This window comes from Phocoena phocoena, chromosome 16, assembly GCF_963924675.1.
Source record: "Phocoena phocoena chromosome 16, mPhoPho1.1, whole genome shotgun sequence".
In the NCBI taxonomy this organism is placed as follows: Eukaryota; Metazoa; Chordata; class Mammalia; order Artiodactyla; family Phocoenidae; genus Phocoena; species Phocoena phocoena.
This window is the reverse complement of record NC_089234.1, coordinates 81609231-81679325: the sequence shown is the minus strand read 5'-3', so window position 1 is coordinate 81679325 and position 70095 is coordinate 81609231. Positions and strand designations below refer to the sequence as shown.

At 48.0% G+C, this 70095-nt stretch overlaps 2 protein-coding genes across 3 annotated transcripts; one reads left to right on the top strand and one right to left on the bottom strand.

The window, feature by feature from the left end:
• Nucleotides 1–9736: 9736 nt before the first annotated feature.
• COG2 (component of oligomeric golgi complex 2) lies at nt 9737–51171 on the top strand. 2 transcript variants are annotated; one of them, XM_065894141.1, is made up of 18 exons: nt 9737–9919; nt 18208–18369; nt 19499–19564; nt 21749–21829; nt 23688–23791; nt 26659–26767; nt 27807–27986; nt 29659–29783; nt 33382–33508; nt 36815–36954; nt 41188–41249; nt 42472–42623; nt 44234–44431; nt 45289–45361; nt 45662–45804; nt 47393–47532; nt 48757–48940; nt 50493–51171. In XM_065894141.1, the coding sequence occupies exons 1-18, from the start codon at nt 9848–9850 to the stop codon at nt 50592–50594; spliced, it is 2220 nt and encodes a 739-aa protein (XP_065750213.1). In that variant the 5' UTR covers nt 9737–9847; the 3' UTR covers nt 50595–51171. The 2 variants fall into 2 exon arrangements, with proteins under 2 accessions (XP_065750213.1, XP_065750214.1); XM_065894142.1 differs by having other exon boundaries at nt 45665–45804; nt 50493–50594.
• A 3366-nt stretch (nt 51172–54537) lies between these two features.
• AGT (angiotensinogen) lies at nt 54538–66520 on the bottom strand. The gene is made up of 5 exons (XM_065894460.1): nt 66487–66520; nt 60937–61794; nt 57604–57871; nt 55877–56021; nt 54538–55221 (listed from the first exon to the last, which is right to left on the bottom strand). The coding sequence occupies exons 2-5, from the start codon at nt 61763–61765 to the stop codon at nt 55030–55032; spliced, it is 1434 nt and encodes a 477-aa protein (XP_065750532.1). The 5' UTR covers nt 61766–61794; nt 66487–66520; the 3' UTR covers nt 54538–55029.
• Between the last annotated feature and the right edge of the window lie 3575 nt (nt 66521–70095).

Below are 70095 nucleotides of genomic sequence, written 5' to 3'. Positions count from 1 at the left end.
TGTTAAAAACAGGACATTAGGCCCCAAATGGAGTCGCTTATGCTAAGCCCCATGTCACCAAACCAAAACAACTTAATTACAACTTCTGCTCTCCCTGAAATGGAATCTTAAACCAGTCAGTCAGGAATCACGTGGTCAGCACTAGTGAGGTCATCTGTCCGACAGACCCCTGCCCTCCCCTAAAGGAAAGCCACCTTGCAATAATCCATCCCATTTTTGCCTAGAATAACTTCCTTGTTCCCGCTCCCTTCTGCCTATAAAAGTCTTTTACTTTGTACGGCTCCTCGGAGCTCCTTTCTATCTGCCTGGTTGGATGCTGTCCAACTCGCAAATTGTTGAATAAAGCCAATAAGAGCTCTAAAACTTACTCCGTTGAATTTTGTTTTTTAACACCACAGAAAACTAAATCTGAAGGCCCTCATCCAGGGCACACCGATGTATAAAGGCCAGGAAGTTCCAGGAAGACCAACAAAGAAGACTGAAAGGGACAAAGTGGACACAAAGGGAGGGTCAGAAGCGCCGGGTGCACACAATATAATCACATATAGCAAGTTTAAATGAATGGACTGCCTGTCGTTTAGGACCGACAGGTGGAGTCATATGAGACCTGAGAATTAGATCCAGGGCCACTGGATTTGGCCCTGTGGTGGTTATTAGTGACCTTGTGAAACACCTGTGTAAGCGTGGTAGCAGGGCCAGAGCCTGACGGCAGTATCTGAGTTTAAAAAATATTTGAACGGGAGCAGTGGATATGAAGAACAGCGGCAGAGTCTGAGTTCTGTTTTGGAGGCAAAATCAAGATAAGGGAAAGGGGGGCTGAGGCTTTGGCCACTAAGCAGGTGGGGTTACCAGGGAGACTGGGAGAAGGCCAGGAGGAGGAGGAAGCAGGTTAGAAATTATGTTGAAAGTAAGATGGCTATTGTGTATTCGTATGGAGCCACGCTGTGGGCAGTGGGGCATACGGGTCTCAGCTCCAAGAAAAGGCCAGGGTTTGAAGTACTAACTTCAGTTTATAGAAAGTACTTCAATCAACCACACTGGATGGAATCGTCTAGAGCAGTGGTTCTTAAACTGGGGGCTGAGGGTAGGGGGGTTGTTGCAGGGCACGTGCGGAGACGCTTTGGGATGTCATAGCTGAGGGAAAAGGTGCTAGAGGCATCTGGTGGGTGGAGGTCAGGGACGTTGCTCAACACCCTACAGGGCACAGGACGGCCCCACAACAAAGAACAATCCAGTCCCAGGTGTCAACAGTGCCCAGGTTGTGCAACCCTGATCCAGAGAGAACACGGCTACAGGAGAAGACCCAGGATCAAGCTCTAGGGTATTTAAGAGTGTAGAGGCCAGTTAGAGAAGAAGGGTGAGAATGAAGGTCCAGATGGTGGGAAGAGAAACCCAGGACAAGAGGGCACTAAGGAGAGAAGGGGACGTGAGTGCCTGGAGCCCTGAGTGCCTCCCTGTGCTTGCTAAGAGAATCTGTGCACCACTGCAAACAGTTCTAGGTTGACGCCTGAAATTTTTCATCACAAACTTTTCATCGTAAATTTACATATTCTGATTGATTAGAGGTTGAAATATTAAACATTAAAAAATGAAATAGGAAAGGATTGACTTAATTGAAATAAAATTTTCCTGTTACAATTTGAGTTTTTAAAAATACCAGCATCCTAGTTTTCTACTGTATCATGTACTAAGCCACACTGAATCTGAAAGAAATCAGTTGAAATGCTTGTTTGTGTTTTTTCCTATTGTATCTGGAAACATCTTAATCCCTCAAAACAATAGAGTTGAAAAGAATCAGTGTCACGACCCAAACTGATTCTGCTTTTCTGATTTCACAGCCTTTCAACATCTGCCCAAATGCCCTTTTTCTAATGCTAATTTTCAACCTTAACTAGAAGGAGAGGAAGCCCTAAGGGTGGGAGTCACCAAGATTAACCACTGAAGGAGGTTACTTGAGATGAAACCAATATTTCAAATTTGGGGTCACCCCAAGGCACACGCTGTAATAAGATTTGGAAGGAAGGGGGTATACTGCTCTCTTGTAAAGTGAGAGAAGCATTGTGATGCCTGACTTGGGCATATGAGGTTTACTAAAGAGCATTAGAGGAGTAGAGGATCTGGAAATGGACTCCCTTAAAATGATCTGTGCACAGGATTCTTTTTTTTTCAGTTGAAGTAGAGTTGATTTACAATGTCGTATAAGTTTCAGGTGTACAACACAGTGATTCAGTTATACACACACGCACACACACATATATATTACATATACATTCTTTTTCAGATTCTTTTTCCTTATAGGTTATTACAAAATATCGAGTATAGTTCCCTGTGCTACACAGTAGGTCCTTGTTGGTTATCTATGTTATACATAGTAGTGGGTATGTGTTCATCCCAAACTCCTAATATATCCACCCCCCCCCTTTTCCCCTTTGATAACCATAAGGTTTTTTTTTTTTTCTTTGTCTGTGGGCCTATTTCTGTTTTGTAAGTAAGTTCATTTATCAGATGCCACATATAAGTGATATCATATCATATGATATTTGCGTTTCTCTGTCTGACTTCACTTAGTATGATAATCTCTAGGTCCATCCGTGTTGCTGCAAATGGCATTATTTCTTTTTTATGGCTGAGTAGTATTTCATTGTATATATGCACCACTTCTTTTTTTCTTTTTGTCTGCCCTGGGTCTTAGCTGCAGCATGTGGGATCTTTGTTGCCATGTACAGGATCTTCAGTTGCGGCATGTGGGATCTTTAGTTGTGGCATGCGAACTCTTAGTTGCAGCACATGGGATCTAGTTCCCTGACCAGGGATCGAACTCGGGATCCCTGCGTTGGGAGCACAGATAGCCACTGGACCACCAGGGAAGTCCCTGTACCACATCTTCCTTGTCCATTCCTCTGGCGATGGGCGCTTAGGTTGCTCCCATGTCTTGGCTATTGTAAATAGTGCTGCTATGAACACTGGGGTGTAAGTATCTTTTTGAACCGTAGTTTTCTCTGAACATATGCCCAGGAGTGGGATTGCAGGATCATATGGTAGCTCTAATTTTAGTTTTTAAAAGAACATCCATACTGTTCTCCATAGTGGCTGTACATTCCCACCAATGGTGTAGGAGGGTTCCTTTTTCTCCACACCCTCTTCAGCATTTATTAATTGTAGGCTTTTTGATGATGGCCATTCTGTCTGGAGTGCGGTGATACCTCTTGTAGCTCTGATTTGCATTTCTCTAATAGTTAGCAATGTTGAGCATTTTTTTCATTTGCCTGTTGGCCGTCTGTATGTCTTCTTTGGAGAAATGTCTATTTAGATCTTCTGCCCATTTTTATTAGGTTGTTTGTTTTTTTTTGCTATTGAGACTGTATGAGCTTTTCCTATAGTTTGGAAATTAATCCCTTATCAGTTGCATCGTTTGCAAATATTTTTTCCCAGTCTGTAGGTTGTCTTTTTGCCTTGTTGATAGTTTCCTTTGCTGTGTTCACAGGATTCTTTAGAGAGTCTTCAAGTGCATGTTACCCTAGTTGGGCAACCACAGGTGTAGGCAAACATTTTAGAAGTTATACTGTGAATGAGAAGACGTTGGGTCAAAGGAAGCTTTTTGTTTTTTGTTAAAGATGGAAGCTGGTTTGTATGCTGATGGGAATGCTCCCTTAGAAAGGAGACGTTGATGCTAACTCTGGGCGTGGAAGCCTTGAAAGGGTTGCAAGGAATGAATCCTAAACACAAGGAGAGCCCCCCTGGTGAGAGCTGGGAAATATGCTCCCCCATAATAGTCTATCACGGCTCTTCTCCATCAACCTGCTCTATCTTTAGCAAACACCCTCTTTTTCTTTGTTTATGGTACGTTTCTCTGATTACAACGTAAACCCACGATGACAGGGACTTTTCCTTATTGTTCATCCCTGAATTACCAACACTCAGGGCAGTACCCAGCACACAGTGGGTGCTTAATAAATATTTGTTGAATAAATGTTAAAAAACGGATTAAAATGGGTACAGGTGCCGCTCTAGATTTTATCTGATGGTGAGGATGAGGGAATTCCTGGCTAATTTGCTTTTATTTTCTCCAAGTAGACACTAGGCATTAGCTGAGAGTGAGGGGGTGTTGTTCAGAAGGGGCGGGGTTAGGCGTTGAGGCAAAGCCCTAGGTGGGGAATGATCATTTCCATTAGAAAGGAAGCAAACCACTGGAGAGAGAGGGGAGTCTACAGTCAGGGCTGAGCATCTGTTTGAGGTCATGGTACAGCAGGTTGGCTCAGTTGTGTGAATGATTCCTGGGTGTCTGGCCTATGCAGCTGGCATCTGGTGAAGCCATTTATCAAGAAACAAAATGAGGGAGAATAAGCAGGTCTTTCCGAAAAGATGATGAATCAGGGGTTGAACGCGCTGAGTCTGAGGCACCGGTGGGACATCACCGTGAAATAGCACAGGTAGGTGGTCCGTTACTTGGCCATGGTGGGGAAGAAAGAAGTGGATAGCGGGGAGGCAATGGGAGAGGAGCTGCCTTGTGGGTGGGAGCTGAAACCAAAGGCATAGTTAAGATCACTACAGGAGAGGGTAGCACGGAAGAGGAAGGTTAACTGAGCCTGGAGGAACACTGATGGGAAAGTCACATCATCGGTCATGCATGACAATGACAAAGCAGGTCACAGCTTCCCAGGGCCAGATGCCAGGTCTGGAGCCTCATTCGTTCCCCACCTCTGGCGTAGTGCTGGCCACACAGAAGTTAATTCTAAAATTCACCCTGATTTGATTTCTCTGCACTTTCATTTACTAGAATCCTATCACAGCTTATTATCTGAAATGCTGCTAGGGGAAAAATTTTTTGAAGGTAAAATTATGACTTTCATACAAATATAAAATGAACACTTGTAAAGATTTTATTTAATTCATTAATTAACAAGGAAGTCAGTAAGACATTACCACCACTCCAAGGGAGAATCCAAAGAGTAGACACATAAACAAACAAGAATGCTTAAAAGAATTTGCTTTTATAGATGCAAATAGATGCAAAACTGGATTCCTCCAAAGGAAAGAGGGGGTCAAGAGTGCTTCCCATGGACAGAATTCATTTGTATAGCTACAGATAAGAATAATTTGCATTGATATCAATTATCTACAGTTTACAGGACTGTCCGTAGCTCAAAGACAAGAAAGGCACAGAACACTCCCACAGAATCGGCCCAGAAGGGTGTGCTAGAAAACACCTATGTTTCCTTTGAAGACTCTATTCTTTCACGTTTATTTCAAAGTCTTTCATGTTTTTCCCTATAATGTTAAAAAAAAAAAAAACAGTTATCCTTACCACTTTTATTAGTTGGGTCTGTTATAAAATACACATGGAAGAATACTCCAGTACTACCATACCCAAACATGGGTACTAATTGATTAGGGAGATGAGGCTAAATTTGGGATACCTTAGGATTAATCTGTCTCTTAGTTAGAATGGGAAATTCTAAGATTCAAACCAAACCACCTCAAATCTACTCTGGAACGTAGTGGGATATCAATCAAATACAGAAGATGTTGAGATGGTCCTGTGAGCTCACTGTGAGCTTGCCAAGTTGGTTGGAGGCCTGGAGCGTGATGCCGGTTCCACCCCCGCCCCTGCCCCAGCCCATGCCTGCCTCCCTCTTGGAATGAAAGAGTGTCAGACTATATACGTAGCCTTCATTTCAAGCATATGATCCATATAAAAATGGAAAGCCTCCTCTCCTGCAGTAGAGAACAAAGATGACTCCGGTTGCTGCTGGAAGCTTTCGCTGCTCTAGCACGACAGTTCAGGAGGGATCAGAAAGAAAGCACATTGATGATTACTGGAGAAAATGCTCATATGAATTCCCTCAGCACGGTATTTCTCTTTGCAAATTTTAAGCGTTCCGTGGCAAGTCTGCCAAAAGTGTGAGAAGTATAAATAGGGAAGAGTGGGAAGGAAAAATGGGGACCTGTCACGACGCCACTGAAAATAGGGAACTAAGAACTTTCCTGAGATCCAAAGTCAAAGGGGGCTAATATTTACTTAGAAATGGAGTAGCAGGCATGAGCTTTAGCATGAAACGAAAGGCAGAAGAGTGAAATTAGGGAATAGAAGAGAGAAACTTGAAGATAGAAAAATGTGTCAAACTGAAGTCCTGCTCTTACAAAAAGTACAGATCAAAGAATGAGGGAAAAGGGGACTTCCCTGGTGGCACAGTGGTTAAGACTCCATTCTCCCAAGGCAGGGGGCCCGGGTTTGATCTCTGGTCAGGGAACTAGATCCCACATGCATGCCGCAACTAAGAGTTCATGTGCCACAACTAAGGAGCCCTCGAGCCGCAACTAAAGAGCCTGCCTGCTGCAACTAAGACCCAGTGCAACCAAATAAATAAATAAATATTTTTAAATAAAGGAGAATGAGAGAAGAAAATTAGGATACGCTGACTGCTTATTATGTCTTGCACTGATTAGGAACTTTATATCTACTTTTAATTTAATCTTTCAGTTCCTATTTCCTATGAAATAGCTATCTCACTAAAGACGATATTCAAATGTTTGGCAGCACAGACAATGAACCAATCAGAAGCTGGCCAGAGGACCCCTGCTGAGCTAGGCCTTAACCCTTCATCAGTCGGCTCCCCAGGCCACAGTAGGGATCTTGGGAAGGGCTCAAGGCAGCAAGGGGACAGGAAGCAGGCTCTAGACAAAGGCCACGCACCAACATTTGCGTGAGTGAAATGATGTGTACCAACTGAGCATCAGCTCTGAGTGACACCTGTCCTCTGGGCAGGTTCAGGCTTAATCTCCATCTTCACTTTGTCCTTTCCATGATGCTCCACTAGCATCAGGGGTCTTCCCTGCCGCTCCTGCAGAGGCCGGAGATAGATGGGCTCCAGACTAGACATTTACAACCGGCCTCCAGTTCACACCTCCTGGGGTGAGAAGAAGATGGGCCGCAGGCCTACCGTTCACTACCAGCCTCTTATTTACATTTCCTGAGACAAGAGACAAATGGGCTCCTGGCTACGTATTTATGACCAGGCTCCCGTCTGCATTTAAAGATCTGCACTTTGATATAAGAAACAACAACAGGAATAGGGTAGATAACTGGACATTGGACACTTTTATGGCAGGACGAGAGAGGGGCTAAAGCCTGTTAAGAGATCAAGAGATCACACATTTCCCGTCCTTGAGGCAAGGGAGACACTACCCATGCCCTAATGGCCTCATGGGGTCAAAAAGGCAGGGGTGCCAGACCATAATAAGTGTTGCCTTTGCCCATGCCAGACGCCTGTGCGATGAAATCCATCTTGACTGAGGGGTGCATGCTCACCTAGGGGAGGGTCCCAGGACAAAGTAGCCATGGGGTCAAAGCAAGACGATTAGCCAAGAAGGCAAAGACCCAGAAGACTGACCCCTTAGAAAGGATTTAAACTTCCCAAAGGTATGACTCTCCTGACTCGCTGAGTTCGCCCGTGCGTCTTTCCACACGTACTCTGCTTTTCTAATAAATGCTTTACTTTCCTCTATACCTTCTGTCTCCTTGTCAGATCCTTCCTTTCAAGGTAGACAAGGACTGGGGGTCTAAATTCTAGCCGCTGGCCCCCGTGGTCTAGCACTTAGGATTCCTGGTTTCCACCCAGGCGACCAGGGTTCAATCCCCTGGCCAGGGAACTAAGGTCTCACTTCAAGCCGCTGCTCGCTCACTACTGCATGCGTCCAACATCACGGCGGGCAGCAGTAGGGACCCTTGTTCTCCTTTACCCCCTAATCCCTTCAGCATCCCCACGATTAGCACACCAGCCTGTACAAATTTAGGTACATTTCTTTACTAAAGGCCTGGGAACAATTTCAGAAGGCAATTATAATGAAGGAAGGAAAGAGTTCAAGTTCTAGTTCATTTAGACTTCTAGAAAAGGCAGGGTTTCCCAGACATTTTTACTTGGTCTACCCAGCACCTTCCCCACAACCCCCCATCTTGGTGCCTTGGTTAAGGGTGTGGGCTTTGCAGTCTGTGCTTCCTGGGTTTGCAACTGTCACTCAGTAACCTCGTGGCATTGGGCTAAAAGTCACACCTCTCAGAGCCAGTATTAGAACTGGTGGTTTTTATTAGGTGTGATGATGGCATTGGGGGCTTGTAAGGAAGTATCTTTTTTCTTCTTTTTCTTTGATGTGTAAACAGAGGTATTTGGGGAGCAGGAAATGATGTGGTGTTTGCAATTTGTCTCAAAATACATTCCAGATGAAAAAATGGGAGTGGTCGTGCCGTGGTAGGAGAAGACAGATGATTGTTGAAGCAAGGTGATGAATACGTGGAAGGGGGTGAGGTATCTTGTGCTCTCCAGACTTTTGTGCGCGCTTGAAAATTTTCATAATAAGAGTAAACAAACCAAAAACAAATAATGAGTCTTTCTGGCTCCACATTTTAAAAAGAATAGCAGGATGTACTTTTCATGATTGCAATTTATTTTGATTTTCCAGATAGATCCCACCTCTCATCCTATCCATCAGCTTCTCTAGACATTAGCAGGGAACATTCCCTTTGACAAGACTTGCCAGGCCCAGTGGTAGGGAGTATATTGTTTTGGATTCTATACCTACATTTTAAAAATGTCACCAGTTTCCTATTTGGAGTAACTTGAATGCAAGTGTCTTATCTTAAGGTGTTGCTTTCCTCTGTCCCACTCCTTTTTTTTTTTTTTTTTTTTTTCCCGGTAGGCTTGCCATTTCTTTTTTTTCATTTTCCTACACGTTTATTGGAGTATAATTGCTTTACAACGTTGTGTTAGTTTCTGCTGTATAACGAAGTGAATCAGCTATATGTATACACACATCCCCATATCCCCTCCCTCTGGAGCCTCCCTCCCACCCTCCCTACCCCATCCCTCTAGGTGGTCACGAAGCACTGAGCTGATCTCCTTTTTAAGGACTATTAGGGGTTAGCGTTATCTCCAAGGAGAAAATAGCCTTGGGAGGAACAGCCTACATCCTGGCGTATAAAGGCAACGGGCTGCTGGAAGGAAAGACGTGGCAGGGTGAAGAGTGTTTACTGAGGTTCGTGGTTAGGGTTATCAGGGTCTCACGGAGAAAAAAAGGAGAAATGAATCATCATCATTTGATCATGGTATTCACAGCCAGAGGGAGGGACAATGGGAAAAAGAGAAACACAAAGAAACCGTCAAAATAAAACTGGGATGTACGAGGGCAGGAGGAGGGAGAAAGTCTGAGAAATGGTGGGGGGGGGGGGAATGTAATCGCACCGATACTGGCCACAAACACAAAAATTTGCCCATTCCTGGTTTACATTAAAAATGAATATGTATGTACATGTATTTGTCGGCTGTGTCCCGACTAGGCAGGTGATGAGGCGCTCCTTTAAGAACCTTGAAGACCCAAAGTTGCACTCAGACCGCCCACCTGGATCTGAGCCCAACCCTGGACCTGAGAACCGAATGGCCGACTGCGGCCGTGGCTGTTCCCTCCGCCCTGGAAGAGCTTGCAGGTCGATTTTTGTCAGTGGATCGAGAGGGAGCCCCGGAGTCCTCCAGCCCGTGCTCTTAGCGCTCAGCGCCCGGCCTGGACCGCCCGGTCGGAGCCGGCCCGAGCTGCAGGGCCGCCCTCCGCCGCACGGGGGCAGCAGCACCTGCAGCGCGGCGGCGGCGGCGGCGGCCGTCCCGGCGCCCCTCTTGGCGGCGGCGGGCGGAGGCCGGCCCGCGGCGCGCTCGCTGATTGGCCGCGGCGCGGGCGCTGCCATGTTGGCGGAAGCGGCGCCTTCTGTACCGTGGCTGCGGCCGCCGAGTCCGTGCGCTCAGCGTCCTGCTCCCTCGCCTCGTCCGGGTCTCGGCGCTGAGAGGCGGCGGCGGCCGGCGGGATGGAGAAAAGTAGGATGAACCTACCTAAGGGGCCGGACACGCTCTGCTTCGACAAGGACGAGTTCATGAAGGTGCGCGCTGGGGCTCCGCTTCCCGAGCCGGCGGCGGGGGGCCTGCTCTCCTTTCGCTCCGGGGCCTCCTCGGGCCGCGCCCATTCCGGACCGGCCCCCGGCGGGACCTCGCTGCTCCTCGCAGTGGGTCTCTTGGCCTCAGGTGTGGCCGGGGCACCCTGGAGAAAGCACCACTGTGAAATCGTGCGTAGTGAGCGAAAAGGCCTCGAAGTTGTGTGCCAGTGGTTTTGAGCTAAGTATAATAAGCTCCTGTTATTACCTGACCCCGTTAGCATGCAGTGCAGTAGGATTGCCAGTCCCCTGGCCAAACAGAAGCTTGTTGACCAGCGCCTTGCACCTAAAAGCTCAGTACTAATGCATTGACCAAATCTCTGAACTCACGTCCATACCGAGGGATCAGGTGGGGGCAAAAGGCACTAAATCGAAAGATTTTCCTTAACGTTCACCTAAAGCTTCTGAATGAGATATTTAAAAGATGAGAATCTTCTCACTTTGTTGCGATACAACAAAGCAAGCTATTCTCCTTTTCTAAAGTTTGCCCTACTGCTCTTTATAAGGTGACCTCGAAGTTGGTCTGCATGTCATTGTAGGACATAAACTTACATAAACAGAATAGCAATATAAACCGAAAACATTTTATGGATAATAAAGGTTCATCAGGCACAGCCTTGAAAATACCCAAGATTTGAATCAGAGCTAGGAGGAACTTTGCATACCTATTTGGTGTAACCCTCTCGGTCTGTACTTAAACTACCAAGAAACATATTTATGTTTTATATCTAAGGACTGGGGGTTTTGATACCACTAAGTGGCTCTTTTCAGTGTTAAAAAGGTAAACGTTTTGGCTCAGTAGACGCTAAACTTTTAAGGAAGTGAGTGTAAATCCCTTACTGTTCTTTTTTGATGACTTTAAGTCATACTATGTTTTTTCTTATTTTAGGTTCATCACTCTCTCTCTCTTTTTGATATTTGCAGTCAGATCACATCTCTGGTTTTAAAAAGTATTTATATCTGTTTTCTTTATGGCTGAGTAATAATCCATTGTATATATGTACCACACTTTCTTTATCCATTCCTGTGTTGATGGACATTTACGTTGCTTCCGTGTCCTGGCTATTGTAAATAGTGCTGCAGTGAACATTGGGGTGCACATAACTTTTCAAATTATGGTTTTCTTCAGATATATGCCCAGGAGTGGGATTGCTGAATCATATAGTAGTTCTATATTTCGCTTTTTAAGGCATCTCTATACTGTTCCTAAAAAAAGACGAAATAACGCCATTTGCAGCAACATGGATGGACCTAGAGATTATCATACTAAGTAAAGTAAGTCAGACGGAGAAACACAAATACCATATGATACCACTTATATGTGGAATCTAATTTTTAAAAATGATACAAATGAACTTATTTACAAAACAGAAACAGACTCACAGATCTTAAAAGCATACTTAGGTTACCAAAGGGGAAACGTGCCGGGGAAGTGATAAGATGGGAGATTGGGATTGACATATACTCACTACTGTGTATAAAATAGGTAACTAATAAGGACCTACTGTATAGCACAGGGAACTCTACTCAGTATTATGTAATAAACTATATGGGAAAAGAATCCAAAAAAGAGTGGATATAAGTATAACTGAGTCATTTTGCTGTACACCTGAAACTAACACAATCTTGTAAGTCAACTATACTCCAATAAAAAAAATTTTTTTTAATGTGGTAAAAAACGGTATTTCCATCTGGATTCTCTCCAGTGTGGCCATATCATTTTTAGTATGCGGGGCTGTCTAGACCCAGGAATGATGTACTCTTGTTCTCGTACAGTGGTGTTTCTGCTAAACCACGGCAAGGAAGAGCGTAACTTGTCAGGGATGTGTGAAAGGGACCGAGGAGTGAACTTGCTGATCCAGGAACGCTTTGTTCCACCCCCTGGCTGAGAGCTGCCCTGGAGCGAGGGTAGAAAGAAAGACCATGATGAGAAGAGGCGCACTAGAAGAAGAAAAGGCACAAGCAGAGATCAGGGGCTTTGTTCTGACTTCTGATTTCAGGAGTCTCAGAATACAGAAAACTTAACTTGTCCAACTTTTGCCTTCTTCAAGGCTTCCTTCAGGCTCAGTACCAGCATTCTTTCGGACTTGCTAGCCCCACCACGTTTCTTGCTCTGAGATGGCAGAATGCCTTTGGCAAGAGCAGCTGCAGAAAGCAGAAAGCTCAAAATATAAGTTCTAAAGTAGAACCTGCAGTAAGGAGAGGGCAAACTGGGAAGGTGGCTGGAATGGCCACATTCTTCCATGGCTCCTAAGCCTCTGAATGTGCCCTGCAATTTGTAGTGCTAATAAATGTGACCACTTCACGTGTAGAAGAAAACTACCTAGGACAGTTGTCCCGTGTTAAATGTTTTTGATTTTCTAGGTGAGACCTGGAGATAAAGGTTATTTGCGATTTGTGTTTCCTTCAGAGAGACGTAAGTTTTAGTTCCATGGCAGAAATGGTGGGCGGAGAGCTTGCTGTCGGGGTTATATTTCTACCTCTGTGTCTCATTCAGCACATTTTGTAATTTGTTCCTGTGGGAAAGTTAGGGGATGTCCTGTTTGCATTAGGAGAGTTGAGATTACTTGAAATCCGGTCGTTGGGTTGGAAACTGTGTCATTAGTCTGCCATACGTGACGAGGGCCTGTTAGGACAGTGGTAGCAGTTGCTCACTTAATAAACAGTCATTCATTGATCACCTGCTTTGTGTCAACCAGCAATCTAGACGGGATAGTACAAGGGTACATAAGATATGGTTTGAGCTGTTGAGTATGGTCACAGGAAGACCACCGTGTGTGCTGAGAAACTGGACCTAGTCCAGAGAGGCTGGAAGGCTGGCCAGGAGTGAGACGGGAAAGGTAGGAGGGCAGCTGAGCTGCCGTCACGTTTAAAGCAGGAGATTACATGGGCATGTCTGTTGCATTGGAGCAGCGTTAGAGGGCGCTGTGCCACTGGTTACTTCAGGTTAATATCGGATTCCAGCTCAAGGGAAAATTGTGTTGGATTTGAACTGATGAGCTAATATTTTGATACGGACCGTTCTTGCACATGTGTTTCAGTCCTAACTCAGTGTCTTAGTGGTATCTCAGACCTTTAGGAAAGTATTTAATAAATTCTTAATAAATAGCAAACTACCTTTCTGAACACAGAAAAAAAAAAGAGGCTACTAAAAAGTTATTTCAGTGGTCCTTGTGAGATCTAATGAGAAAGAGGAGGGGACAGATTTGTGGAAGATGGAGGTGATCAAAAGACAGGAGTGGCAGATGGAAGAATCACTTGGGGCAGAGGTGGTGATGACATCATACCGTTAGCTTCGTCACCTTGCAGAAATCTTTAGCGCGCGTTGATAGCCAGCTATCAGATGAAATAGGACCTAAGATCTTGGTAGCAGGGAGAGAAAGCGGCCTACTAACAAAGATAAATTAGATCCCTTTACCTAGGAGTGCTGTTGGAATCGTAGCTTTCCCCTTCTAGCCCAGCGTACGACTTCGCTTCCTGTTTTATAGCAAAAATAGTGTCATCGAATGGGAACTCCTTCATCTTGCTGACGATGACGGCTCATTCTTGTATTTGTGCCCGTTCTCTTTCTCCTCCTCGCCTGTTACGTAGAGGGGTTTTCCGTCCTTCCTTCCTTCCGCCCATGCTTGGAGCCCAGGCCCTCCTGCACTCTCCCCACTGGCTTTAGTCTCTTCCCCTTGACCCTCCTGCCTCTAGTCTGTCCTGTCACACTCTTCCACATTACAGCCAAATGCTCCAGTTGTTGTTACTTCCTTCCGCGCTTTTTGGCCATTTGTGTGTCTTCTTTGGAGAAGTGTCTGTTCAGCTCCTTCGCTCATTTTTTAATTGGGTTATTTGTCTTTTTATTGTTGAGTTGTAAGAGTTTTTGTATATTCTGGATATTAGACCCTCATCACATATATGACTTGCAGATATTTTCCACCATTCAGTGGGTTGTCTTTTCACTTTTTTAATAGTGTCTTTTGACACATAAAAGTTTTTATTTTGATCGCGTTCAATTTTTCTATTATCTTGATGCTTTTTGTGTCATATCTAAGAAATGACTGCCTAATTCAAGGTCACACGGACTTTCACCTGTTTTCTTCTAAGTTTTATAGTTTTAGCTCTTCTACTGAAGTCTTTTGATCTATCTTGACTTAAATTTTCGTTTATGGTGTGAGGTTGGTGTTCACATTCATTCTCTTCCGTGTAGATATTCTCTTGTCTTAACGTCAGTTGTTGAAGAGACTCTTCTTTCCCCATTGAATGGTCTTGGCGCCCTTGTAAGAAATCAGTTGACTATAAATGTATGGGTTTTAAGTTCTTCTTTTTAAATGTTTAGGAAATCTACAGTGTAAAGTAAAACTATTCCTGATGAATGAAATGTGGCAGTTGTTACATACCACTGAGTTTGGGGTTGTTTGCTGTCATAGCAAAAGCTGCCTAATTCAATATTCACAGATGTTCTAAGTAATTTAGTCTTGTGCAATGCAACGCTTGTTTATCTAAGAACAAATATATAATCGGCAAGTTGAGCGCTAATATTGCCTAATAGCATTTGTTTGTGAGAGTTGAGTTATATGATTTAGAATGTCACCATGAAGTTCATACCTGAACTTCATCCATCTGAAGTTCATACCTTCAAAGATGATGTACTCAGGCAAGCAGAGTGCTCTGCACAGTCATACAGCTGGTTAATAGCAAGGCCAGGATGTCAGGCTGAGGCCTGCCCACACGTTCTTGCTGCGATTGCTGTGTAACTATGTAAGGTGTTACCTGGGGTCGTCTCAAGCAGCAAAATGTCTAGGCTAATTCTGGCTCTAGGTAAAGAAGCAGATGGTTTTCACTAAGTGGCTGTGAAATTGCAGTTTGGTAAGAAATCCTCTTATCTGACACTATCAGAGCAGGTGTTTGGGTGATTAAGAAAGTCAGTTTTTAAAAGTACTCAAGGGATGGTGCTTGAGTCCTTCACGTTTTATTTTCAGTCATACGTGTGTACATTTAGTCTCCATTGATGTGGTACCAGGCTCTTTTCTCTGAAAATTTGTCTGCTGATTCGATTTCTGGATTGTCCTTTAAGTCGGATGAGAACCCTAAGGCATCTGCAAAGAATCTGGTATAGGATCCTCCAAGATTTGTATGACCCCCCTTCCCGCTGCCCTACCTGGTTCATGGTCATGTGATAGATAATTGAGTAAAAATTGTCTTGTCAATTTCTCAGTATCGGGTCTTCACAGAGCATCATAGTTTTCATGAAAACAGTTGTCTTCTTGCACTTACATTTTGTTGGTTTATATAATGTTTAATAAAATTTTGTAATTTTGATGATAAGTACAAGTGACCTTAACAAGTTCGGGAATCATCACATCTGATTCTTGGTGACTAAACAGCTCAGCTAGTAGCAGAGTCATAGGTGCAATAGACAGTAACCTGCTGGCCGTATGCATGTCTGCCTCCCAGGGGCATCAGAATGTTATAAAGGGAGGTGGCATGGCGAACCTGTGAGACCAGTACTTGGAAGTTGGTTTTGAAAGATTCTGAACATCTGTTCGGTGGAATACTCAACGTCCATATAAAATGTCAGTACAGATTTATATGTATTATGAAAGGACATTGAAGTTATATTTTCATATGGGGAAAAGTAGCTTAAAAAAGGTTTATTAAGATTGTGTGTGTGTGTGTGTGTGTGAGTGTGAGAACACAGGAAGAGGTCTGGGGTTTCGTTGACGATGGTGACGTAGGAGGATCCTGAACTCACCTCCTCGCATGGACACACGAAATCGACAGCTACTTAATGGAACAATTTCCTCTGAGAAAACCCCCCAAAACTAGCTGAGCATCTCCTGCACATCTGGCAAACAAGCAAAAACCCACATCAAAGTGGGTAGGAGAGGCTGAGACACAGTCTCACCATACACCCCTCCGCCAGTGTGGTGACCCACAATCAGGGGGAACTCCCATCCCAGGCTGCTCCCCGAGGAGCGAAGGGTGTGAACCCCACCCCTGGCACCCCTACTTTCAAGACTTGCATCTGGGAGATGAGCCCCCAAGACATCTAGCTTTGAAAGTCAATGGAGCTGGCATCTGGAAGACCCATGAGGCTACAGTGACCTGAGAAACAGTTTTTGAAGGGGCAGCATGAACTTACCCTCCCCAGGGCCTGACACAGACACAGCAACTGAAAAGGGCCCAGACTTGCTGTGAAAGAGGCTTGTTTATCTTAAAGCATCGGCCTGAGGGGCAGGCTTCTAACTTGGCCCACGTCTGGGGGCTTGGAGGCCGGCGGGGCCACCTGTGCTCTCTCTCTCCTTGCTCCACTCAACAGTATCTCCTGGAAAGGAACGTGTGTACTTGGTCTGGCGCCCTGATTTTTGCAGCTGCTGCCTGGGGACACCTCTTAGGTCACCTGGCTCTGGTGGCCAGTGAGGTTTACGTTTGTAGGTCCCCAGTGTTCATTGCAGTATTATTTGCAATAGTCAAGACGTGGAAGCAGCCTAAGTGTCCATGGATGGATGAATGGATAAAGAAACTGTGATACACACACCACACACTGGGATGTTATTCAGCCACGAAAAAGAAAGAACTCTTGCCCTCTGTGGTGGCAAGGTGGATGGACCTTGAGGGCATTAGTGCTCAGTGACATAAGTTAGAGAAAGGATGATCGTGGTCTCACTTGTGTGTGGGATCTAAAAAGCAAAGCAAGAAAAAATGGACCCACAGGTACTGTTCACATGGGTGGTTACCAGAGGCAGCCGGTGGGGAGTGGGCAGAATGGGCGAAGGGGGTCAGATGGTACAAACCTGCAGTTAATCAGGTAAGTAAGCCTGGGCATGTGGTGTACAGCACGGTGACTGTAGTTAATACCGTGTTGTGTATTTGAAAGTTGAAGGGAGTGAACCTTTTTTTTATCAGTCTGTTTAGAAAAGTCATTAAACGATGACAACTACGATAAGCGGCAACAGCGACAAGTCCTCGGCAGTGGAGGGTTGGTACAGTTATTATCGCCCAAAGTGCATCATTTACGTTAAGATTCATTCCTGGTGGTGTACATGCTGTGAGTTTTGGCAAATGGATAGTGACCTGTATGTACAGCCACAGTGTTGCATGTAATAGCCCTAAAGGCCCTCTGTGCTCTGCCTGTCCATCCTTTTCTCCCTCCGACCCCAGGCAGCCCGCTCATCTTTTTACTGCGTCCATAGTCTTGCCTTTTCCAGAATGCCATATAGTTGGAATCCTGTAGGATATACCCTTTCCAGATTAGCTTTCTTCACTTTGTAATCTTACAAGTTCTCATAGCAGGAAAAGGAAGTGTGTAACGGTGTGTGATGGATTTTAACTGGACTTACTGTGGTGATCATTTTATAATAGATACAAACGTGGAATCGTGTTGTGCACCTAAAAGCCATCTAATGTTATATGTCAGCTGTATCTCAACTTAAAATATAATTTATATTTTAAAGAGAAATCAAAAAGAGTCTGGAAGGATGTGAATCACGAAGTTAAATAGAAAGACATCCATAGTGCCTGTCTGTAGGGCATCAGGACTGAGTGATTTTTTTTACTCTCTGTCTTTTGTGTCATTATAGCCCACCCTCCTCCTCGGGTTCCACATCTGTGGATTCAACAACCATCCATCAGAAATATTTGGGAAAAAAAATTCCAGAAAGTTTCAAAACGCAAAACTTGAATTTGCTGAATTGGCAACTATTTACATAGTGTTAACATTGTATTTACAATTATCTGCATAACATTTGCATCTTACTAGGTATGATGTAATCTAGAGATGATTTAAAGTATACGCAAATACTGCGCCATTTTATATTAGGGACTTGGGCATCCCCAGATTTTGGTGTCCTAGGGGATCCTGGAACCAGGCCCCCATGGATGCTGCGGGATGGCTGTATTTCTTTGCTGGTTGAAAGTTTCACAGTGAACATTTGTTACTTTTAAAACTAAGGGAAAAGGAGCAATTTCTGTTTTGTGAGGAGCCTATTTAACGTGTGTAGTTAAAAAAAACTAAATCCCTTGTAGAATGTAGGCAGCAGGAGAGAATGCTCTTGGTCAGGGGCCACCCGCTTGGCGCCTTGATAGTGCACAAGCACCTTTATGTCACGTGTACTTAAAAGGACTTTCTCCCAACAGCAGTAGCCTTTCAAATGAGTAGAATGGCGTTTATCTCTTATTCTTTCTCTCCTTTTATTTCTGTGTGTAAAATGTGATATCGTTGCAGTAATTCTTTTTTCTGCTTTTATTTTCAGGAAGACTTCGATGTCGATCACTTTGTGTCCGACTGTCGGAAGCGGGTCCAGCTGGAAGCACTGAGAGATGACCTGGAGCTCTACTATAAGCTGCTTAAAACGGCCATGGTCGAGCTCATCAACAAGGACTATGCAGACTTCGTCAACCTGTCAACGAACCTGGTAAACTTTAAATCCAGAGTTCCTACCAGTCAGTGTATTTACATACGTACTACACACTCTCTTTCTCACTCATGTTTATTCTTAAAAGTGCTGAGTGTTTTTAGAAACCTTTTAGTTGATTTTTCCCCCAGAAACTTGGAGAGATTACTAATCTTATTAATAAAAGAACTAAACTTTCTTGATACACATTTTTTGTTTTGAGTTTAGTTTGATTATATTTTGAATGACTTATTAAGAAGTAGTGAAAAGTAAAGGATAACAATCTCAAGAGTGGTTGTTTTTGTTAGTTGCTAAGTGATTACCATGAAATCTCACTGGTTTAGACTAATTTGCTAGAGCAGATACCAACTATTCCTAAGGAAGTGTTTAATTTACTTTCAGGTACTGTGCTAGCCAGACATAGGTTGAGGAAACATTGGCCAATATTGACCTTCAGGTGGCCTGGTTTTATAAAAACATAGGAATGGTTTGTGAGAAGCACATCAGTTACTTGGAAAAGTTGTTTAGAAATGCTTGAGTTTTAATACTTGGAAAAGTCTTCTTGTTCATACTTTATTTGGTTGTTAAATCTGTTTATCCAAAGAAGTATAGAAAGTCGCCATCTCCATGGGAATTTCAGGAAGCGTTAAGAATAACGAGCTGTGTTGGCTTTTGGGAAGTACACCAGTAAGATAAATGTTCCAGTAGGATTAGAAACCCTGAAAATTTTATTTCCATTCTGTTTAATTTGTATTTTTCTCAAAGGCTCTAATAATACTTAGGAGAGATATAGCTCATCAGACTTTCACATCAGCTGGCTGAACATCATAAGTACAGAGATAGCTATTTTTCCTGTTAAAGTTTTTTTAATTCATTTAAAATTTCATCCAGAGGCAAACTGTACACGAGGAATCTTTGATTTATTACGACTTTCCCTATTTGCATAGTTTCATGTATATCAACAGATTTTTTCACTTTCTGTAAGCAATATTTGTGGTAAGATAGCATTTCTGTTATTTATCTAGTTATTAGCAATATGTGATTGTACGGAAAGAATAACCTAAGTCTAGTACAGCTTTGCTCGTTAAACAGAAGCTTCACTGTCACTCCTGACTCTGACGTGCTTGTGCCAACATGATTTTGCCTTTAGGTTGGCATGGACAGAGCCCTCAGCCAGCTTTCTGTGCCTTTGGGACAGTTACGGGAAGAGGTTCTGGTAAGTCCCCAGGTGCCGGTAAACAGTCTATATGTATAAAGCACGTTACGCTCGTTTGCCTTCTCCAAGAAGAACTCCTTTAATGTGTTAGGTTGTTGTGGTGGTGGTTTAATGGTCCATGATTATAGTACTCACCTTCAAAACTGGTGAAAATGATTCTCTACTTTTTGCATGTGATATCACAGACTAAAAACGTGTTTGGTTTGAAGACGACAGATCGTCAAAGAGTAGACACTTTTAAATGTCAGGGCGGAAAAGAAGGGTATTTCAAAATTTAACTTGTTAATACCACCTCCCCCATCTGTAAGTGGTCTCCAACTTAGAACTGGCTGACGTATAGTTTAAAATTTGTAATTTTACAAGTGTTTTCCCAGACAGTGTTTTACATGTGGTTAGGTTCCTGGACCAGTCTACAAAAGCTGTTTAACCCCTGTATGTAACTGAAGGATAATATAAATAGCGTGTAACGCCTAGTTTCTGGGAGAAACTCTCTCCCGTGGGAACGGGAGTGTCTGCCTGTAAGCCTTGAGGACAGGGACCCCTTCTGGATGGACAGTGGAGCGGGAGTTTTGGCATCACCTCTGACAGGAGACCGTGTGGCCTGCCCTCCCCTCACCCGCTCGTCTGTGCTAGGCACCCCGACCTCCATTGTCCCTTAGTTGTGATGCACTGCACCATCGCTTCCTGTGTGTGTCACCACTGGACCACGCCAGACCAAGTGGCCTCACGCACCTTGCCCCCGAGACAGCGCCTGGCACGTGCGAAGCTCTCAGTAGGTAACGTAGGTAAAGAGGCCCTGCCTGGATAGAACTGAAGGAAATGCAGGGTAATGGGAGTGTCAGAGCTGAGAAGTCCCGAGGAGGGGTAGGCGGGAAAGACTTCATAAGAGAGATAAGTGTTGAGCTGTGCCTTGAACTAGCAGATGTGTTTGAAAGTGTATGTCTTTGAATTTTACAAAAGCTCATTACAGTGCTTTTCCTTGGAGTGGAAGGAAGGGGGTTTGTGGCCCGCTGCTGGAATGCGCGGCAGCTTCTGCGTGGCTCTCCTGCCTCCTCTTCGGTGCTCCCTCACCTCCCAGCCTCGTGGCTGACGTCTCCTGGGCCTCAGCCTGTGGTAACCTCCCACTCTTCTCTGTGCGCTCTCTCCGCTCTGCTGACCTGTGCTTTGAACTTCCTGGGCTGCTCTCACGCCTCCGGGCTCTAGTCCTGCCCTGCCACCTGCCAGTACCACGTCGCCTCCCTTATTCTGCAGCTGTCTTTATAGCCACCTTTCTCCTCACCAGCCACAGACCTCACCTGCCTTTTTGACCTCAACTCACGACGCTGCTCTGAGATTCTACGATCATTGAGGGATAAGACTGTTTCTGTCTAATTCATCATTGTAGCCTCACTGGCTACCACGGTAGCTGACATTTAATGGACATTTCATAATGTTTATTGAATGAATGAATTCACCTCTCCATAAAACTTTTGTGATTTATCTAGTTAATTCTGATCGTTTCCATTACCTTCATTTTGGCCTCAATTCTTCATACTTGGCTTAATTTATTAGCTTCTGGACATGTTTCTCCACCTATGACCTCTGGCTTTTCCTGGCCATTCTGTTCCTTACTTCTTGATTCCTACCATCCCCCAAACAGCATTTCATCAGGAAATATCAGTGCTTCGGGATTCTCTAGTTCCCTAAGATGTGTAGAATCTAAAGTCCTCCTAAATCAACCCCTCCCTGTTTATATTTCTACTCTGCAAAATGAAGCCTGCAGTGCACCCGGGTGCATGCCTCACCCACCCTGAGTGTGCGCCGTCAGTTGTGTCTTCCCACCTTTGTCTTCTGATAACCTCCTCTCCACCATCGTCAGCTTCCACAGGGTCAGACTCAAGTCCCATCCCCTGTGCCAGACTCTCCTGTCCTTTGATTCAGATGATTTCTTGAACGACATTGACGGTGCATGTATTATTATTCCTTCGGCCGTTAATCCTCCATAACCTTGGCTTTATATGTCATTTTGCCCCCAAACCATGAGTGCCCTCGACAGCAGTTGTATCTGATATTATGTATTTTTGTCAATATCTGCATAATACCGGCCCGAAGATAAAATTAAGTTCTGTGGAATTTAATTAAATGTGTAAGTTTCGTAATGTCACAAAACAGTTTCTGCTGTATGTTTTCTTTATTCTTTTAAAGAGTCTTAGGTCATCTGTCAGTGAAGGAATTCGGGCAGTAGATGAACGAATGTCTAAACAAGAGGACATTAGGAAAAAAAAGGTAGGTTGCACATGGCTTCATGGTAGCACCGTGGAGTTAACGGCACTTCCGCGCATGTGGTCTGATTTATTTCTCTTCGTACCTTGGCAGAGAGGAGGTGTGGGGTCTCTCCTTATTTTTAGGCAGCAGTGTTCAGCAAAGTTCGCGAGGGGTCGAGGCGGAGCTGGAGCCCAGGTCTTCTCACTCCTGGGCTGATTAAGGTCCTGTTAATAAGAGAGGTGTGCTAAGGTAACTAATAGAAGGAAAAGACGAAGAAAATCGCGTATTCTTCTCGTGCGTTGATTTACTCATGACGGCATTAAAACTTTTAAAGAAAACTAGATTTCTTATGCTGCATGCCAGCTAAAAGCCCTTCCCTCGTGTCTTCTCACACTTTTCAGTACTATGCAAGTGGTTTTTCTCAAAGCCTTTTTCTATGTATCTATATATACTTACGCTTATAATGTCATGTCAACTCTTTGAAATAGTAAGACAGAATTTTAGATGTACCCAAGTGGTCACAAAATTAACATTCCTCAATTTTTCCAAAAGAAGAAACAGTAATAACTGGTATCCGTGAAACACTTTACAGTTTGACAGGCATATAAGTAATTTCTCAGCACCCCTGTAAAGAAAATATTAAAATTTTAGACATTAGGGAGTAAGTGGGCTTTCTAAGACCAACTCTTCCAATGTTCTACTGCAGGTTGAAAAACTAGTGTGTTGCTCTCATTCTGCCACGTTTATTTCTTCTTTTGTTTCCACTTGTTAACTGTACCTCTGCATGCACTACTTTTACATTTTACTGGTCCTGTGTTTTAATTTTATTATCTGACTTTAGGGATGTAATGGCAGAGTTAGGATTAGAATTTGAGACTTCTGACGCTAGCCTGGTGCTCGGTCAGTGTTTTCTAAATGTATTAGCATATTTTTCAAAATCGCAAGGGAGAGAAGCCTATTTTGAAACCTTCTGTTTAATTCTCCTTTAAATATCAGCTTCCGTCCAAAGATTTCAAGAATGCAGTGCCTTTCTAGAAAAGATTGTAAGCTTTGTGAGAGCAGGGAATTTCTGCCTGTTTTATTCACCCGTGTCCTCACTGTCTAGAAGAACGTCTGGTGCACAATAGGTGCTCGGTAACTATTTGTTTAATTTTTTTTGTCTTTTTTTAAATTAATTTTTATTGGAGTATAGTTGCTTTACAGTGTAGTGTTAGTTTCTGCTGTGCAGCAGTGAATTAGTTATACATATCTCCACTCTTCTTTCGATTTCCTTCCCATTTAGGTCACCACAGAGCATCGAGTAGAGTTCCCTGTGCTGTACAGTAGGTTCTAGTAACTGTTCGTTTAACGAATGACTTTCTTTTTGTTCTTTTAAGGATGAGAGTTTTTATAATATTCCTCAACCTCTTTGATAATATTTATTGTGTAATAATGTCTTTAATGAATTGACGCTTAGGCATATAATTGTGTCATATACATGTAAATAGGCTAAAGATGATCAGAAACTAAAATTGAAACACGAGAAAAGGGTCATAAGAAAATAAATGTAGTGCCTATAGAGGGGTTCATTTAAGATGGGGAAAAGAAAGAAGAAATAAAAATGCAGGAAATGAGAAAACAAAAAAAGTCTAGTTTTTTTTCTTTTTTTAACTATTAACTTGTAATAGAATATTGAAATATGCTTCTTCTGGGCAGCTAAAATTAAGTTTTACATTCTTGGGAATTCAGTGTTATGTAGAAGTATTCAAACTGTAGAGCGCTCTACACACTTCAAGTTGACTTTTGGCTTTGTATTTCCCTGCATTTAGAAAGGGGAAATAAGATAATTAAGATTAAACATCATGATAACTTCTTTCTGGCTTCATTTTTATTTTTATAGATATGTGTGTTGAGGCTTATACAGGTTATTCGATCAGTTGAGAAAATTGAAAAAATCTTAAATTCTCAACATTCAAAAGAAACATCTGCACTGGAAGCAAGCAGGTAAGTATTTTTTACTAAATATCACATAAATTAGTACTTTACACCCAGGCTACTTTTTTTTTTTAGTTAAAACGCATTTCTGATAAAGAAGAAAAGCCAAGCATATGGCTCAGTGTTTTTGAACGTAGCTTATGAAAAGTGGAGGGCGTGAGACGGTAGAGTTTATAGTACATCCCTCTGAAACCTTCGTGGTGATGGACCACTGTCCCAACACGTCACCTTACAGGGAGTCAGAGGAGTGTGCTTTCAGTGGAAGATTTTTATCTTTGGGATCGCCTTGTGTAAGCACTGGCAAAATCCTTTGGTCCTCCAGGTATGGAATGGCTTTCATCTCTCATAAGTTTATGTAGACATGCCCAGAGTATCACCATTCATGTATCTTGCACTAGCATTGTAGCGTTAAGAAACGGTATAGGACACATTTAGTTAAAATTTATAAACGGGAAAGAAACCTTGTGAAATTAGAAAAAAATGACCATTTCCTTTGTTACACTGTGACCGTCTTATTACCTTCCTAGTGTGAATTCTAAATCAGCCAGGTAGATGAGTGGCTCAGAAAATGAGTGGATCACACCAGCACCATGGTGCCATGGGAGGAGCACAAGTTTGTGCCGCATCTCCCACCGGGCAGCCTGAGTCATGGAACCTCAGCTCCCTGTGTCTTGGGCAGCGTAAGGCTAATAGTAACTCCACTGGCAGGGCTGTCTGACAGTCAGCTCGGTAGCCTGCACCCGGCATGTCGTAGGCCCTCACACATCTAATTTGGGTCTGACAAGAGCTTCTCCTAAAGGCACGTGGACAGCCATAACATCTTTCCCTGAGTAATGTTGGATAATCTGCTGCAAAACCAGCCAAAGCCAAATTGAATGCACCTATACCAGAGTCTTACCGTACGATGAAGCGTGTTGGACTTCTTAATTTTAGGAATCAGAATGTGAGATTTGGGAGCACCTGAAAGGCAGTATGCTCCATATCTCTCGTCGTATAGATTGAGGAATGCGGCATCCAAAAAGGAAGTGATTCTCCTGTCCTGGGTCTCTACTTCCTTTCATAGTCAAGATGTACAAACAAGTGGTCAGCACTCGCTGTCTCTGTCCCTTCAGCCCCCCGCCCTCGCGCTCCTGCCCTCACCTCCGCTGGCCAGCGTCTCCACTGCTGTCCTTTCTGACCCGTCCCTTCTGACCCGTCCGGTGGAGCCGTTTGTCTTGAGCTGCTCCGCGTCTCTCTCACCCTCAGCAGCACTGGCAGCTCCTGCCAACTGGTCCGCACTCGACATCCGCCATACCTGCCTCCCTGTTTTCTTTCCACTTGGGTCCGTTCCTACTCCCTTCCTCGTTGATGTCTTTTTCTATGATACTATTCCTTTGCGATGTTCCATCTTTTTTTTTTTTTTTTTTTCTCCTTTTTGGCCGCACCGCATGGCATGTGGTATCTCAGTTCCCCAACCAGGGATCGAGCTGTGGCCCCCTGCAGTGGAAGCGCAGAGTCTTAACTGCTGGACCGCCAGGGAAGTCCCTCAATGTTCCATCTTTAATGTAATAGATATTATGCTGTTTCTTGCTCAGAATCACCTTTGAGTACTTTTAAAAAATTCAGATCAGCAACTTTGAGCTGTAGAGAAAGGAAAACCAGGGCAATGTAAGTGAATGGTAACTACAGCATGCTTCTTAGTCCAAGAAACGTTTAGATAATTTATAATGAATAGATCCACACTAGGTTACTCAGGAAAGAGGGATTGACCTTTTGGGTTGGTCTTGCAGGGGAATTGCTCTCCCTCTAAACTAGTTTTTTGTGTTTTTTTTTTTTTTTTTTTTTTTTTTGCGGTACGCGAGCCTCTCACTGTTGTGGCCTCCTCCGTTGTGGAGCACAGGCTCCGGATGCGCAGGCTCAGCGGCCATGGCTCACGGGCCCAGCCGCTTCGCGGCACGTGGGATCCTCCCGGACCGGGGCACGAACCCGTGTTCCCTGCATCGGCAGGTGGACTCTCAACCACTGCGCCACCAGGGAAGCCCTAAACTAGTTTGAATGCTACAGGTACAGGACTGACCTGAAATGGATAGCATCTCATTTCCTTGTGATGTGGATTTTTTCCCCTCACTCACTGATAGGTCACCATTAGATATAGGATGCCTCAAGAGAAGCCCAGCAGATGCTTCAGTGCCTTTATATTTTTCTTCTTTTGCTATTTAGCTTCCTTTTGAGTGGTATCGTTGCAATGTATTTTAGAGGAAAGAAGTGCATTTATTACACTTTGTGGCAGACACACAATGAATGTCCTTTCACTAGGACCCAGAGAATACAGATTGACTGCTCTTTCAGCTCTTTGGTAAATGAAAATGTAGAGCTCTTCTGACTTATTTGATGTATTGCCGCTAGAGGGCTGCTTTTATTTTATCAAGGAGACAGCAGTATTTGGTATTTTAGAAGTACTGGAGGTATTTTAGAGGAAGAGAGAATGAGACAGAGCAGTAGAAGGGGATTCAGGTGTAAATAATAGGATAGGGCAAGAGAGGGAAGGGAGGTTAAAGATGAAGAAGGCCATGGACAGGAGAGCCTGGGGGAGGAGGTGGAAACGCCCGTCACACCCACAGTGGCCTGGTCCAGCTCCTGCTTCTTGCTTGGACCCTGTGGCTGAGGCCAGGCAGCGTCAGTGGCTTATACTGAAGTCGTTGCCCACTGTCCTAGAACATGCTGTGCACGTGACTTATGAACGCTGATGGCACGAAGGATGCTTTAGCTTCTACCTCGTAACGGGGCTGTGGAAAAACACAGTGGGTGCTAAAGCATCACCATTGCTAATCACGTGATGTGTTCTCTCGGAAACTTAAAGCCTTTAGGAGTTAAATTTCTCTAATTGTCTCTACTAGCCCACTTCTGACTGGACAGATTTTGGAGAGAATTGCCACAGAATTTAACCAGTTACAGTTTCATGCTGTTCAAAGCAAAGGCATGCCTCTTTTGGACCAAATAAGACCAGTAAGTGTTGTTTTAGATTTTCACACTTTGGTATTTAGGAATTTGCTAAATAACTTTGGTTTTACCTGATACAGGCATACCTCATTTTATTGCCCTTCACGTTGTTGCACTTCACAGATATGTTTTTGTTTTGTTTTGTTTTTTAACAAATTGAAGGTTTATGGCGACTCTGCATCAAGCAAGTCTATCAGCCTACCAGTGCCATTCCAGCAGCATTTGCTCACTTCATGTCTTTGTACCACACTCTGGTAATTTTCACAGTACTTCAAACCCTCCACCAGCAAAATGATTACAGCTCACTGAAGGCTCAGATTACGATTAACATCTTTTAGCAATAAAGTATTTTTTAATTGAGGTAATTAAGGTATATACCTTGTTGTTTTAGACATAATGCTATTGCAGACTTAATACACTGCAGCATAGTGTAAACATTTCTTTTACGTGCACTGAGAGACCACGAAATCCCAGTGCCCCGCTTTATTGTGGTACTGTTCGATTTATTGTGGTCTGGAACCACACTCGGTATGCCTGTAATGCCTGTGATAATCGTTGATCTCCAGGATTTTGAAGCTAGCTTTGAATTTTTTCCTTCAGTTTTTGTCTTTTGGACCCCTGCCCCCTAAGTGTCACACACTGTAGATTTTGTGTAAAGACACAGGCATATTCTCCGAATTATAAGGGTAAAATTAATTCTAAATTTCATGTAACTTGACACACTGTATGATGTAGTCAGAGTTAATTTATCCGAAACTCTCGACTGGGCTTTAGATTCATGATGTTTGTCAGATTTACTGTGTAGCTTAAGAGGAGAATAACTTTTTTTCTCATTCTGCAATTCCGTCTAAATCCTCCTTTGATATAGCAGAGATTTACTTATAAAGAGATGTGGAGTGGAGGAGAGACTCATTGTTACGCTCCAGAAAATGTTAATATTTTAATTTTACACATATTCTCTTCTAGTGCCGCCAGAGATTTGTTATGTATATATTTGAGTCTTCAGAAATTGTTCCAGCTGCTTTCTTACCTGTTTTTCTTGCAGCGTATAGCTGGCATTACAGCCATGTTACAGCAGTCACTGGAAGGCCTTCTTTTGGAAGGTCTGCGGACTTCCAGTGTCGATGTAATCCGGCACTGCTTACGGACTTACGCCACGATTGACAAGGCACGGGACGCGGAGGCGTTAGTTGGTCAAGTCCTAGTGAAACCATACATGGATGAGGTTTGTGCACCCCCAGGCCTTCATTCAGCAGGCGTTCATAGAGCGTCTGCTGTGTCCTGGATGCTTCACTGGGCGTGAGGGTGGATCAGAGGTCCTTCTGTAAAGATTCTCATAGTTACTGCAGCATCAGTTGTAAGAAAAGGTTGGTCCCTGGTGGTTACAACCAGCATGCAGGAGTCAGGCACCCTCTCTCGTATTTTCTAGTGATGCCGTAGCCCAGGGATTATCTTAATTTAGTAGGGGGCAGGTCTTCCCTAGGGAGAAGGTGTGTATCAGAACATTTTTAGGTCAGTTTTATGCTATGTAAATTATTTGCCAATAAAGTTTTTAAAACGAATCTTTAACTACTGGTCTAGTGGGTAGAATGGAACAAGTAAAGCAGATGCCAGCACCGCAGCTCAAGTGCCTCGTGGGGGGACAGCGGGCCAAGAGCCCTGAGCGTGGAAGGTCTGCGTGGAGGGCTGTCTTCACAGACGTGCTGAGGAGTGTGTGGGCCAGGAAGGTGGGAGGGAGGGAATGTTCACAGATGAAGGGCTTTCATAGGCAAATTAGCAGCGTAATACCTTAAATCCAGAACTTGGCTATCCAGTGTCCTTCACCTACGAGGATACAGTTAAAATTTGGGAAGTGAGCATGTTCTGCCTTTGAGCAACCAGAATATATTACAGATTGTACCATATGAAGTTGCCAATACTCAGCGTTTTCCGACACGCAAAAATGGCAGCTTTGTCTGGTTCAAACTGGTGGAAGTCACAGGCCCGTCCTCAGTGTTTGCAGACTTTCTTCAGTGCCACATCAGTGTGGACGCTCTTTCTGTCCAGTAAGTACAAAGCCCTACTCACCGTGACTTTGGGGTGAAAGTCTCCCATTTATAAATGGGGAAAATTGAATGTCATTGATAAAAATGAAACTTAAGGATTAATTTCAATAGTCCAGTCAGCTTTCATTAGGATTTCGTTAGGATTAGTAAAAATAAATGATCTGTCAACCTCCTCTGTTTGTATCCTGTTGTACTTCATAGCTGTCTCTCTATAGGAGTGAAAAAGACAAATTACCTACACTATTTCTTTATCACTAAGTGAAAATGGTTACTAATTTGTGCCTTCGTTTTTCATTGAACTGAAGCTAACGTGCTAAATTACAGAAACGTTTGATGTTTCAGTGGCATATTAAATAAACTGTGACCACATGTTAATTGTATTTACATTCGTATGCTTGTCATTCGCCTCTTGATTCTCAACCTTAACACAAAAGATAAAATAATAATAAAGTAAAATAAAATATACTCCCTTCCATCTTCCTCTGTCTCAAACCTTCCCCTAATCTGAATAATGGTATTTAGAAGAAGAGGCCACGGTCAAGACAGCAAGGAGCTGTTGTCATGGGAAATCATCGTTTTATTTCGTTTTCAAGCTCAGGAGGGAAACAGGCGAATGTGCCTGGCTTTTCAGCTTCAGGCCAGTCTCTGTCACCCAGCCTGTGTCTCCCCCAGGTCAGAGCTATGCACCCGAATCCTGGAACTAGCTCTGAGTGAGGCTGTTACTGTTAGGAAACATGTCAGCTGGGGAGGAGGGGGGCGAGAGGAAACACACTTTCAAGGTTTTCTTTGTTCTTTTCCCTGTGGTATGTAACTCATACTTGTCTTTTTTAAAAACGATGCTCCTTTTACTAGGTGATTGTAGAGCAGATTGTCGATGCTCACCCGAGCGATCTTCAGCTCATGTACAGGAAGCTCCTGGAGTTCGTTCCCCACCACTGCCGCCTCCTTCGAGAGGTCACGGGAGGAGCCACCTCAAGGTAGTCTGAGCAGCTGTTCTCAGTGCTCCCGCGGTCCGGGGCTGCGCCTGGGAGCCGCTCGTGCCCTGCTGGTTATTGCTGTCTCGTGTGGACCGGGTTCAGATGCCCTTTCCTGTCTGTGTGTTAGCACAGTGCTCTGAGCTGGGCAGGGGCCGTTAGCCTCGTCTTACAGAGAAGGAAACTGTAGTGGGTGGAACGGAGATGAATGGTGTGTCTCTCTTGAATCCGCAGCCCACGCTTTGCCCTTTCCTACACTGTCATTTCCCTAAACTAGGTTTGAAATAAAAGTTGGTTTCCTTCCATTATTCTAGTGTCATAATCTGTTAATAAATATCAATTCAGTTTAATTCAACAAGTTTTATAAGATTTAATTGTGGTTAAAGTCATCTTCAGTTCTCCCTCCTTTTGTCTGATTTCCATGGTTTTCAGTTCTGTTTTGTAAATACCCCACTGCCTTCCACCACTGCCACTGTCCTGGTCCAGGCCTTTGTCATTTCTCTGTCCACAGTAACAGGTTTTCCCCGCCTGCTCGCGCGTCTCAGTCTGCCCCTCTGCTGGCACGTTTACCCACAGTGCTGAGATTCATGCCCTGCCTTCTTCCTAAGTCTTTAGTGGCTTCCTGTTGCTCATTGCGGAAAATGCAGGCTTCTTGATCAGCACACAAGGCCCCTTGTGCTCTGGCCCCGGTGGTCCTCGGGTGGGGCCCTCTGCTCTGTGGTACCCTCGCCCTGGTGTTCTCCAGCACACAGCTGCACTTGCCGGCCCCAGCACACGCTGGGCGGGTCTGTGTTTTTCCTCGGAGTCCCCTCCGCCTTTCCCGGTCCCTCTTTTTGTTGACCTGTCACTCCACGTGAAGCCCCAGCTCAGATGCCACTTCCTTCAAGAGACCATCTTTTACCCTGATTCTACCTTTAATCCTGTTCTCTGCAGGCCATTGCACGTCGCTCTCACTTTTTCCATCTCAACAGCGCGCTCCCCTCCCGCACGGCCCACACCTCCCTCCTGGCACGGTGTCGAAGGCAGTAACTGCCCAGTGTTTGCAGGGTGAAAGACTTAACCTCTGTACAGCATTAGAAAGGCAAATGAGGCCCCTGTCTTCATGGAGTGAACATTATACTTGGTCTTGAATTTTTGTTCTTTGAAAAGAAAAAAAATCTGGGGAACAAATACGCTGCTTGACTTGTGAAGTACCCTATTTCCACTACACGATTTCAGATGAAGCCTTGTTTTGCCACTTTTGCTTAGTAATCATGAAGATTTAGTTGGATTTGGATTTGGGGTAAGAATTTCATAGAAGTCATGGGGTAAATTTAAAGAAGCCACAGTTATGAAACAACCAGTCATTAGATTTGACAGGCCTACTAGTCTTGGTCCTGAAATGTCAAGTTACGGAGCCTCACGTGCTCTTTTCCATGGTTTCCAGTGTGGCAGAATTCATGTAGACGCCTCAGAAATCTGAGGACTCTAAACTGTACCTTGGTGGGCCACCTGCATTTGCTTGAGGCCCCGTCGTCCCGCCGCTCCTCACCTTCCCTTGCTCAGCTTCTGCCTCCAGGTGCCCTTTATAGCTGGGGGCACCAGCGACGTTCAAGATTTATCTTCCGAAGAATGTGGATTAGCTTTTCTAACTGTTGATCTCACAGGTTTAAGTTTTCTCTTTGGGGCTTTAGTTAGACATTTACTTCGGGAATGAGGTGATCTTGTCCTTCAGTGTTGTTCAGATTATGTGCATTTGTGTTTTAAAATCTTCAATTCTGTTCCTTCTTTCTTCCGATACCTTAATAGAGCTACTTCTTATTATGATTAAAAGTATATGATATGATACATGGAATTGGGTACGTGGGACACAGGCATCTTCTTTCCCTCCTGGACCCTCCTCCAATCCCACCAGTAATTTCTCATCAATTCCTACCTATTATAGAATGAGATTATCTGATAGCTCTTTCTGAACAGTAAAGCTGAATAAGCTATTTGTCTTGATAGTTTTTGCTAAGAAGGAAAATTATGAAAACTTTTTACTGGTTATTTTTAATTCTTATCAGAATGTTAAATGCCAATTTGTTATCACCACTTAGCTACACAACTCCCCGTTTTGCTAAAAAATAAGACCGTATATTGCATGGATGATCAATTTTAAAGACAGTTATCTTAATATAGAGCATATCAATAACGGAGCAGTCAGAGTGGGTCGATCAGTGAGATGGTGTTGCTTAAAGCTACTTACAGGTCTTTAAGTTCAAGAGAAACTTAAGGAACCTGCTTTTTTTGTTTATGTACTTGTGTATTTAACCACTATTAACATAGCACTTATTGTGTGCTGGGCACCATCCTAAATGCTTTACAAATATTAATCCATATAATGACCCTGTGAGGTACGTATCATTATCATCCCTGTTTTGAAGATGAAGAAACCAAAACACAGAGAAGTTAAATGACCCAAAATTTGAACCCACGTACTCTGGCTCCCGAGTGCATGCTTTTATCTCAGTGTTGTCTCCCATCTAAGTTTGTGAATTAGAAACCCAGAGTCCAGCCTTTTGGCTAAAAATGCAGAATAAAGCATGCACACACAAAAAACATTACCGTTATCAGTTTTTTGTATTAAGATTTGTGATCGAGATTTTACGTAAAATAGTCATAGAACTTTAGAACTGAGGGTAATCTTAGGGATAGCTGAATCAGAAAGTTGTTAGTAATTGGGCAATTAGCGTGATTTATAGTGCTTTAGAGTTGAGTGGTGTTAAGGTTGAATACAAGACTGCTTTTCTTTTTTTTTTTTTTAAATATATGTGCTGTCCTGTAGGCATTATTGTTCCATTTACAGAGCACAGGCAGAGTAGATGTAACATAATTCTTCTTTTTTTAAAAAAATTTATTTATTTTTGTCTGCGTTGGGTCTTTGTTACTGCGTGCGGGCTTTCTCTAGTTGCGGCGAGCGGGGGCTACTCTCTGTTGCGGTGCGCAGGCTTCTCATTGAGGTGGCTTCTCTTGTTGCCGAGCACGGGCCCTAGGCGCGTAGGCTTCAGTAGTTGCGGCGCGCAGGCTCGGTAGCTGTGGCTCGTGGGCTCTAGAGCGCAGGCTCAGTAGCTGTGGCGCACGGGCTTAGTTGCTCCACGGCGTGTGGGATCTTCCTGGACCAGGGCTCGCACCCATGTCTCCTGCATTGGCAGGCGCATTCTTAACCACTGCGCCACCAGGGAAGTCCCACAAAGACTGCTTTTCCTGTGGTATTAAACTGCTTCTTTTTCAAGACAGAGTATAAACATGGTAGCCCATTTTAGGGGAGAAAATTGTGCCAAGTTAAGTCGGTGTAGTTTTCCATTATCCTTGACCCCAGCTTGCTTACTACTTGATAGATAGATGTAGGGGTCAGGACACAGAGGATGTGTCAGGTTCAAGGTGAGAATGAGATCAAGGAGTGAAATAGAAGTTTGGGTCTAAGAACAAACTAACTGACAGATACCATTTTTTTAAAAAGGTTGAAATAAATTTTAGGCTGAGGAGCTTTTATTTTAATAAAAGCACCACAGTGGAATTTTGATTTTTGGAAGTAGAAGATTCTGGTGTATTTGACTGAAATTTTCCTCTTATCTTACAGTGAAAAAGGCAATACTGTTCCCGGATATGATTTTTTGGTGAATTCTGTCTGGCCAGAAATAGTACGAGGATTAGAAGAAAAATTGCCCTCACTTTTTAATCCTGGGAATCCCGATGCCTTTCACCAGGTACCTTTTCCTCCATCGTCTTGATTCTTGAAGATGTTAACCTGAGACTTTAGGATAATCACATCTTTTCTGCACAGTCTTGGTTCTGTGGTTTTAGGAAAAACCACGGTCTGAGTTATGTAGCAAGCATTTACCTTAAAACACACACTGTTTTATTCAAGTCAGTCTCTGATAACTTCAAGGACTAAGAATATTTTTTAGAATGTAAAGTAAAATTCAGCCTAGATGCAGTTGGGACTAGATATGAATATTCTAATTTTAAAAAAGAACCTAAGGACCATTAAAAACAAGGCTGTTTGCAGTTGTTTTCCATGAAAAATTAAGTTTGTAGATCTCTACTGTATCGTTTTGAAGGAAAACGAAATATTGGGTTGGATTTTAAAATGCAATATGTAAGTGTCCTCTATAATTTGAAAGATTAGGAGGCCTTGATATTTTCATTTCTTAAAAAAAAAACATCATTTAAAAGACTTCATGGTTGATATTTCAGAAGTAGACTCGTATGTTAATTTTCCGTTGTACCATTTTTTAAAGATAGTACGTAGTGTCCTGGAGAAGAATAAAGGCTCTCGGCCAGGTGGCCTGAGTCCGTGCCCAGCTCCCCTGCTCAGTACTCGTGTTGCTCAGCCCCTCGGCGCCTCTCCTCTCCTTCCTGCTCTGGATTTTGATTTTTGGTTTTTCGATTGTTTTATTCAACATGACAATCTTTGTCTTTTAATTAGGTAATTTGTTAAATTTACAATGATCGTAGTGACTGATGTATTTGGGGTTTCTTTGGTTCTTCCTATTTGTCCCATTTTTCTTCCTTCTTTTCCTTTCTCCCTTTTTTTCTTTCCTTTTCCGCCTTCTCTGTATTTTGGACTTTTGGGGATTTGTTTTCCTCATTTATTCTGTTTTTCCCCTCTACTAATTTGGAAGTTCTACCCTTTATTTCTTTATGTATTAAGTAACATTAGTGGTTACTTAACAGAATCTAAAGCTCACTGGTGTTCTTCAGCCTCCCAAACAGCACAGGGATCTTAGAGTACTTTGATGCCAGTCACCTCATTCCATAGTATCTATTACTGTTTCCAGGGTCTTATTTCTATTTTGATTTTCTTTATCCCCCAAATAGGGCGTTATTTTTATTGTTTTATGTGGTCATCATTCTCCTCTCAGAATTATTCCACATGTTTATCATTTCCTTTGCTTCCTGTTCCTTCTTGGATGTTAGACCTTCTTTCTTGGATCATTTTCCTTCCTCCTGAAATTCATCTATTAGCAGGGCCTGGTGATAATAAATTTCACTTCTTTGTGATAAACCCTCAGTTTGTATGTCTGACAATAACTTTATACCTTTTGTGTTTGAAAGGTAGTTTTGATGGAAGTAGAATTCTCTGCGCTTTGCACATTGTCTCTTGACTTCCGTTATGAAAATAGTTATTGTTGTTTCTTTGTAGTTATCATGCCGTCTCTCCCAAATCTTGCCTGTGACTCTAGTGTGCTGTTTCATTATGAGAATCTAGTGTGGGCTTCTTTTTCTTTATTGTATTTAGGATTTGTTGGGTTTCCTGAATCTGAGGATTGGTGGTTTTTTAATCAGCTCTGTATCATTTTTATTCATTAACTCTTCAGTTGTGCTTTTCTCTCATTCCTCTATTATTTTCTTCTAGAACTTTTGATTAGACTTCCTCACTTTATCCTTTGTGTTTGCTGAATTCACTTTTTAATTTTTTGTCTCTTTGTGCTCATTCTGGATAATTTCTCGGGACTTTTCTTCTAGTTCACTGATTCCTTCTTCAGATTTGTCTAAACTCCTTTTCACCTGTTTCCAGTTTACCCTTACGTTCGTTTCTAGAAGTTCTGTTTGCTTCTTTTTCTAACTCTGCTTGGTCAAATTGCTTATTGATTTTTAAAGTGTAGAGAGGCACAAGGTGAGTGTGGTGAGCCTGGGGCCTGGTAGACTTCAAAACAGGTAAGACAACAAATTGGGAGCTTTATTATCCCAGAAATACCACTGATCTGTTCTCTTGGCCCGTGTTACAGTGTGTTGAACAATATGAGGTCTTAAGCATTAGCTGTTTAAGACCCTTTTCATTCCTCTTTAGAGAATCATTTTGATCGTGTTAGGCTCAGGAGATTTTTCAGCTCAGAAATGAAGCTTTCTGATAGAGTGTCGACTTGAGAATTCTAAACCAATACTTAACGTTTGCGGGTACAAACATTTCTTGCAAGAAATGCTTTCAGCTTTCAGTTTTAATGGGACATGCTTTTGTGAAGAGAAAAATATTTTTGTATTTTTTCAACACCCATTATATGCAGGGGTATAGTTTTATCCCAAAAGGGATGAGTAATACCTTTCTTTGTCTCAACTCCACACATGTAGACCACACTCAGGGGATTCAGTAAGTGTAGCTCAAAACCAGTTGAAAGAAATGGAACACCTGTGGTGGTGTTACTGCACTAAAATTCCCACATGAGCCCAGACATCATCCCATTCGGGTGATTGGTTTGGTGACCCAGAACAGAGTCCCTCTTAATGAGAAGCACGTGGGAAGTCCTGAGGTGTCCTCCCCAGAGCCTGGGGACTGGAGAGTAGGGCCCTCGCCAAGGAATGTGCAACCGCAGCTTTGCACTGCTGGCTGGCGAGGGTTCTGTTTCCCCTGTTTCCTTCCTTTGTTTCCGGGTAAATTCTCTCTGAGCCTGAGCAGAAGAGGAAGCGTCGTTTATAAAATGGGGATGATATAGAAGTAGTTACCGGGTAAGGCAGTTTTCTGGGTTAAAGTAAGTAAGACAATTTTAAGCACTGTGTGAGGATGATAAATATTAAGTGTTAGCTTCTGCTCTTAATGGTGGTGTTAGATTCCTCCTGTCAGTCTTCATGCTGTGCCATCTATAAAAAGGATGTAATTACTCACATGGTTTGAGTCTTTCTTTCCTTTTTAAAATTTTCTACTTCTTCTTCTGGAGAGGCAATGAAAATTATACCACTTAATCTGCAATCTCTTGTGATTCCAGTGGACTGGGTTAGGGGTGCCCTAGAAGATGGGGGAGAGCTGTCGCTTAAAGACCACTGGACTTAGGATGCCTGGGTCTCCTGACGGGCTTGCCACCTAGGACCTTGAGCACGTCACAGAACCACTTTGGGCATTACTTGATCTTTAAGCAGGGACCTTGGAAGGAAGATCCCATAAGGTCCTTAGCAGATCCAGAAACTATGATTCTGTGTGTTGATCTTTATCTTGATTACAGCTTTTTTCACTATATGATCCCAGTTCTGGTTAGTTCACTTAAAATGAAAATGCCACCTGTTTGTTCTTATTTTAGAAATATACCATAAGTATGGATTTTGTAAGAACATTTGAACGGCAATGTGGATCACAGGCCAGTGTAAAAAGATTAAGAGCACATCCCGCCTATCAGAGCTTCAATAATAAGTGGAACTTGCCTGTGTATTTTCAAATAAGGTCAGTAATTTACCCCCCCCCCCCCACCTCTACCCTTCTAAAATAGAATTTGAGCACGAGTTAAGTATGTTGGCTCCAGCTAACGGCCCCTTCTTGATCATCACACTGTTCTTTGGGAAACAAAATGTAGAGTGGAAGTGCACAGGAAGTATCGTGATTGCCAGAGTTCTGGCTTGTACGACAGAAAGATAAGTCTTACTCCTTGGTCATCAGACAACTGAGAACACTAGACTCAGAGTGAGCTAGACCAGGCCTGGCTTCATTCCCACGTGCTACGTCCTCGTTCGTCGTGAAGAGACAGAAAGAGCGGGTCACCTAGCAGCTCTTTCTCCCCGTTTTCCTCTCTCATCACCTGCTTCAAATAGCAGACCTACCCTGCATTTGTTGTTTTGCTCATCTGGAACATTTTTTGTCCTCAGAGGGAGTCGGGAGAAGTATTCTCTCTTAGAGTAGTCTCTGTGGCTGATTCCGTCTTAGCAATTGATAGTAATTCTACCTATTGTTTTGGATTCCTTTATAATACTTTGTGACATTTTTTCTCTCTATCTGGAAGACGGTGACACTTTTCTTCCAGATGTCATAATGATATCACCTGTGTCAGTAAGTGGTTCTGTAGACTGTTTGGGGAAATTTAGGATAAATTCTTAACAATATGTGTTCCCTTAGAAGAATAGGTGATAATAGCCATTTCTGCAGATTCTCTTGAGTGAGATCACAGTAAGCTCCTCCATAGAACGGCGTTAACGAGAGCATTTGAGCTAGAATGCTCTTTAAAGACTCAGGCTTTTTGTTTAAATTGTTGGATGTTTTCATTAATTATGATGCAGTCCTTCCCCAGGGTTCTAAGGAATAATTACAGAGGGAAATATACTAGGAACTAGATACCTTGATTTGTAATTACTCACCATGATTGAGAATGTATGTAATCATCTTTTGATAATGGAATCGTAACTGTCAGCCTGTTAGTAAGATGCCCTTTTACACACAATACTGGCTTTTATGCTTAATTTTTCAAGGTTACATTCATTATCCTGTAGGTAGGAAATTAAGGATTTTTTTGTGTGTAAGATATTCATGGACTGCATGGGAAGTAATCATTACGTGATGATCAAAACTAAGCCAGGGCAAGAAGCCCTTTTGGTTTGTGAGAAGAATTTAAAATGGTGAAACATCATTTTATAGCGTAAGACTGCAGCAGAGAAATAATGTTTCAACTGTCCCATGTCTTTTGTAGTCCAGGTTCAAAGTTAGATTGCTTTAGATATCCAATGCCATCAGCCCATACTCCCGTCTACTGCCTCTGAACCCCTCTTTTCTAGTCATTTTCCCCGGACCCCAGGGCCCCATGCTTGGTAATCTTGCACTGTCACCTTGCTTCCTGGAGCTCTGGGCCCCGCAGGGACGGCACAGCCCGGCCTCGGCAGGTTCTCCTCTCATTATACGTTCTCTCAAAGCTGGTGATTGAGCCTTAAACTCTGTCGGAACTCAGCCAGTTCCCTGAAAGACATTTTCACCTTCAGCAGATTTTAGCCATAGCATTCAAAGGGATTGGTTAACTTTTCTTTGTAAACAGTTTTATTTAAAATGTATAAAATTTTTAAAAAATTATGTTTGAGTTATGAAGTGTGGAACTTCATAACTTTCAGTACATTTGTTTTTCCATTTAAGAAATAAATTCAAGTAATACTTTATAGGACACCGTTCTGTTGATTTTTATCAGGCATTAGATTGTTTATTCTGAGGGATGACAACGTTTTGCGAACACCGCTGGGGTCAGAGTTGTAGTGTTACCTGATTCACCTCAGGGTCATTTAAAGTAAACCTAAAGCCAGTGGGGTGATGATGTGTTGACATGTTTCTAGGAAGAAGTATTAATATTGCTCCCCCAGTAACAGGTGGATGCTCCCGGGTCTGACTCTATGCCTGCATCCCCGTCACCTTCAGGAAAAAGGCAGCCCTGGCCCACACACACCGTTCTGTGAGCACTTGTGCACCCCTCCTGCCCCTGGTACCCTACTGTGTCTGCGCTTCATTTGTTCTTACAGGAGTATCGGAAAGTAGGCTTAGGACTCCGTTTCTCATAGGAAGAGATTAAATGTACATGTGCTCAGAACAGTCTCAAATGGTAGCGAATCAGCGGCTGCCTGGAAACTGGGCTGGTCGCCCTTTAAATGCCACAGGCAAAGTGTTAGGTCTTTTTGAATTGAAATCTCGCTAGAATGTTATATGCTCCCAGGACGGTCACATGTGTGTTCTGTGTCTGTCACATTCAGCACGCGCTGAGCATGGTGTAGCTCCTTTATGACGTGGAGTCCGTGTGGCACTAACGTACCTTCCTTTCCCTCCACCCTCCGCAAGAGTGTGCCTGCGCGAAGTAGAGACATGCGTTGGGAAGTGCGTCTCCAGACCCTCCCCAAACCCAAATGTAAGAATTTGGGAGTGTTTGTATCTGGGGTTGCCTTTCTTACAAATCTCCTATCAAGAGTAGACTAGCATCCCATATACACATGAAGACTACAGCACAACTTTTCAAATTCCACCAACGTAACGTCTCACTTTGTTTCTTTTTTAAGAAGTATAACGTATCACTTCAATCCTGGAAGTTACTGCCCAGCAAGGCTGTGCCAGGGGCTGGTGCTGGGCTCCTGGCCCTTGGGGGCTAAGGGGACAGCTGGGTCACGTGACATAGCTTTCCTTTCAAGGGTCCAACAGCTGGTCCCACACAGTCAGCACGCCTGTGTGAAATGCACTGGTGTCGGGTCTGCTGCATTTTTCTTGCACTTTGTCGTTTGTGTGTTTATCAGAATTGTCACAGACGTACATATGATTTGATCCCGTGTCTTTACTTACACTGAATTATACCTGCTCTTCTCCTGGCTGCAGAGCTTCGAGCTGACCTCTCTTCCTGCTGCGCGTTTACAGGCCCTTCCCTTCCTTGGGGCCTGGTGTTCCCTGTTGTGAATGGTGCTGTGTTAGCTGTCAGGCCTTTTCCGTGTTTTGCGTGGATTTGGAGGAAAGGTGGGCTGAGGGGCTGAGGCTGACGCAGGTGCTGGTTTGCTCCCTCCACTGCGGGGCAGCCCCTCCCCGTCCTCACTGTGCTCGGGGCCACCGCCTCCTTCGCTGGGCCCCGGCGCTCTCTTCTGTTCCCCGCTTGCCTTCTATCACTTGCTCTCTCTCTGCCTCTCCCTGCTGCTTGGAGTGACTAGCCTTTCGCAGGCTTCACGGGGCAGAGGGCGAGTCCTTTCCCTCCCTGTGGTGTAGGGACGCTGCAGGCACCGGCCAGCTCCAGTGGCCAGGGCAGTCCAGAGTCCTCCGCTGTGAGCCACTCGCACCTTTGTGGCGGACGGGGCGGCTGCTCCTTGTGTGAAGTGCTTTTACTCCTGAAAACCAGTCTCTGAACTGCTTTTAAAAAGCACGTGAGTGCTATCCAAAAACCAGAATTACGACTTCAGTAAATTGAAGCATGGGTCAGAATTTATTGCTAGCAAAGGAACTAGCAGGTGACAGAAGAGGGTATGGCAAAGAAAGTATGAAGATGGAAGAGCTATATAGTTGGGAAGAAAGATGCTACGTAAGCAGCCAGTTAAGGAAATACACACGCACGCACACACACAGTTTTCATTTCAGAGTCATAAAAATGTGTCCACACTAGTCATTAAAATAGAAGTCTGTGACAGGATGGTATGAGGGGACAAGTGGGCCAGCAGAGGAAAAAGAAAACCCATCAGGAAGCAGATCTTGAGCCTCGGGGCCGGTGGGCCAGTTACCATGACAACGTGAGAGACCAGCAGCAGATGTTCGAGGAGCGCCAGGCAGAGAGCTGTTCTGGTGTGATCGCCTCTACCTTCGGTGATTTTTCTCAAGCTGCGAACAAAGACACAGAATACAGCTTTCCCATTTCTTAGTTTGGGGGACATTCACTTTCTTCTGATAGGGCTGATGTAAGGGGATTGGAAAAACCAGTCTTACGGCCTTGAAGCGATTACCTGATTATAGCCGGTGGGACTTGCCAGAAATGGCTTCGTAGTGGATTAATTGAGACACGTTTATTTCCTGCTCGGTAAAAAAAAGTCTGGAGAACAGGCATCAGGGCTGGTGCGGCATCTCTGACAGCGCTGGCCTCACCAACAAGCCAGTGGAGGAAGGTCCTGTTTCGTGGGGAGAAGGGAGGATGGGTGGGACAGCCGCCTGCAGCAGAGAAAACAACAGTTTACGCTCTTGTTTTTCTCTCAGATTTAGAGAAATAGCGGGATCCTTAGAAGCAGCACTTACAGATGTCCTGGAAGACGCACCAGGTAACTTCCTCAAAGTGACAAATGACAGGCTGTCTCTGAGTTAAGTAGGCTCACCAAGTCATCTTGGGGATCTCAGTACCCTGGGGGCACTTTCACCTTTTCCTGTCTTCCAGTAAGTTAGACCCAAAGATGTACTTTAACTTCTTTTTTAAAAAAGGGTTTATAGGGCTTCCCTGGTGGCGCGGTGGTTGAGAGTCCGCCTGCCGATGCAGGGGACACGGGTTCGTGCCCCGTGAGCCGTGGCCGCTGAGCCTGCGCTTCCGGAGCCTGTGCTCCGCAACGGGAGAGGCCACGGCAGTGAGAGGCCCGCGTACCGCAAAGAAAAAAAAAAAAGGTTTATAGAGCTTCTTGCTGTACAGAGATGATAAAATCGCTGCTTTAAGAACACAGGAAAGAGACCTCATTTTCATTCCTCAGTATAACATGTCAGGGGGATATAACTGCTGCTGTGCTTAAGGGAGCAGCCCTTTTTGTAGCCAAGTGGCCACGCTCCGCTTCTCTCCGAAGCTGAGGTGAAGGACCGCGGTGGCCTTCCCTCTGGGGGGGGTGGGGGGATGGCTCACAGCGGGGGCTCCTTGTCCCGGGCCTCCAGAGCCCTTGGGCCAGTCCTGGGACGGTGCGCAGGTGACCAGGGTTAGGATACACTTTGCAGACACGTTTGCATCATTTGCATCCCTACAGCCTCGTTCACCTGTGTCACGTTGTAGCCATGCCCGGTGGCCACTCACCTAGTAGCTGGCTGTTGCTATAGCCACGAGGGTGTTGGGGCAGCTCCGCTCCGCTTTCTGCTCCCTTTCGTGCGGCCAAGTTCCATGTAAACTGTACTCTTTTAGCCTCAAAGTTAGTTTCCAGCTGTTTTTGCCAAAAATGGCCATATGTAATCGACATCCTGTGTCGAAATAGCATATTCAGGAGGGAAGGAGAAGACAGGACAGATTCAGAACCGAAGATGAAACCTTGCCGGTGACTGCCTCTCCAGCTTGTGTTTGTTGATTTGGTATGAAGTGCCTGCCGACGGACGATTTCTGAATGCCGTTTACGTTCAATGCTTATCAGATGCCTGGGAGGGGGAGTCATGTAAAATTAGAACCACCTCCCTAAAGCTTTGCTGACAACATAGGGTTCTTGAGAAGGCCGCTGCCTTCACTCTTGGGGTGTACGTTGAAGATTTTAGCCGTTAGCCCTTCAGCTGAGATTCCTTAACCGTATGTTTTCTGTCTAGCTGGAAGTTCGTATTGCCTCTTGGCTTCTCACAGGACGTGGAGCAGCCTGCAGAGGTGTTGGTCTGACCAGATGTTCTTGCCGTTGCTGGTGCATCGTCTGTGGAGACTCACTCTGCAGATTCTCGCGCGGTACTCCGTGTTTGTCAAGGAGGTGAGGGCTGGCGGGTGGCTCATCCCTAATCGAGGCCAAAACGAATTAAGGATGGGTGAAGCTGAACGTGCTGGGAGTCTTAAAGGCCGTGTTGTCATGAGAGGTTGATGCGGGGACTGCAGGCCAGCTTCTCAGTTGCTACCCAGTTCCGCTTCTGGGTTTCCTTTTCACTCGTGCGTGTGGCCTCGAGGGGCGTCTGCTGTCACGTGGTCAGTGCTTTGTCGTTGGGAAAAGCCCTCACTGGCCACCTCATTTTTCCCTTCTGAAAACCAGGATCTTTGCCTCCAGACTAAAACAGAAATGCTCATTCAAATGAAAATGATTTTTAAAATGCGTACTTTAGTACCTAGTCTTTGGAAGTGTAAAAACTCCAAGTGGTTGAGATTAAAAGGTAGTAAAATTAATTAACCTTCCCTCCATTTCAGAAGTGGTAGTTGGCTGCCTTAAGCGTCCGCACGCCTCTGATGGTTTATTAGATATTGTGCGTAAGCCACAGGAGTACTCGTGTGGTCCACTGCTGAGCCCCCAGCCCTGCCAGGCCCTGCGCCCGCGTCTCAGAGATGCGTGCTGCGCGGACAGCTCAGTGACAGACGCACCCCCCGGCCACAGCAAGGTGATGAGTATAAAAGATGTGAGCGGAAGCTTAGGGAAGACGACACGAGGAAGGCCTCATCCATGGAGAGGAAAGCACTCTGTCAGCTGGAGCAGAGGGCCTCAGTGGAAAGAGCGCAGGCTTGAGACAGCGTCAGACCTTGGCTCTGCCACTCCTTATCTAATTTCGTGGTCTTAGGGAAATTGAGTCTCAGATTCTTCATCTGTAAAGGAGGAAAACAGCTTCTATCTGTGCTTGTCGTGAGGAGTAGAGAGAGGTTTGACCAGCAAACTGATAACCAAGGGGCCTGGCAGACAGGGGCGCTCCACGGCAGTTCCTTTCCTCCTCCGCCTTTGCCTCTCTCTGCTCAGAGGGGTCTCAGGAGACCACCGTGCTCCATGAAACTGTTCACGAAGACCGTGCAGTTCCTGGGCACGGTCGGGTTGGTACACTTCCGTTAGGCCTGGGCCTGCCACGCCACGCCCACGCAAGATGCTAGCCAGCAGTTCTTCTCACATCCAGGATATTCCATTCTTTTCTCGATCCCAGTGCACGTCTCGTAGGTTTTTTTCCCTTGTAGCAAAAATCCATTATGCAAAGAACACTTCTGTCGTTTGTGTTATTTGAAGCATAATTAAGGTTTAGATTTTGATTTTTTTACCCTTATGATGATGAAAATTTATTAAGCAGATACCGTAAGTTATTTACCTTAAGCAGTTAATTAATTTTTAAAATTTACTATGATGTTCCAGATCTTAATTTTCCTTTAGTTGAGGGGCCTGTTGTTTCATTTCTGCCCGTTACTTAAGGAGGGGAAATGCACATGGGGTTGCAGTTTGTCCTGTTTCTCTGTTTTCCACACCTGCCTGGGGAGAGGGTTGTGGTGTTTTGTCATGAGTGAACGTTCACTGAATCCTTTGTAGACAGCTGACATTTTATGGTGAGTCATTGACCTGTATAAATGCTCATGTATCTTGCTGGTGGAAGCACATTTAATCGTTGAAACCCTTTTGTTCAGCTTTTACTCAGGCCCATCTCTAATGAAAGTGCCAAGGATATTAAAAAGCCTTCGGTAACTGGCAGCAAAGATCCCTCCGTCGCCCAAGGAAATTGCGAAGACCGAGGAAGCGGCCCTTCCGAGACGAAGCCCGTCGTCCCCATCTCCAGCACTCAGCTTGTTTACGTGGTCGCAGACCTGGACAGGCTTCAGGAGCAGGTGAGCCTGCATCCCGGAGGAGTTCTAAGTACCGGCTTCAGTGTTTGCAACGGCTGGCCTCACGGGGCTTAGAACTGTGGGCCCGGGGCACCCTGAGAGCACGTCCGTTCACCTCGCTTCTGGGTGTTGCTCCCGTTTCCCTGCCCGGCGTGCTCGCTCCCCCGTGCTTGCCAGTCCCGCTTAGGATGTGCTAGCCCGGAGCCTCGGCTTCCCTTCCAGCAGTGACGCCACAGTCTAGCAGCACGCCAGGCACCGCCGTTTTTTGCATCAGCTCCGCTTACTCTGTGCAGGCATGACCTTTAGTGGTTGGATTTTAATCGTTTCTAATTCACTTACCCAGTATTTCAGGGTAATATGTAATCTTCAGTTATACTTTGAAAGTGTTGACCTATTAACACTTCTTCCTGTTTTCTCCAAATAGATTCCATGTTCTTGCTTTTACCATTAACAGAACTTTGTGGGATGAATGTGTTTAAGTGCTGTGATATGTAATTCTGCTTTTCTCAAGTTTGAATATTTTGTGGTGCTTGGACAGATATTGTGTGTTTGGAGCAAAAACGTGGTCTTTACCATGCGTTTTTTTGGTACTGGGGAGAGCTGCAGAATAGAAAAGGATTTCGCATGTTTTCTGGGTCTGTTAATAGCCGTGAAAATGCAGTTTTCCATGCTGTTGGATTCTTTCATAGTGAAAGCATTAATTAGGAATTTTGTTTTCTTCTGATGAAAACCACTGGAAGTTCTGAGTTTAGTTTTATCGTTCATTGGTAATAGTCTAGAGTTCGTAGATGCATAAAGAATTGACTCTTACTTTGATTTATAAAAAGTAACTGAATATATAAAGTGCATATTTATTTCAGCTTCCAGAGCTCTTGGAAACAATCAGGCCAAAACTTGAAGTGATTGGCTTTAAGAATTTTTCTTCTATCTCAGGTAAAAACGAATCTTTAGATTCAGCAAATCTTTGAATAAGAAATAATTTACAATAGAATTTTAGAGACTGTAGGATAAATTTTAACTAACCATTTTCTTCTCTAGTTGTAAGTCCTTGGTGGTTTCTGTATTCTGTTCTGTGTTTATAACTTCCTTGAATGAGATATGTTGTTTAATTCCAGTAATTTGATTTGATTTGGTTTGTTGTAGAATGCTCGCTAAATATGTTGACGGTATTTCAAATAGAATTCACCCCTGGGGCTGGATAGTGTGATTAAACACATGCTTCTGTGTGTGCAGCAGCCCTGGAGGACTCCCGGCTATCTCTGTCTGCCTGTGTGCCTGCCTTGAGTGACAGAGTCACCCAGGACTTGAGTGAGTCTTGCTTCAGTCACCTGAAAAGTGCCCTGGAGGTTCCCAGGCTGTACCGAAGAACCAACAAGGTCAGTGCCCTCACTGAAAAGGGTTTCGAGGTTGGGAAGTATATATCAGGAAGGCCAGAGAGGGAGGAAGTGGTTAGGCGAGGGACAGAAATAGGTTCCCCGGGGGAGAATCCGTCTCATGGCGAGAAACCCTATTCGTGAGAAGGGGGGTGCTCCTCAGTAGACGTGGCACAGACACAACTTAGGTCGTTGGACTTGCACAGCACGGACTTCTGGCCTTAAGGAAAAATCGTATTTTCAAAGAAAGCATTTTAATAAAATACTTTGAAGTCTTACCCTTCTTTTGGTCTTCGTATCTTATACCTGAAAAGATTTGAATTTACCTTATTTCTTTTATATTGTCATTGGAAGTACCTGCTTTCTCCTGTCTTTTCCTGGGTAAGGTATAAAAAAAAAGCTGCATTAAAAAATATTAAAGGCATTTATAAGGTGAAAAATTAAGCTCACACTGGTGTTCAAAGTCGAGTTCTGTGTCCTCACTTTGTAGAATGGGGATTTGGGGTGATTTGTTTTTACCAGCGTTTTAATTTTCCCTCTTGAACTCCCATTTTCATGCGTTTATTTATGCTCATTTCATTCTTGTCAGTTCTCACTTATTTTCCCTCTAGATTTTCTTTTCTCCCAGTTGGATAGTTGGATTTTAGGCCATTTACAACTGAAATTATTCTCAGGAACTGTGAGAATCTCCTGCAGCATTGTGCTCCTTTGGAATATCCCGGAGTTCCTACAGACACGCCTGGGCGGGGCCGCGTCTTTGTTGTGCGCTGAGCCTGCGGCCTGGTCTGCTGCTGTCGGGGTTACTCGTCCCGCCCTGCCCGTGTTCTGGGTGCAGCGAGCGGCTGGGCTGAGTGCTGAGATGGGACCCAGCTCACCCCCGCTGGGGCTGTTCTCCTTTTCCTTTAAAATCTGGGACACTCCAGCAGAATTCCCATTTCTAGCAAGAGTACCTTATCTCCCGATTTTCTGGTCTGAAGTGGGAGAGACCTATCTTATTTTGCCAAATTCATTACTTTTCCTTTAGGAATCTAGCAACTTTCCCCTTTCTCTTCAAAGGGGTGTTACATTTACCGAGCGCTTGCATCGTAGGTCAGACACCGTGCTAAAGACTTCATACCCTCATTAGTCCTACAGGGTGAGTGCCCGTGTCCTTACTCAAGGATGAAGAAACCAAAGCTAAGAAAAGTCAGACACCCTAGATCCTAACCTCTCACATGGTGGTCTGTTGGCCAGCAGCGGATGGTCGCTGGTGGGAGCTTGTTAGAAATGTGCCATCTCAAAACTTGGCCCCGTTCCCCTCCCTGCGGCACACACACCGAATCAGACCCGGAATTAACGGGGTGGCCAGGTGATCTGTGTGGACAGCAGGTTAGGGAACCTGAGTCCAGTCGCTCCGGGCATCGTCCTCCCCGGCTGTCTCTCCACGGCTCCCTCTTGGTCCCCAGGGGTCTTTCTGTGGACAACGCTTGTATGTGTCTCAAAACTGGTACCTGCGTAATGCCCTTTTGAACGTGAGGTTTGGGTAACTTATTCTCTTTCTTCTTTTTTTTTTTTTTCTGTTCATCTTTAACCCCTACCAACGTTATTCCAGGAGGTGCCAACGACAGCCTCCTCTTATGTGGACAGTGCTCTGAAGCCGTTGTACCAGCTTCAGAGCGGGCACAAGGATAAGCTCAAACAAGCCATAATTCAGCAGTGGTTAGAAGGCGCTCTCTCTGAGAGCACGCATAAGTAAGTAACTTAAAAGCAGACTATTCTGGACTTGCTTAGAAAAGCCTTAAGTCAGACATCACTGGGACCATCACAGGCTGCTTGTAGATAAGGTAGTAAGAACATCCATTGGCCTCATCGCTGGACAAGGCAGGGTGCGGGCACTCAGTCCCTCCCCGACTGTGCTTGCTGCACCCCACCCGAGGCTCTGCCTGGCCTCTCCCAGCTCACACACCTTTCGGGGCCCAGGCACATTGCACAGTCCCCCTGGCACACTGCCTTGGACTGTCCTTAACGTCGCTCCATGCAGGAATGTTCTGCGAGTCCGGGCACGCTTTCTCCTTTCGGTCCTTTCTCTTCAGCTCTGTCAGTCCGTGATGGCTCCAGTCATGCCACGTAATCAGCAGACTTGCGCTGGGGAGACCCGTGTAATCGAGGAGGCGGAAACACTCATTGTGCAGCAACTGTTGAAGGATGGGTGTCAGAATCCCAAAACTAATGAGGACGGGGCGGGTGTTCGGCATCACTGTGGGCGAGCATCTCTTCATTCCCAGCTCCCCCGACTTTTCCCCAGATCCAGCACCGAGCTATGTCACAAAGTATATTACTTGATTTTATTGTTGGGTTTGGTTTAATTATTAATTTTGCAGTACTGTTTTGTTTCTTTCGACCAGTTATGAGTTCAGCAGCATTTGTGAGTTAACTTAGAACGTAACAATGAGTTATAATACTCTTTCTGTGGGGAAATGTATTCCAAATGCCAAATAACCAGCTTGTAAACAAAATTTTGAAATATAACTCATTTATAATTTGGAAATTATATTGAAAATATTTAAAGGCAATTAGTTTTATTTAAAAGTTCTGAAATACTTTTTAAAAGCTGAGCTGTTCTAGAACTGATGGTAAATGAGTTCGTTCCTTGCATTTGGGGAACGAGCTGCAGCTGTTCACCCTTGATACGAGAAAGGCAGTTTGGCCTGTGATTCTCGCTCAGTGCTCAGGACTGAGATTTTAGACAGAACTCATGTGCATAGTCGTTATGTTCCGAGAGGATGCAGTGCTAGACAGTCAAGACCCTGTTTTTCTTCCAGTCTTGAGAAACAGTATTTACCATGGCTGGTTGTTTTTTTTTTTTTTTTACTGGAACTGAATTTTTATCTTAAAAATCCCTGTTTTGGTCCACAAAGCTCGCGGGCGTGTTTGGCGTTGTGTCTCTTTCACCAGTCTGTGTGTCTCGTGCTCAAGGTACTATGAGACCGTGTCGGACGTCCTGAACTCCGTGAGGAAGATGGAGGAGAGCCTGAAGAGGCTGAAACAAGCCAGGAGGACCGCTCCCGCCACCCCCGCCGGGCCCAGTGGCGGCGGCATGAGTGACGACGACAAGATCAGGCTGCAGTTGGCCTTGGACGTCGCGTATTTAGGAGAGCAGGTGACCCGAGCGCCGCCGTCCTTCCAGGGGGCCTGACTCCACATTCCGAGGGCCCGGCAGCCAGCTGGTGGTGCGCCTGAGCCCAGAGATGCTGGGAGGAACCGGGAGTCCATTCCCGGTGCTGGAAAAGAGGGCCAGGGCCCCAGACGCTTGAAGGAAGAGGATGGGCCCCTAGGGAACATGAGAAAGAAAAGACAGACTTTTTGAGGTCCAGGGAATTGACATCCTCTTGGCTCGCTGGCATTCATGTTCCCGAAGCCACTGGGGCTGTGCCCATGGGCAGAGATGGTGTCCTTTTGGTCCACTGCCTGGAACGTGTCTGATACGTCCCGGGTGCCAGATGAGGGTCTTTTGAGGTATTTGTTAGTTTGACTTTAGGATAACTAGAGAAGAGTTAGGCCGTTGACTTCTCAGTGCGGTGCTTGAAAAATATCTCAGCACAGCTTCTTTGCTTCCCTGCCTGCATTTTGTAGGTTTTCTATAAAACACAGATTTTGGTGTCACAACGTGTGGACATTCACGTAGGTACTGTCACGTAGGGGCAGGTGTGAATTCCGCGCACAGCCTTCCATCCTCACAGACTGTCAGAGCTTTGGGGTGTTCAGAAACTGGCTTTGTCAACTGCTTAGGTTTTCTATAGCAGTAGATCCTCAAGGAAGACCTTTTTGCTAGAGAAAAAGTGGGATCATAACATTCCCATCAGAAGATGCCTTGTTTTCTAGTCACTCTTTCATACAGTTCAGAGTCATCACTAAAAATCTAAATTTTTCCCCTTTCGGGTGAATTTAGAGATGCATTCTGGCAGAAGTCCATTGCCTTGTTTCTTTATTTCTCAAGAGAAACTTAGAAGTCTTTTGACAGGCAGGAAAGTTGGTTATAGACACATGAAGAGCAAACAAGCAAAGGAGTTGTGGGCCGGGGAGGGAAAGAAAAGGCAGTCCTCGACCCCAGCCCCCCCAGACGAGCCACAGCACGCCGGCAGAGACTCGATACTCTGGGTTTTTCCAGGTCCGCTTGTGCACGCGTGCACGTGTAGTTCCTGACGGCTGTGGGGTTAAGGTGGGAGGGATGCTGCGTGCTGCATCTCTGGCACTGAAATAACCCACGGCAGCTGCTGTGCAAAGCTGTCTGACTGCACCCGCTTCTAAGAAAGGCTTGCGGACGACACACTAAGACGTGAAGGTCTCAGGCTGGTTGTTTTTTGAAAATGATTCAGTTAAAAAATTACTTTATTATTTCTCTTAGTGTGAATTTTCTCTTCCAGTCCGCAAAAGAGGCTCTTATCCTGGTGAGAGTCTGATTTAATGAACTGAGATAACTTAACACTGGCTTCTTAGAATGACCCCCCGAAATAAATTCTACAATAAGGAAATTCTTTTTTACTTCATTTATTTGAAAGGAAGAAATACCCTCCCAGTCACTAGGGAGCTGCCCTTTTCTGGTTCCGTGGAGGGTGAGGTGAGGGTGCATGTTTTGTTTCCTTCTTTGTAAGGGTCTTCTCCACGTTCAGCTCACATCGCAGTAACTTGATTCATCCCCGTGGTCTTTGCAGATCGAAAAGATAGGCCTGCGGACAAAGGACATAAGAAGCTTTCCAGCTCTTACAGAGCTTGTTGCCGCTGCGAAGGGCCAGGCAACGGCGGGGCAGCCTTAAGCATCTTGGAAGAGCCCAGGGGAGAGGAAGTCGGGCCTCGCGCCTGCACGGAAGAAAGCGGCTCTGTTCTCTCACGGCCTGCAGCCAAGAAGCGCTTGCACAGGTCCCAGCAACGCGCCAGGACGGCCTCCCACCGCAGCGTATTTGGGTTTTCTTTCACCCAAAAAGAATACAAAAACCTTTTTCCGTTGTATGGAAGATAGTTTTTAACTAAGACATTTGAAACTTTCTACTATAGTTTACAGAGCAAATTATTTTATTTTTATCGTAAATCTTAGCGTGGCAGAGCTGATTTCTAAACTATGATTGAAGGAAATATATATATGAATATGAAAAGTCATCTCCCTGATCCTGCAGTTAGAAGTGGCCGGCTGCAGAGGGGTGACCATACTGTGTGCAAACGCCCTTCTCCACGATGCAAGTAACTGCCCACTTGCTGACTTTCTGGAAGACGCAGTCCTGGTGGCTCCCACTCCCCCGTTAGGCGTTCAGGAAGAGTGCGGGTCACCCAGGCCTCTGTCAGGAGCGAGAACCACCGGGGGGATCGGTCTCTTAAATAAAAGAAGAGTCTGCCAAAGCCTGTGCACCTGTAATGTGTGAATTCCGCACAAGTCAGATGCTCCTCGGCAGTCATACCTCTGACGGCACGTCCCCTCTTCTTGGCACCTGCGGGGTCCTGTCCACCCAGAGCCTCCCTTCAGGCGCGTGGCAGTTCTGGTCCAGGGGAGGGTGACCCAACGCACCTTCCCGGCCACCGACGCCTGCGTGTCGGGGAGGGAGAAGAGTTGGGAGTGCTGGAAAGAGGTACTGAAAGCGCATGGCTGGTTCGTCGGTTCGCAGGTTCACGCGCGTGCGAGCGCTCGTGCCGAGCCCGCCGACGATGCGAGAGCAGGTACGCCTCGTGCTCTGCCGTTGCGTTTCCTCGTGGCTCAGTCTGGTCGAAGGTTAGCTCTGCGGGGGAGAAGGGTGACCGGTAGTTAAGGGAGCAGACCTGGGAGGCATCAGCAGGGATTGGGCAGCGGAGCCAGAGCAGGGGCGGGGGAGGGGAGGGGAGGGGAGGGGAGCCCCCCGGAGGGCAGCGGGCGCAGCTGGGCAGCGCTCTGGCCTCCTCCGCTCCCCGCAGGGAGGGCCCCGCCCTTGGACGGATGGGCGTCCTAACTGCACAACATTAGGAAGCTGGCCAGAGGCACAGGAGGGCGAGTGAGACCGTGGGAGGGACTGGCGCCAAGGGGCTGAGCCCGCTTGGCCGGGGGTGCTGGCGCCCCGTTGTGCGGTGCTGGGCCCCTGGGCAGCGGGGTTCGGGGCGGGGAGAGCCGGCCCCTCGGCGCCGCCCCGGAGCTGCACGCACACCTGGGAGTTGGGGCGCGGCCTCGTGCCAGGAGGCGAGCCTGCAGCTCGGCGTGACGGGGTGCACTGCACGCGCTGCATCACTGCCTCCGCATGGCGCGGGCTCCCTCGGGGCCTCGGCAGCCTCGTGCACGCCTGACACAGCCTGCCTCGGCAGCCACGTGGCCCGGCCTCAGGCAGCGATAGACTCCGGCGCTGTCCCCATCTCCCCGGCTGCTTTGCCTTTATCGGTTGTTTCAGGACGTGGTGGACAGGGATACAGTATATTAGCCCCTCCAACTCCAGCACTGTTGTTCCCGGTTTGCAGGTGAGGAAACAGAAATTAAGGAGTTGAGTCGGGAACAGGTTTGGGATCTGATGACATCCCTCGGGAGCCGTGAGGCGCGTCCCCTGGCCGTCCTTGGGCCGGGGCTCGTGCCCAGCTGGAATGTCAGATTGAAGGGACCTGTAGTTGTCAGATGATGACCTTGTCACTGGATAAGCACTTCGCAACCCCAGCAAGACGCACGGTTGGCTGCAGAAATGTGTAAGAGAAACAAACCCCTACCGTTAATCCGTTAATCCTTTTGTGTCAAGTGGTGCACAGGACGTCGGTCCTGAGTATCCTTGCGGCACCCTGAGCCTTCTGCGCATCTGTGAAAGAGCTCCGGAGCGGAGAGCGGCAAGTCCGTTAGTGTCCTGCCGGTTGCTTTTGGAAATAAGGGCAGAGCACAAACATCCTCGTCCTCTGGCCGCCGTGGTGGGGCTGCCCCAGGTCTATCCAGGCGACTTCACCCAAAGCTGGGCACCCAGCGGCCGTCACAGATATTCGTCAGGTGCGGGAAGGCATGTGCTGGGAGGATTGTTGTGAAAGGCAGCTCTGAATCCAGCAGTCGGCACCTGTTTTGAAAATGAAAACCGTTTCTCGCCTGAAGTTGCTTTAGGGATTACAGAAGACACCGTGGTGGCTGTGGTTCTGATTTGCCGATGCTTCTGTGCCCTCGAGACCCTAACTCCAAGTGGTGGGTCCTGACGGGTGGTGGCCACGTTCCTGCCTAGAAGCGTGTGCTTGGAGGGGAGGTTTTGAGCATCGCTTAAAGCAGTGCTTCCTAAATTCTAGGTGATCCCCGGGCCTCCTGCAAAGATACAGATTCCGACTCAGGAGGTCTGGGCAGGGCCTGCGGGCCTGCCTTTCTCCTAGGCTCCCAGGGCAGTGCTCCCCCGGACGCTAGCGGAGGACCCTGCCCTTCCTGTGCAGCTTCGCGAGGCTGTCCTCACTCCTTGCCCCGTGGCCCCGTGTCACATCTCCCTTCTCCTCCTCCAGTCTCTCTGTTCCTCCCTCTTACAAGGAGGCCTGTGACTGCACCCAGGGCCCACGCAGATAACCCAGGATCACCTTCTCGCCTGAAGACCTTTAATCACATCTGCAAAGCCCCCTTTGCCATCTAAGGTCACATTCAGAGGTTCTAGGGATTGGGACCTGGGCGTCTTTGGGTGCCATTATTTAGCCTGCCACAGCTGCCCACAGATAGGCACCCCCTTCCTGCCGTACTTTTGCGGAGCAGGACTTCCAGACAGGGAGGGCGCGGCCTTTGTGTGGACTGAGGGCCATTGACGTATTGGTGGTGGTTATTCAGTTTTTCGTTCAGGTGTTTCCCGTTTTACAAATAAAGGCAGGGAGGCCCAGAGAGGCAAAGTAACTGGATCTGGGGCACACAGCAGTTCGTAAGTGTTGGAGCCGGGCTTCCTGCCCAGCCGCCCATCTCTGGGATGCCTCTCATGTGCCCAGCGCGGCAGACTAGATGGCTGGGAAGGACAGCGGTCTCCCCTGACATCGAAACTAGGGAGAGGTGTTTAGACTACAGAGGGGGGCTTGGGCGTGTGGGGAGAGAAGCTGAGCTGCTGTCCCCTGCCGGCCTCGGTGGTCGGAGGAGCAGACGCCCACCCCGTTGCCACAGTTCCGTCCGGAAGAGCCGGGCCCTTGGAGCGGCTGCAGGGGCCCAGTCTGGGGTGGGCGGGGCAGCTCCTACAAGCAGAGCAAAGACGCCGTCCACTCCCAGCCCTCGAGCCTCCGGCTCCCTCCCCTGCTCCTTGGCCCTTATGGGTAGTGGCCACACTTCAAGACAGCTTAGTCCTTTCAGTATTCATGGAAGGCAGGGAACGAAGGTGCTCTGCGTGCATCTCACAGTTCGGGGCGAGCAGCATGGGCCAGCCTGCGAGGGCCCCACCTCCCTCTCGGGCTCTGCCTGAGACTTAGAAAGTGGGGGACAGGCAGGCACTCAGCAGACGGAGAGGGATGTGCCCACGTTCACGGGTGAAGGTTTCTCACTCCACCTTCCGAGCCCAGCCACTGTAAGCAGCAATCCCGGGACGTGTCCGGGAGGAAGGGCCTGGCTGTCTGCCGCCCGGTGCTTCCCAGCGGGCTCCGCGCAGCCGGTCTGCGCACCTGGAACTTGTCCAGATGAGGCGAGGACAGCCTGTGCCTTCCATGAAAGCCCCGTCCAGACACGGCTCCAAGGCCGAAAAGGCCCTTTTGTCGGTACAGCCCGTCAGCTGCCTTGCACACGTTAGTCCCGCTGCTGCCGCCGAGTGAAAGAGGCTTTCACTTTTGCTTACTGTTGCAAGACATTTATTAACACCGCAGGGATAGCCAGCCATGGGATTACAGTCTAACGTACATTCAGACGCTTGTGTTGTTTTTCGTAATGTGTTTTTCAAAAACCACAAGTATCAGGGGAAAGAAAAGCTGAGAAACCCAGAGAAAGGAACGCATCGTGGACCACTTGCACAGGTCATCGTCACACTCAATAAGCCAAAGGTGAGCCTGGGGCAATGAGAAAGGGATGTTTTAATTTTAAAGCCCGATTTCTGTCCTCGATGAAAAAGGAAACCATTTTGGGTTTCAGAAACAAGCTGGCGTGTTCAAGCTCTTTCAGGAGCAGTGGCCTGTACCGAACACGGGCTCATGGCCCTGCATCCCCCCCGCCGCCTGAGAAGGGTGCTCACTGTACACAGCGCGCGTTTCCCAGGAGCGGCCGCTCTCGGTGGACTCCGTGGAAGAGAACGGGGACGGGTGGTGACACCGGCGGTGACACAAGGGCAGCAGGCCTCACGCAGCGCTCAGCGGGTTGGACACGCGGCCCAGGAAGTGCAGGGCAGCCGAGTCTCGCTCCAAGACGGCCAACAGGAACGGGCTGTTCAGGGTCACCTCCAAGACCTCGGGCCCAGCTGGCTGTGGCGCAGACTCCGTGGGCTGCTCTCCCTCGTCTGCTTTTAGCTCAAAGAGAACGCTGTTCAGCGCCTGCAAAGCAGCGAGCCTGGGGGTCGCTCCTGAAGGCCCGGGCCCGGGGGAGGACCACTCGCCAGCCTGCCCGCCCTCCCTCGGCCCGGCTCACACGATGTGATGGCTCCTCCCCAAAGTGTCCCCCAAAGCCGCCCGTCTCCACCTTCCCCTGCTGTCCCGGGCGGGTGCTTCTCTCTGCGAACTCGGCGCAGAGGGCTCCGGGCCCAGGACTGTGAGCCACCCGGCCTCCCCTCCCTCCCAGCGTGTAGGCATTTCTCGGTTGCGGGCGTCCATCGCCCCCTGTGCCCCAGGACCGTCCGTCTGCTGCTAAGTGCATCCCTGAAGCCAGGAGCTGTGTGGCAGGGCCGGCAGCCGGCCTAGAGGCACTAGTCCCCGGGTCCCCGTCCCGACCCTGCTGTAGGATCTGGGGGGGACCCGAGGCTGGGCAGGTGGGACAGAGCCCAGAGCACGTGGTGGGGAGAGGTTTGCTGCTCTCCAGCTGTCCCTGGCAGAGCTCCGGTCACTTCTCGGCCACCCTGGGCCCCCAGCCGCCCGGCCACGCCCTCCTCTCTCTCCTCCTGCCCCCGGGCCGCCCCTGTGTCCCTCCCACCCGTGCCTCCCGACTCCAGGAACACAGAGCCCACGTCAGGCACAGACGCCGGCGGCACGGTACCTTTCCAACTCTGAGGTTGGCATCGCTGATTTTGCCCAGGTTTGCCTCGGCGCCCAGCAGGGCGGGCAGCTTGGTCTGGGCAAGCAGGTCCTGCAGGTCGTAGGACCCTTTCAGTGTCAGCTGGGGCATGGTCAGGCGGATGGCCCTGGGGAGATGACACACGGTTACCAAGCTCCAGCTGTGAAGCCCCAGGCCACACCGGACTCACGGAAGACCCGGGAAGCCGGGTGGCGTGTGTCCCCGAATGAGGGGGCGTTTGCTAGCCTCACCCAGCTAGGGTGTCTCGGGAAAATTTTCAGCAACAAATACAATTTAAAAAACATTCATTTTCTTTGAAATTCTGTGGGAGGGATGTACAGTATTTAACAACGGCGCTCTCTGGGGGTTGATGTGAATAGCTGTCTATTCTTTCTTCTACTTTTTTAGGTTGGCTGCATTGAAAGCATACTCGGTTAATTTTAAAACGCTGTCCTCTAAAATAACATGTCGTGTCTTACTACCTTTCAGTGGTGAGCTCCCCGTGGGAGGGGGAGAAGGTACGATGTCAGCCTCTGTGCCGGGCATGTCACTTATGTCAAGTCAGTTCACCTCCATGTACTACCTCTGCCTTCCTTGGGCAACCCTGAGAGCCCATAGATGTTTCCAGCGATGTACCAGACCCTTACAGGGTTGACAGTACACCCATGTCCAGAGCAGCGCTATTCACAACAGCCAAAAGGTGGAAGTGACCCAGGTGTCCATCAGCGGATGGCTGGATAAACAGACCGTGGCAGATACCACACTGGAATACTACCCAGCCCCAAAGAGGAAGGACATTCTCACACGTGATACAGCATGCATGAGGCTTGAGGACGTTATGCTCAGTGAAATAAGCCCAACACAAAAGGACAAATACTCTGTGATACCACTTACAGGAGGTACACAGAGGAGTCGAGTTCATAGAGACAAAGTAGGAGAGTGGTCGCCAGGGGCTGCAGCGGGGGGAAATGAGTTGTTAGTGATTAATGGGGACAGAGCTTCAGTTTGGGAAGATGAAAAGTTTCTGGAGACAGGTGGTTGGTAACACAAAAACGTGAAGGTATTGATGCCACAGAGATATACACTATAAAATGGCTTGGCTGAGCCATAAATTCTATGTTATGTGTTTACCACAGTTTTTAAAAAATGACTTAAAAAGAGTTGACCTCAGGAGGCCCTCTGTGCCCCTTGGTGCCTGTCTCAGAATCTGGACCCGCTGCTCTGGGCCTGATACGTAAGCCAGTCTGATGCCCCAGTTGCAGTAGGAAAGAGGAACAGATGACCCAGGCAGCAAACAAGGGGAGTCCTGGAGTCAAGAGCAGCACCCCGAGAAAGCCTGCCCACTCCCAGGGCTCTTGAAGGGGTCCCAGGGCTCCTGGAAAGTCAGCCCCCAGGAAGCTGTTGGAACGCAGCGGATCACACACGGCAAAGGTCCCCTCTCGGAGTACTGACCGTGGGCCGCCCAAGCCTGCGGGTAAACGGAAGCATGGGGAAAAGCGGGCCTCCTCCCCTACCTCTCCTGCACCCAGAGAGGGACCCAGAGAGCTGGGTCCACGGATGGAGGGTGCACTGGTGGGTGGAGGGTGCTCAGGCACCATCCCCGTGCCTGAGCCACCCATGCCCCCCGCCGCCCAGGCAGAGCCGTCCATGCAGCTCCCCACTCCAGGGGCGCAGCCCAGGAGGGTCCAAGCAGTTTCCCGGAGCCGTACCGGGGAGAGAGATTCTTCATCCGGGTCAGGAAGTTGTGCTGGAAGGTGAGGGCCTCCACCTGCCGCAAGTCGGGAGCGCGGTGCGGCTGGATGAGCAGCAGGCAGGCATTGGCGCTGAGGGGCACGCGGGTCACGGAGAGGTTGTTCTGGGTGTCGCTCCAGTAGTGGAAGGTGCCGATGCCCAAGAGCATAGGGACCGACACTGAGGTGGTGTTGTCCACCCAGAACTCCTGGAGCCCCGGCAGCAGGGAGAACCCCTTCATCTTTCCTGGGGACCCGGCAGGAGACAGGGAGGGAAGAGTCAGGAGAGGGAAGGCGTGGGGCAGGGCTGGGTCGCAGACCCCCTTCCCCTCCCCTCCCCTCCCCCTCCCCTTCCCCACCAAAGCCTCGCCCCTGCCCCAGCCCCAGGCTGCTCTGTACTTTCCTGGCCCCCGAAGTTCACCAGCCCCAGGACCCCTGACCATCAATTCTTCCTCCTGCAAAATCCACCAACTGCCAATGTGGAAGGCGTAGTCCACACCAGGCCCCAACCTGAGGCCCACAAAGGAACCGAGCTCGAGGATCCTACCGCGCTAATAACCAGGTAAACTCAGACCCAGAGCTGCCCTGGCCCCAAGCCTGGGCTCTGCCATGCTCACTTTAAAAAACAAACAACAAGCCAGAAGAACCACTTTATTTCTTAGAGCCGTTTAGGTTCACGGCAAAATTACGAGAAAAGTGCAGGTCTTTCCTGTATGTCCGCTACTCCCCCCTCCCCAGCACACAGCCCCCCTACGACCAGCATCCCCGCTAGACGGTACGTTGGGTAACACTGAGGAACCGATGTGGCCACGTCATCGTCACCCAGAGTTCCAGAGTTCACACAGTTCATGCCTGGTGCTGGACGTTTTACAGGTTTGGACAAACGCTCAATGGCGTGTCCACCGTTACACTAGCACACGGCATCGTTTCACGTCTCTCGGTACTGCTTGCTGCTGGGGACAGACAGATGATCCGGTGACCAGAGGATGTGAGCGGAAGGGCTACGTGCTTCCTGTGTACTGCGCCCTGAGGGGGCCGAGCCCTCCCTGCCCCCTGCCACCCCCAGGGGCGGGCTGTGGCATGGGGGTTGCGGAGCTGAGCTGTTGCTGAGCAGCTTGCCGAAGGCGCTGGCACCTGGGGGTGCACCAGCACATCCCTCCCTCTGCGGTCATCCCAGTGCCCTTGAACGGCCCAGTGTGGTTGTCCCCGGGAGAACAGGTGAGGTTGAGAGATGAGCCCATCGCACAGTGGCCCTGGGGCACCTGGCACTTGGGAGATCTGAGCAGATGTGACTTAAATGAGTCAGGGGTCCCTTCTTATTGAGCCTGAGGTCTCCAAGGAAAGAGGGGTGAGGGAGCTGGGGACAGGGAGCCTGGGTCTTGTGAGGAGGGAGTGGCCAGGGCACCCAGCCTCTGCCCTGTCCTCCATCCTCGGAGCCCTGTGTGTACAGACAAGCTCGGCTTCGGGAGGGCTGCTCACGAGGAGCTGCAGTGTCCGTCCTCTGGCTCCCCAGGGCACCTCCACGCCGGCCCACAGACCTGGCAGGCGGCTGGTTAGTGTATAGGGAAAGAGGGACTAAATTTTTTCCACCAACAAACTAAAAGGGAAAGAAGGATGCTGCCTTCCAAAACAGATATGGGAGTCTGAAACGAAGGTGGCTGCCCGCTACTCTCTGCTCGACTGAAGAGCACAGCACCCTGTTCTCATCCAGAGATTCAGGACGTCTCGCCAGGTTAGGAAAACTGGTGAGGCCCTTTCTGGCGCCAGTTGCTCTCTGGCTCTGCCTTTTGGGGGGCAGGCCTTTCGCATTAAGCTCTCCTCCCAGGCTCCTCTTAGGGACGGCGGGCCGAGCTCACAGGCCCCCTCCACCCTCCATGGGGTGCGGCCACCCCTGGCTGCATGGCCCCTGCCTGGACTCTGCTCCCGGGACCTGTCAGCGCGGGGACCTGCGCCCTCCTGGGGTTAGCACCTTCCCCCTGCTCCCAAAGGCAGGCTGGAGGCCTTTTCTTTGTAGGTTTTCAGCCTTCCAGGATATTGTCAGAGTAAGGAAAGGACCGCGCTCTGTTCAGCCTTCGCCTGTCCCCACAGCCCTGCCCTCCGACCGCCTTCCTTGTCTCTCGGCTCTGCTAGGTCGCACGTCCCGATAGCACCTCACGCGCAGCCCTCCTCAGCCCGCCCCTCCGTTCACAGAGCCGAGACCTCAGGGCCTGCTCCCAGGAGAGTTTGCCGGGCGATTGCATAACCTTCCAACCACTCTCCCAGCCTCCAGTCCCCACAGTGCAGGCCAGGGATGACCTCTGCGCAGAAAGTCTGCCACTCAGCTCCCAGACACCCACAGCTCCAAACTCCCAGCATCACATCCAAAGTCTCAAAGTCTGGCCCTGACCCATCTTTGTGGCCTTGCCTAACACTGTCCCATTCTCTCCTTCTGAGCTCGGGCCAAACAAAGCCACTCCTGTTCTGGTTCCTCGCCCTGACCTTGGCAGCCTTGTGCCACTTCCCAGGCCTTCCTTCTGTCCTCTCCCAGGTGACGCCCCTCGCCGAGTGCACTGAGCCCCGGGCCACCTTCCCAGAGCGCCTTACCTGCAGCTCTGGGGCTGAGGCACTGGTCCGGGGGATCCAGCTTTCTGGTAAACCACAGTCAGCAAGCTGGGGGCGGAGCCTGTGCAGCCTCCCTGCTTGTCCCCTCCGAGGCACCAGCTCAGAGTCCTACAAGTACTACATCCTCAATGATTGTTTTTGAATGAATGAACAGCCTGTGTCTTAGGCATTTTTTTGGTAATAACCTCTCTCAACATGAAAGTGATGTAGTAAACTGGTTATTTTTGCATGGGACAGTGACCTTCTCAAGGACGAGAACCCTTGATCTGCTCAACAGACAGGCACCCGTCCCTTCTGAGCGTGGAGCTGGGCCACGGCCACGAGACGTGAGTTTAGAACCTGGGACCGGTCCCTTTGTTTCTCTGAGTCTGTTTCCTCACTGGTAAACAAAGGCAAATCACACCTCTCACCGCATCACGCGGGGATTCAGTGATGAAAGTAGAAGGATGCAGTGCAGTAGCTGCACATAGTAGGGCAGCAGCGGGGGAGGCGGATGCTCGGCCAGTGCCCATCCAAGGAGCCCAGGGGGGCAGCCACTTCGTCCTCCGTGAGGGTGGCCCCAGGTACTTCTCCACATCTGCGACCCTGCCCCTCTCCAGGCCCAGCCCTGCTCAGCTGAACTGAGACGTCGGACGTGAAGTCCATACAGACAAAGAACTGCCACCCTCCTGCACCGGCCGGGGGCAGAGCCCCCCCGAGGGCTGGCCTTACCTTGGAAGTGGACGTAAGTGTTGAAGAGCAGGGTGCTGTCTGGGTTGACCCCTGTCAGGGGCCTGCCCATCTCCCACCCCGTCACAGCCTGCATGAACCTGTTGATCTTCTCAGCAGCGAGATCTGGGTCCGTGGACAAGTCTAGCGAGCGGGAGAGGGTGACAGGGGAGATGGAAGACAGGCCCTGCACGAATGGCTGCTTCAGGCGCAGGCCAGGGGCCGTGAACAGCCCGACCACCGTGGACAGGAGCAGTCTGGCCCGGCTGCCGGCCCCGCCCTGGGCCACCAGGAGGCCCTGGATGGTCTGCAGGGCGGACAGGACCTTGTGACCATCCAGCCGGGAGGTGCAGCCCCGATCCTCCCCCGGGACGCCCAGGAACGCCTGTAGTCTGCTGGCCGTGGGGTCCAAGGCCCCCAGGTAGAAAGAGGTCAGGGTGCCAAAGAGAGCCACCGGGGAGAGCACAGCCCCGCTGGCCGCGCTCCGTGTCTCGCTCAGCATCTTGTACATGTGGAAGCCCATGAAGTTGAGCAACACCCCCACCTTCACGGCCCGCAGCCGCTCTTCGGCCTCCAGCTGCTGGGTGGCTCGAACCAGCTGCTCCCGCAGGGCCTGCTCGTCCACGGCGGACGACTTGGCCTGAATCGGGACAGGTGTGAAGGTTGGGTCTGGGGGCGACTCCGCCCTGGGTTTCTCCAGCTGGTCACAGCTGCTCTTGCTGTAAACAAGGAGGTGGAAGGGGTGGATATACACCCGGTCTGCAGTGGCCAGGCGAGCCCAGGCCAAGAGGCAAAGGACGGAGGCCCCCAGGCTCAGGCCAGCAGGAGCCATCTCTGACGGGGTGCTCACTTCTGCGGACCCTGAAATATTTTGTGAAGGGTGAAAGAGGATTATTGAATGCCCTCTAGCCATATTCCCTACAACCAGTCAGCACAGGAGAAATCCCTCCATGTCTTAACAAATGTCAGAGAGGAAGTGGTTCAAAGCTCTGCGGAAAATATCTATGTCTATGATCCAGATGCAAACTGCACTGTCATGGGCTGAGTTGTGCTTTCGTGGGGTTTTATTTTGGGGTTGGGTTTGGGTTTTGTTTTGTTTAAATTTTAGAGTGGTGAGGATGCCTGAATACGAAGACATTTGTAGATTTTAAAGAACAAATATGAAATGGCTCATTAAGTCAAGTAAAAAATGTAAACAAATGTTTTCACAAAATATCGCAAGCATTTTTCTTCAAGAATATGTGAGTGGCTTGTATTATTTTTACCTTGCGCTAATTAGTGATATGATGCTTTGGTCAATAATTACCTGGTTAACAGAAGAGTAATCTGGAAACATTTTAACTTATTTTTAAAGGAACACTTTGAGTAACAAAGTATCATGATATTTATGCAAAAATTTTAAAATCCAAATGTTGAAGTTGATGGGAGAAATGTTTACATACTGAGGTATGGGGAAGTCATTCTGGCTTATCCAAAGTGGAGCTGGGTGGCCACTGCAGTTGTGGTTTCAGACATGTTCGTGCATCACTGAGAACTTGAATTTTCTGAACTCTATCAGACTCAAGGACACCACCAGCCATTCTCAAAATCCTATCAGCTAGCCGTTGCCAGCTGCAACCTTATGGTCTCAAGGTCTCCCCTTGTAACTATGCAACCTTTTTGGACCCCAACCAATCCTTGCTAAACAAACAGCCTTACTTCTTGCCAGTGCCCATCCTAATTCTTGACAAACAGCTTATGTAATTTTGCAGTTTTTGCCTTTACAAGCCTCCTCTATTTAGTTGCCTGGTGGAACCCAATTCAAGTGCTTCCTGTATCTGTGTCTCCCTGCTATAGTCCCCAGTTTGGCTCAAATCAAAGAGTTTTTTCTATTCCTAATATAGATTGTTTATTGATTATTTTCGTCAACAAAGTTCTGACCCCCAGTGCCTCAAAGTGTGACTATATTTAGGGACTTCCCTGGTGGTCCAGTGGTTAAGAATCCGACTCTCAGTGCAGGGGACGCAGGTTCGATCCCTGGTCGGGGAACTAAGGTCCCACGTGCTGCGGGGCAACTAAGCCCACGCACCGTGACTAGAGAGAAGCCCGCTCGCCGCAACGAAAGATCCCACGTGCCGCAACTCAGACCCGACGCGGCCAAAACAAAAAGAAATAAATATTAAAAAAATATATTTTAAAGTGACTATATTTGGAGACAGAGTCTTTAAAGAAGTAGTGTAGGTTAAATGAGGCCATCAGGGTGGCCCTAATCCAATCTGACTGGTGTCCTTATACGAAGAGGAGATTAAAACACAGACAGGGAGGACCCCTCGAAAATACAAGGAGAAGATGGCCAGGAGACCGACCGCCTGCAGGCCAAGGAGAGAGGCCTCAGAAGAAGCCACCCCTGCCAACATCTTGATCTCGGACTTCCAGCCTCCAGAATCAGGAGAAAATAGATTTCCGTTGTTTAACGAGTACCAGCGTGTGGTACTCGTGGCAGCCCACGGCACTAATATGCCCACATGGTTATGGCTATCAGTTTTCCCCAGAGAACAAAACATGGGGCAGACAGCAGGTCTTTGTGGGCCTCCAAGCCCCAGGGTAGGTGGTACACCAGCTTGGAGTACAAGACTAACACACACAGAGGTTCTTCCTGTGTTATAAATCAGCCTGGCAAGAGCATTCCAGCTGTGTAGTATCCCTGGGGCATGTTCCCCTCGTTTCCCAGCTATGGTGTATAATCTAAGAAAGGAGACCTTATATTTGTTTGGTACGTGACAGTTCACCAAAGCCCCTTCCCATAGATCATCCTGTCTAGTCGTTACAGGATAGCGTAAGGAAGGAATTGTTTCCCTCCTTTGCAGACACACAAAGGGGAGTTCTAAGGTGTGGAGAAATGTTCCCAAGGTCATACAGCAAGGATGGAACGAACAGACAACCGATTCCACCCTACTGTACTCTCCGCCGGTTCTCAGGGGACTCACCCGGGAAGCCTTAGAAACTGTGAAGCCCTGGGCCTCACCACCAGAGATGCTAGCTAAGTGGCCCTGGGGAGGGGTCTGGGGAGGGGATTTTAGTCTCCCAGTGGTCTCAACATGCAGTTGGGATGAAGCACCGTGGGCTCAGCCCGGGGAAGCCCAGGCATCCCTCACCTGCGTCAACCCCACACCAGCTCCCTCTTCCCTGCTAGTGGAATCCCCGAGGAGCTCTGTCACCCCGCCAAGCCCCACCCACCGACAGCCCGATTTCACTGGTCTGGGTCGCGTTCTCCCAGGCGACACGGATGTGCCGCAATGGTTTAGAGCTTTTCCCTAGACACGGGTCACCCGGGGCGGGCGGGACAGTCTCCAGCACCCTTTGGGCTCAAGAGCCCTGCGACCCTGCCCCAGCCTCACCTCTGGCCAAGAGCACAGCAGTGGGCCGAACCCCTGGGAGAGGAGGCCCCTCGGCAGCTCTGCCCGTTTATTCTGTGATGGTTCTCACTGAGAGGGCGAATGCCGCCTGTACGGCTTCATTCAGTTCTAGCCATTTTTACACGACACCTCCCTCGTGGTTCTGAAGGGGTGTGCTGTGCTACCAGGCAACTGCTCAGCTTCCCCCCGCCACCACCCCGCTGCCCTCCCAGAGCTGGCCTGGGCCTCCTTGGAGCTGTGGGACGTCACCTCCGCCTCCAGGTCACCTCGAGACCTGGACGCTTCCTGCACACCCATGCACGGCTGGTCAGCGTGCTTTCCTGCCCCAGGCGTGCTGACTGCAACTGCCCTCAGTATCCAGCCCCCACGCGTTGTGTGCTCGCCCTGCTCTAGGCGCCGGGTTGCCAAGGGAACTTTGACCTCTGGTCTCAGCCCCTGCCTCCCCTCCTTCCAAGGCATTTGACACAACCCACTGTTCTCACGAGGAACCACACGACACGGAAACAAAGGACAGAAGATTCTCCCCTCATCATAGGCCCTCCTGGTACGCCGGCCCAAGTTGCCGGCTGGCGTCTCGTGTAAAAGGATGTAAAAGGCCACAGCAAGTCAGGTCGCCGGGGAAAGCGCTGGGGCCCGGGCGTGCAGCACTCCTTCAGTGACAGGCCTGAGGGTCCCAGGTGGGGGCCAGCCAGGTGATCGCAGCCCCACGCTGGCGTCCTGGAGGCACGGCACCGTTCCAGGTGATTTCCGAGCCTGCCGCCGGCTCTCACTTGTGGTCCGTGGCCGCAGCCCCGGTTCTAAGTCGGCACCCGGCCGGCCTGGCCTGACGCCCTCTCCTTGGGTTCCGTTCTCTTCCACCCACCCGTCCTTGGCCTCCCCCTTCACCAGCCCCTCCTTCTAGGCTTCCCTACTTCTCAGGGCCCCGTGCGTAAGGGTAATGGTGAGGACGGCAGCTAAGGCATGTATAAGGAGGATCACTGTTGTAGCGACTTCAAGGATCGTCCTCCGACCCTCACAGCAGCCCTACCTTCCTGCCCACGCCTCGCCGCCGCCAGATTTCATGCTGCGACTGGCCACGCCATGCCTGGCACTCTGGACTCAGTCCCCCTGCCCTCCTTTCCCTTCCCCATGCCACTGGTCACCTGCCACACTCTGTATCACTGAGTTATTCTTTTATTTCTTCTGTTTAGCCTGTACTGCGACGCTAAACAATGAATGCAAATCCCACAGGAGTGAGGCTCTTGCTCTGTTTTGTTCACGGATGCGTCCCACGTTCCCCAAAATGTGTCAACAAGTACTCAGCAAGTAGTGGCTAAATGAATGGGTTAGTGCTGTTTTGCAGAGGAACAGAGAGGTTCAGAGACTTGCTCAAGGTCACACAGCCAGTAAGAGACAGATCTAGTATTCAAACCCAGAGCCCCTGACTCCACAGTCCACACTCTCGAGCACTAATCTATACTACACGTGAGTCAAAATAATAAGGCCGTGTCTTTTTCGTTTATTCTAAAGTTTAGGAAGCACTTTCAGGTTGTATTAGCACTCTTAATTTATAGCACAGTCCCTGAGCAAGGGAAGCCAGGCGTTGTTGCCATTGGTTCCATTTTATAGATGAGCAAACCAAGGCTCAGGGAGCCCGGGACCAGAGCCAGCACGGCCTCAACAGAGCTGCAGGAGACGAGGCCACCGCTCCCCTGAGCCCTGTGCGGACGCAGCCCTGGGTTCACTGAGCCTGCCCTTCCCCCCAGCTCCACTGCCTGCACAAGCCTTGCTGCCCCTCTGGTCAGAAGAGGACCCAGTGGACTGTTGACCACAGTGAGTCTTCTCCCAGGCCAGCCCCGCTCAGAGGGACCGGAGGACCCGGCCAGCCTGCCTGTCGCTGAGGGGAGCAGGTCCCCTGATGAGACCCAGGGTGGGCTCAGAGGAAGGACCGCCTGGGCCTGGGGGAAGAGACAGCCTCAGCGTCTTCAGTGGTAATGTCCGCCGCAGCCCAGGTCGCCACTGGCCCCTGGCGCCTGCGTCCCGGGTGCTGTTTAGCCGTGGCCTTCCGGCAGCTCTTCCCCTGCCCCCAGCAGAGCCCCCAGCTTTCTTCCCACAGCGGACAAGCCCCCCGCAGGGAGAGAGCTGGGGAGGGGTAGGTGTGGAGAAGGCTCCCGCTTACCTTCTGCTCTCGTCCCCAAGACAGGGGTGGCCTCTTCCTCTGGCTGGGCCACTGAGGCTCTATTTATGTCTGAAGGGTGGGGACCGTGCCGTTCCCAGGCTGCCCTGTGCTCAGGCTCGGGGGAGGGGTTGCATCACGGCGCCGGGCCATGGGGGTGGGAGCTTCAGGCAGCTGCCCGCCTAGGGGGACAGACCCCAGGCCAGGCGACTCTCATGCTGGGCCTCCGTCCAGGAAGCCAGGGAGATCGATGCACGCTGTTGCCTCTGACAGACTGAGCCGGTACACGGTCGAGTTACACATTTACTGGAGTTCTCCTGAGCAGAAGCTGTTGCTATGGGACACAGGAGTGTCCCGTGTGGTGGTGTGATGCGTCTCGGCCCCCAGATGTGATGGCCCGAGGCCAGCCCCCCAAGCCTTGGGCCGGAGTCCCCTTGGGATGTGCTTCTGAGAGGCCCCAAGAACGTGCGGGCTCACGGGCGCAGCGGGAAGGGGAAAGCCCCGCTCAGGTGGCCTGGGGGTGGCCTGACCCGACGGCCTTGAGCGGCCCAGCCGTTGTCCAAATAGCCACTGGGCGCCCACTCCACGTCAGGACCTCTGACAGGCGTAGGGAGAAACACACAACCAAGCAAAAGCATCTTCTAGAATCTCGTGATTTACCTGGGGAGACCATTAGACACTAACTAGACTTAGACAGGTGGGAAGGTGCCCACAAAATGCTTTCAGACTGTGAGACACATCAATCCCTCAAAGCTGGGGACGGTCTCAGGGCTCTCCCTGTTACTTGAGTCAAACCTTGAAGGATAAATAAGTTGGGCTTGGAGGTTAAAGAAGCACTTTTCAAGGGTAGAGACAGATATGACAGTAACAGAGGTGGGGAAGCATGGGGCTTGTCTGGGGGTCACCAGCCAGCCCAGGGGCTGGAAGCGGGGGGCAGTGATGGCAACCAAACTACTGCTGCTCCTGGGCTGCCCCCCACCCCCCGGGGATGGCGAGAATCCCCCAGACACAGGGTTTCAGGCCAAAGTCTGCAGGAACTGGAGTTGACACACAAGATGCCAGCCTGGGTCTGGGCTGTGTAAAGTGAGTGACAGGGAAGGAAGGATGCTGGTTAGAGCCCGAAGAGCACTTCGGAGGGTAGAGGTGACGCCCGGAGAGGGAGGGATTGAAGACCTCTGAGCAAAGCGGGGGGCATGATGCTGGGCTTCTCCTTCAAAAAATTCACTCTAACAGCGACACCGTCATAGGAGGTCTGGAGGAAAAACGAAGAACGTACAGGCATCACATTTCCAAGCTGAGGCTCCTGAGAGAACGATGAAACCAATAACCCCCGAGAGGGACACGGGAGGTACGAGAGCTCTGGGGAAGGACTGCGCAGAGTTTGAGTTTGGATGGGTTTCTTCTGAGGTGTCTATCGGAACCCAGTGCTGAGCACTTGGGGAGACGGTTCTGACGCTCCAGAGGGCGGTCCAGGCTGGGGACGCAGACGCGGGAGACAAGTGCACCACCAGCACGTAATCCAAGGCCAGTGGGAGGAGGTGTTTTACCCAGGGAGAGTCAAAGTGAGGAGAGGAGCCGCTAGGGAAATCCAGGGGGAGAGGGAATGGGATAGGAGTCAGCCAACCTAGGAGGGGTCCAAGGGGGCAGTGCAAGAAGCTTGAGGTGGAGTTCCAGAGGCCAGGGGGCAGTTCTGATAAGTGAGGAGTTACAGCCTGAAAGAGGTCTTCTGAGCAGGGTGTCACATGGCTTAGAGTCATTGGTACTGAGATGTGTCCACACAAAGCATTTTTGATCAATCATTTACTAACCCTTTAGCGTTTGTCAAAGGCCAAGAGGCGGTGGGTTGAGGTCATGGGCAAGTTGGAGAGTGGCCTCAGGGAAAGACGAGGGAGGAACCAGGCTCAGATGGTTTGAGAAGACAGTGGAAGGAGAAGTGGGCAGATTGAACTGTGAGCTTCTTTTTTTTTTTCTTTTAGATTTTTTTTTGATGTGGACCATTTTTAAAGTCTTTATTGAATTTGCTACAATATTGCTTCTGTTTGATGTTTTGGTTTTCTTGGCCGCGAGGCACGTGGGATCTTAGCTCCCTGACCAGGGATCGAACCCACACCCCCTGCAATGGAAGGTGAAGTCTTAACCACTGGACCGCCAGGGAAGTCCCGTGAGCTCTTTTATTGAAATGTGATAATGAAAGAAGAGGCATTATTCTGTATTCTCAACTCTAAAAGAGAAGGAAGAAAGAATTAATATTTATGGAGCAGCTGCTGCATGCCAGGTATATAAATCTTTCAACATGGCTGCAGTATAAATTTTACTCTACCCACCACCTAGGGAGAGAAAACTGAGGTCCAAAGAGGCTCAGCTATTTGCTAAACGTCACCCAGAAGGAATCCAGGTCTGTCTGACCCCAACGCCCATTCTTTTTGTACCACTTTTGTTCATTTGCCCAACAATCATTTATGGAAAACCTATTAGAATACATGCCAAGAATGGAACTCATCTCTGAGCTGACAACTGGAAACAAATCAGGTACAGTCGCCACCCTCATGAAACCTACAGTTTTGCAAAGTGTCAAAATTAATCCGTAATTGCATAAATAATGATTTATTTGCAGTTGGGATAAATGTTAGGAAGAAGAAGAGTCGTGTGCAACCTGAGGATAGAACAGGAAGCCTGGTCTAGGCTGTACGGTCAGGGAGACTCGCTTTGAGAAAGGAGAAGGCAGGGCAAGGCCTTGAGGATGAGTGGGAGTGGCCCCGGGAGCAATGTTGGTGGGGCCCTGACCTGCACTGGCCGGGGTCAACCTGGACCCACGTCTAACAGTCTACGACTCTCTCAGAGACAGGACGGACCAAGGGACAACATAGTCCTCTGGGCAGGTCTATGCCCAGTCCTGCTGGGCTGGGAGCTGCCCCTCACTCCTCTCTCTGCCCTGAGTGACCACAAGCACCCTTCTAGCCCTAGGAGTCCCTTATCTACCTGTCAACTCACCTGGCCGCACAGATTTCCCTGCCCTGAGAGAAAGACGCGCCCAGCCCAGGGGAGGGTCTGGGCTGAGGAAGGTGCTCTCCCACTGGGCAGCCCACTCGCCCCTCAGGCACTTAGTTTGGGCATTACAGATAAAGTTTAGATTGTGCTTGTTGATGTCGCATTGAAATGGGTCTTAGCCCAGCTCTCAAAAGGACCACAGGTGTTTCACAAAAATGACAGTATCAAGAGGTGGTGGGAGACATCTGCTATCTAGACAAATCATAATGCACAGGTTTTTTTTTTGTTGTTTTTTTTTGTTTTTTTTTTGCGGTACGCGGGCCTCTCACTGTTGTGGCCTCTCCCGTTGCGGAGCACAGACTCCGGACGCACAGGCTCAGCGGCCATGGCTCACGGGCCCAGCCGCTCCGCGGCATGTGGGATCTTCCCGGACCGGGGCACGAACCCACGTCCCCTGCATCGGCAGGCGGACTCTCAACCACTGTGCCACCAGGGAAGCCCAATGCACAGGTTTTTATTAAACTAGTGAATTTGGGGGAGGGGCCCTGAACCCCAAATATGTGTGTAACTAGGTTTTACTGCATCATCTCAAAATGGCCCAACAGCAGTGGGAAAACTGAGGTG

Excerpts from the sequence above, each read along its gene's own strand:
- COG2 (XM_065894141.1), top strand. The coding sequence starts at position 9,848 with ATGGAGAAAAGTAGGATGAACCTACCTAAGGGGCCGGACACGCTCTGC. Across the intron at positions 23,792-26,658 it reads TCTGCACTGGAAGCAAGCAG|CCCACTTCTGACTGGACAGA; the intron begins GTAAGTATTTTT and ends TGTCTCTACTAG. Across the intron at positions 45,362-45,661 it reads GAATTTTTCTTCTATCTCAG|CAGCCCTGGAGGACTCCCGG; the intron begins GTAAAAACGAAT and ends CTGTGTGTGCAG.
- AGT (XM_065894460.1), bottom strand. The coding sequence starts at position 61,765 with ATGGCTCCTGCTGGCCTGAGCCTGGGGGCCTCCGTCCTTTGCCTCTTG. Across the intron at positions 57,872-60,936 it reads CACTTACGTCCACTTCCAAG|GAAAGATGAAGGGGTTCTCC; the intron begins GTAAGGCCAGCC and ends CCGGGTCCCCAG. Across the intron at positions 56,022-57,603 it reads ATGAAGAATCTCTCTCCCCG|GGCCATCCGCCTGACCATGC; the intron begins GTACGGCTCCGG and ends TCATCTCCCCAG.